The sequence below is a fragment of the Mya arenaria genome, chromosome 3 (assembly GCF_026914265.1).
Source record: "Mya arenaria isolate MELC-2E11 chromosome 3, ASM2691426v1".
NCBI lineage: Eukaryota > Metazoa > Mollusca > Bivalvia > Myida > Myidae > Mya > Mya arenaria.
The window spans coordinates 18,072,044-18,143,280 of record NC_069124.1 but is presented as its reverse complement, the minus strand read 5'-3'; the positions used below and the strand labels follow the sequence as shown (position 1 = coordinate 18,143,280).

The window sequence follows — 71,237 nt, the reverse complement described above, 5'->3', positions numbered from 1 at the left end:
GCTAACTACAGTAAAACAATAATTATTAAAACACTAGCCTCAATACACAAATAAAACCAATACCAAATAAAATAAAACACCATGCGCATCTTAAGTATGTTACAGATTAGCTCATGGAACGAATATAATTCAAAGCCATTATGTATATTATTATAGCATCACTTAAGTTATATTTATAGGATTTACCAGTCAAATTACCCCGCTTAACAAGAACGGTCGGCCTCTGTGATTTCTTAAATCTCGACCGAAATGTAAATAACGTGCTTCTCATTCTTTCAATGTGACCAGTATATGTATGCTGTCGCATTTATAGTATTCTCAGTATCACTTTTCTCAACAAAAAACATCTACACAATAATTGTTATTGGGATATTTTATGGATTGATTAGTTGTTAAAGGGCCAATAAGTCAGGAAACATTCTCCAAACTCACTCGGAAGGTCTATAAGTTTTGCAAGACCGCCATATTGTTTTCTTTGCATGTCAGAGGTCGTCCAGTTGCGTGATCACGTTACGAGTGGGAACCACTTGGTGAATCGTTTTGCATTACTTACAACTTTCGTTCATCTACACAAAAAAAGAATTGATCTTTTTTTTATTTAATCTAATTAATAGTTTACAGAATACATTTAAATTAACTTTCAAATGGCAGACAAGCTATTCAGTAACAGATTGTCTCCCTCGTTTTTTTCTTGTCTGAAATGATTACATAATATATGGATACAACGGCGATTACCTCTAATGCTATGGTCAGTGCGACAAAAAGAAAGCGCTGCCGGAGGTAAAACAATGAACATATTAAGATGTTCTATACATACTTATATATATTCCGTTCATTCTTGGTGATGAAAACTATCGATTATTTTGTAAATATTCTCTTAAGAGAGCGCAAATCGAACAAAACAAAGAATAAATAAAATAAAAGGAACTTTTCCTTTTCTTTGTGTGTTATCTAATATGGATGCGTTGTGTTTGGAGAATTACATAAAAGCTGTGCTATTAACGTATAAGTTTATAATATTTGAAAGATAATGTTATGCATGACAATACATATGTGAAAAACTACAGAAACAAGCTCAGTAGCAAAACGTTTAAACATTAACCCGGTTTTATGGCGCTGGGTAAACGCCAAAGACATAGAACAAAAAAAATCACAAACAAGAAACATGGAAGAACAGCACAAAACTCCACAAACAGTACTGTGCATATACATTATATATATAAACTAGGTGCGTTTATCAAGGATTGCTAGGTACCGCCTTGGAGCGGTCAGTAAAATGTACATTTACTGGGGGATTAAACAAGTTTACGTGCACAAACCTCACTTTTATCCCAACAATCCTAAATAAAGAAAAACACAACGTAAAAGGTAAATCTTATCAAAGTATGCATCAACTTGAGGAAACTTAATAATAAAACAAATAATATAAAACAAATAGGTAAATCCCTAGTACTTCAATGATTAGAGATCCCAACTATATCTGCAGACGGAGGAATATAATTCAGAGCACCTAATGCAAAAACCTTTCAAAGATACGATGCAGTCATTGTTTAAAACAATTATGAGTGACAGGCGTATACATAAAATCTACTTATATTCAAGCTGTGGTGAAAACTCGAAACTGTTTTCCAGCATGCAACAATAGTATATGTTCAATTTGATACATTAAATTAAAACGAGATTCCTTACCTTTTAACTGTCTTATATAAGCAAACTAATTTAATGACGTGCCTTGGGGTGGTATCAGGGGCAGGTTCGGGATTGGTATAAATTGCAGTTACTTAATTCAGACAAAAATGCTTTCTGCCCTTAGCTTTGCGTTAGATTTAGGGTTGATACGTTTAAGGTAAAGTGAAGGTCACTGCCTGTATTCAAAAGAAGTAATATTATCGTTTTTAAGAATATATATTTTCGATTTAAATAATTACTTTTTGAGATATTGCTTACTATTTACTTTGAACTCTGAGACTAATCTACGTCCTTGCGTGACCAATTAACACACGTTAATGACTGCTCACGCCGTTACACAAAAATGTCATAGTATTTCCTTTTACTAAAAGAGGACGGGAGGAAAGTTAAACATCAAAATTCACGCCTTATTGTCCAAACTGTGAATTGAAAGAAGCCAGAAAGCGATCTTTATCTAGTAACTTCGAAACTTCATGATAATATAGATAAACTTATATTTACATTATAGTTATATTTGGTATTGCAGCTTCATTATGAAATGCGATGATATCAATTGAAGGCGTAGATTAAGCCTTCTTTAAGAGCCCGCACACTACCTTCTACTGTAATATTAACACACTTATATTATATAACACTCAAATATAGAATTATTGGCTTATTGTATTGTATTTAAGAAATGTTGTTTTCTTTTTTCATCAACATTAGAATTAAAATTGACAAATATAACCAGTAAATGACTGGTAGAACCGCTAGACTTTCTATAACGGCCCAGTTAAATGGCTTCACGTCATAAAGTCAACACTAAAATATTTTACCACAAGTTAAACAATTAACTGGTAGAGGAAAAAGATCTAATCAGTGATATTATATCAATAAAGTAAGGCCTATCTGACTGGACCAGAAGGCTTATATAATAAATTAGTTTATCCATAGTGCACATTTTGTTAACTAGGAGTGCACTAGAAGTGCACTAGGGTGTCAAGTTTGGTCTTAAAAGTACTGAACACTTTTTACGCCCATGAAAGAGACTTACAATTTGTAAAATATACAGGAAAATATTACTACCAAGGCTTAAGTAGTCTTTTTGCTCTTTAGAGTCCTAAATGTGAAATTCAGAAAACAGACTTATGACGTTAATCAACAAAAGGCAATGGTGATCCTTCTAAACTCCTTTTCTTTTCAGTGACATTTTAGTTCAAAAAAATATCGTGTAGGAGATGGAAATAATTAAAAACTTAGGGTTTGATATAATGAGCTTACAATTATGTATGAATTAAATATTTAATCGAGATGGAACCTGGATTTTTAGTCGGTTACACAACTGATTGATTCATACGTTGTGTCTTTTGCATAAAGCTAGGGGTAATGAACGGAAAATAGAAAGGGTTATTTGTTGGCAAAGGTGGGAAGGGGAATCATACTACATTGACATCACAAAGAAGCAGAGAAGACACGTGCCGTTCAGTCCATAGAAAAAAAACAACATGCGCATGACCGGTCATTTATCTCCTATGGCACCGGGGATGAGCAAAAAAAGTCACGTGACCACAAATGCAAACGCCAGTAGTATTTTGGCTCGATTGATCGTCAATCAAGGTAAGTTTCTTATCGATATTTTTGTTATACGCGAGAGTTCGTTCAAATGACATAGCGCAAAAAAGAATGCATTGTTTTGTCATTCGATCGGTGTATTGGTCACCATTCATGTCTGCATAGTTTTCGAGAACACTTCGATACAAATTGTGTCCATGAATACAAACGCACGTAGGTAGTGTTAAAATGTCAAATATTAAGATAAATTGCCACATTTTTTTCAATTGTTTTGACTTTCAGTTGTTCAATAATGGTTTTTATTTGTTTTATGAATATTCTGTGCGATGCAGTTTGTACAAACAAATGCATTTTCTGAAGAATTTAAATTTGGCAAACGCACGTTGGCATTTTCATAAGGCAAACGCACGTAGTCTACCAAAAATGACAAACGCACTTAGGCATCTTATATAATAATAAAAATGAGTTATCGTATATGTCGAAAGCTTTTAAAACTTTTTACTCTTTTTATATCCATAACTATTGCTGTAAGATTTTTGAATTTATATTTAATTATTATTATGATCATAATGATTACGGTCATATGCATGAGGGAAGTGAAACGCTTTATGTCGTTTTACTTAGCTAGATAAGCCATCTTTTAAAATTTTAATAAGCGTTTATTTGCGCGAGACGTATTTTTATGAAAATGCTTTTACAGATGATATTCTTTTAACAAACTACAATTTGTGTAATATATTTTGCGAAGTAAATCAAGTGGCGCTTAATTAATGAATGACAGTGTCTATTTCAGTGATGTCATTTGTTTGCCACATTCGTTGGAATGCGTTGAAACCGACATGGGGGCTGAAATTGCATGAGCGCCGCAATGACGGTGTAAAAGCATTTACACGCTGTTAGAAACAGTTATACACAACGGAGAGCTTGACGCGCCATATGTAAGTGTATTCTAGTATTAAAAAATGCTTATATTATTCTTGTTTTATTCTATATTATTCTATAATTAAGCAATTATCTACCAGTCACAAGCTCAGACGTTTTTATTAAAGGTTACCAAAATATTGCAATTAAAGTATTTTAATTGCATACCTTTAAAGGCATACATGTATTTATACAGGTGCACCACACATGGATCCAATAAGCAGTTTCTGTGCCCGAAATGCATGCAGGAGGTCACCACACATACGTACCTGAACAGGCATTGGCGAGGAGAAGATGTCACGACATGTTATACGTGCGACATGTGTGGGATTTCAATGGAGGAGAAATAGACCTGAAGGCTCATATGGACGGCCATACTGGCGAGAAATAATACCAGTGCGCTGAATGTGGGAAATGTTATCGGCATAGAAGTAGATTGTGCAAGCAAAAGTTATTAAACACACCAAATAAAACATCAAATTTTAGATAATAAGTATCTTTCATGGCCGAGAGTGCAAGGTTCATCCCAACCCGAACATAGAGTGTATTGCGGAAGCGGGGTTTACCGTGTTTCCGCAAAACACCCTGCGAGAGGGGTGGGATGAACCTATCTTACACGAGCGGCGATGATCCTGGAAAAACCTGGAAATCTTTTGTGCGTAGAGAATATAATGCGCGTATAGATTTGTAATAATTCGTGGTTGTTATGGATATGCGTGCAGTGATTCGGATTATGTTTATGTTATGATTAAATATTTATAGTTCTTAAAAGAGGACAGCGTTATTTCTTGAATGGAGCGCGAAAACTTTTCTATTGCTCCATTTGAAGCGAGAAATAATCAATTTTGATTTTTAAAATTGCCACGAGACAATGTTTCCATGATGCTACAGACGACAGTCGTCTACAAGGGAGGTAATTGTGTGATGACGATTAAAAAAATAAATTCAATACTGGTACTTGTTTTATCTTGGCCCTTGCCAAATTTTTAGGTCAACTTATCTGATGTGGAAGAAAGTAGAATCTCAGGCAGATCATAACAAAAGTATTGTTTATTAATTAATCGTTATGTTATTTGATTACTTATCTTTGATTTTATCTGATTATCTGTGATCGCTTTAATTGTCAATCATTTTATTCAATGTATACAACTAATCTAAGATATACAGTTATAGAATAAATGAAGAATATTTCCATCATAATGTCTTTATTTCTGTAAAACAGCACTTATACATACAGTTTAAAGAGTATTTATGGTTAATGCTTCCAAAATATGCATACCAAATTTAAAAAAATAAAAAAATAATGCCACATATTACGAGTTTAAATTATCTTCGTAAAAATTCATATGCTGTGAAAAGAATGGAAACCTGTTGACACTAACCATTTTTTTGCAATATATTTTACCTAAAAGACAAAACAAATTATGTTGTCCTTATTATATTTGTACCGTACTTTGGCATTATTTAACTTTTTTTCGATATACATATAAAGCAACACAACATTGATAACATGAAGTGGACAACTGGATGTCCACTTAGCGCTTCCATAGGTTCTATATTTGAAAGTACTCTAGGAATTTCTTATCGTACTGTCAATTACAATTAGATCAAATTAAATACTTCCGTTTTATGGTTAATGCTTCCAAAATATGCATACCAAATTTAAAAAAATAAAAAAATAATGCCACATATTACGAGTTTAAATTATCTTCGTAAAAATTCATATGCTGTGAAAAGAATGGAAACCTGTTGACACTAACCATTTTTTTGCAATATATTTTACCTAAAAGACAAAACAAATTATGTTGTCCTTATTATATTTGTACCGTACTTTGGCATTATTTAACTTTTTTTCGATATACATATAAAGCAACACAACATTGATAACATGAAGTGGACAACTGGATGTCCACTTAGCGCTTCCATAGGTTCTATATTTGAAAGTACTCTAGGAATTTCTTATCGTACCATAAAATTGTTAATCAGTATCAGTTAAGTTAAGGCATTAAAACTAGTATTCTTACCATGAATTCGTTTTGACTAGTTTGAACAATTGTTAATACACAAATTGTATCTAGCTACCTTTTCAGTGAGTCTTTTCCTTTCATAACGCTATAAAACATAACCTAATTCATCGATTAAACTATGGCAGTGTGTGTATAACACGTGATAAATTACGTCATATATGCTACGTCGGAAGGCAACATTTCGCTTAAAATAAAGACTTAAATCAAAGATAACTTTTTTATACTACACCATTTTAAATAAAACAAAGGGCAGTCTATGCCGCTTAAAGAGCCCCGTCTTCGTTTTATTACCGAAGTTTCATAAGGTGATTAGATTTACCAAACAATTCGACAAACCTGTTTTCGAAAAAATGTTTTCACAGTGCCCCGTCAGACGGCCGTATTGTGAAAAGGTTTGTCGAAGTGTTTTAAGAAACTAAACTCTATATCAAACTCTGGTAAAAGACCGAAGGCGGGGCTCCGTAACCGACGTAGACTGTGCTATGTTTCATTTAAAATGTTGAAAAAATAGTAAAGTTATCTTTGTTTAAAGTCTTCTTTCGAAGCAAAATATTGCCTTCCGACGTAGCAAAACCAACGTAACCGCCACCATTTAACCTCATAACGATTGGACACGGCGAGATAAGAATTGTGTATAATGTTGAAGCAAACTTGCTGTATAGAACATTTTTGCTCAATGTCGCTAATAAACTATAAAACAACGCACAAAGTCATAAATCTGTATTTACATCACAGACGGTGACAAGTTGTTTTCATTTCGACTTAGATCTTTAACGAAAGAGGCCGCTGGGATAAAGCGAGCTGATTTTGTGACTTACTATGGGATTGTATAAGGGGTTGGTTGGGTAAAGGTTAATGTTGCTGTTATTTCTGAACACTAACCTTTGGGGTGGATCTAAGGCTGATACGAAAATGTTCCACAGTTAAAAAGTAGTCAAAACAATTTGTATAGAGTTATCAATATAAAGAAGGGCCCAGGTATGTAGATTTTCAGGTGTTTTATCTCTGTGGTAAATAATTGATATAGGCCTTGTTAATGTATATGGACATCCGAAACAAATACTTATAGAAATTATTACCTGTGGATAGGTTGCATAGACTGTATGGAATCCAATATATGTTCTATGTATTGCAAAGTTTTAGTCACATCTGTAAAGAGTCCAATCTTTGACCTATGGGTCGTATTGTAAAGCATCCAGTTATAAATTGTATAGTAATTGTGGTATGGGAAAATTGTATAGAGTCTCAGACAGAACTGTATAGAGTCCAATATAAGTCATATGATTTGTTTTTATAGAGAATAAATAAGTCATAACTGTATATGACCTCATTGTAGTTCGTATGGAGTATTATTTAGAACTGTATATAATCAAAGGTGTGTTCTTCAGTTCGTTGTGTAACAACCCGTTCATTTCATTATTTCATCATTAAGATAAACACGCGATAGTAGTCAATGTCTTGTATATGTAATGTCAATGTATCGTCTGTATGTCGTGTATCTGTTATGTACTTGTATAGTATGCAAGTGGTCATTCCGGTTCTCGTATGAGTGAGCTATTTTTAGATATTTAGGGGGCGCTTTATCTAACCAAATTACCTGTGCTAACCTTCCCGGCTAAATCACTACCATCTAAAGAACCGACGTGAACGCACGCACTATCCTGACGTATAATATAATCTTGCAAAAGATTATTTATAATATTACTGCCGGCTTATTTCGTTAATCTACGAAATAAAATAGGGAAAAGAACCGCTGGTTATATTTGGCTCCCCGACGGGGAATCGAAACCCGGTCTCCCGCGTGACAGGCGGGGATACTTACCACTATACTTACCTTGGTAGAGCAGGTTATTGTTGAGGCTGGAACCCCCCCCCCCCCACCCCATTGCTACGACCACCACGTCCACGAATATCACAACCAGCAGTATTACCACCGTACTCGGAATTACCTTTAAGTTGTTACATCAACTTGTCTAGTTTAGCATCATACGCAGACATATGCGCCTGCAGGTCACTTACCTGTTTGCGTACCTCATCTAAAGTAGATGACATTTGGGACGCAACGGTGGACGTATGAGTTGCTCGGCGTGGACGTGTACTGGGACCATTACTTGGTCGTGGTTGAGAACGGGTGATATCTTCTTCAACCAGACGCAACGCTCGTACAAACTTGTTGTAATTTCGTACCGTGTCATACGTATGCCTAGTCTGCAGCCTCAGTGTTTCCGACGACAAACCTGTCCAGACCTTATGCCTAAGAAGGTCGTTCCTGGCAGAATACGGGATGTCGCCCTTGTCCATGATTATCTGCAAATGAATCTCTAACCTACAGGCAAATGTAGTAATGGACTCACCGGGTTGCAGCGTCGAGTTAAAAAACTTCTGTAAGAGATCCTCCTTAGACGACGCATTAGAAAACATAGTATCTAACTTATCCGTTACAACGGACAAACTAGCGCGTTCGCCTAATGGTACCATTACTTCCCGCGCCCTACCCCGTTGAGACGCGCGAATTACCTTTAAAATGTTGACTTCTGACAGATCATTGGCCCGTATGAAGCATTGTACCTCGTACCGCCATATCATTTATTGTACCTCACCTTTCGGGGTTGGGATATATCCAGAAAAAACTCGGACTCTTGGTAATGATGGACTATGCGCTGCAAATATCGAATGGTGAAATTCAGAAACCTGAGGAATAAAACTAAAATGATGACCCGGCATAGGCGTCGACATTGGTGGCTAACCTGGCTGCAGAAGTCCTCGGGGTGTAACTCGCGACTGTGTTATCTCAACTTCCTCCAACTCCACATTGGTTGATGTTTTGGGCTTTAAGTCAAAATGGCTCATCATAGCCCGGACAACATCTTCCACAGAAACGTTCTGTAGCAAACTGCAATAAAATATATAAAAAGACACAAATCAAAACACGCTAAAAATCAAATGTCCGCATTCATCTAGAAATGAAGGTATTTGATTATCTTAATATGTGATCGATCGATACATGTTCTTGCGTCGACTTACGATTATTTATTGCATAGTTGACTTTTTGGCCTTGTATGATAATTTCATTGCTAACTTTTCATTTCCAGAGCAATTGCATAGTGATCAAGGTCGTAATTTTGATTGTAAGTTAATAAAGTCTCTATGTGATATTGCAGGAGTTCGTAAAACAAGGACGACCCCGTACCATCCGTCCGGAAACGGCGGATGTGAACGTTTCAACAGAACTTTACTAAAGGTGTCAGGTACCTTAACGGAGGACCAGAAAGTCGATTGGACGACGTATATTAGGCCGTTAGTACAAGCACATTATGCTACAAGGCATGACACTACAGGGTTTTCGCCTCATTATTTTTTGTTTGGGTGGCATCCTAGGTTGTCCGTTGATACATTTCTAAATACAGACCAGGTTCAGGACGTCGTTAGGCCCGGCAACTACGTAGAGCGGCTGAAGAAGCGTATGTGACGCATACCAGCTAGCTGGCCATAGTGCACAGAAGCGCGCAGCCATCAACAAGAACAACTACGATGCAAAGGTCCGAGAGAACCGTCTGGAAGTTGAAGACATGGTACTGGTCCAGAAAGTAGGCTTTAGGGCAGACACAAACTGGCAGACAGGTGGGAACGTGATCCTTATATCATTGTAGGCATCCATGATCCAGACGTCTCCGTCTACTAGATTTTTTTGGAGTCGCAGAAGGGACCAGTGCGCACTGTACACAGGAACTTCATGCTTCCGTTTGTGTCCGTTCCGAGTAAAGACGAAGCCCAGGACGTGACTAAGTTGAAACCAACAAAGATGTGCAGACCGGTGACAAGGGCAACAGTCAAAGACGATGGTAGCTCCGAGTCCGATGCGAGTTCATCTGACGATAGTGTCATTCACTATGTGATTCCGCAACGGAGGAACACTAATGTCGGACAGAACCCCGTCGTTACTCGGATGCAGGGATCTTGTATGTTTAATGCAAGTTCAACACCTAGCGAGTCTAACGTGAAGGCCGGCCAGTTAGAGAACGGAAGCCACGTGACCGTTATGGAGAGTGGGTGTCATCTACTCATACACAGGACTGTATATAATATGTGTAGCCATTTTTAATTGGATTGATATTTTCGTTGGTTCTGTTTACAATCGTGCTACGTTGAAGGAGTTTTTCCCGGGTATTTTATAATTATTTTACAGGGTATTGTAAGCACCTTTCTACTTTAAGCTTTGCATGAGTTTCATATTATCAGTATGTAATCATGTTTTGATTATCACATACTTCGCGTCAATACTAGGTTTCAATTTGTTTTCAGATGTTTAGGTTAGTTTCCCCATTTATAAGCCATTACTATAAATGTTTTATATTACTTAAGTGTATAGGTATAGGATACTTTACTTAATAGTTTATAGTTCATTCTGGTTAATAAGAAATGTTAATTTCATTGATTCTCAAATTCGAGGACGAATTTTACCTTGCAGGGAAGAATGTAACAACCCGTTCGTTTCATCATTTCATCATTAAGATAAACACGCGATAGTAGTCAATGTCTTGTATATGTAATGTCAATGTATCCTCTGTATGTCGTGTATGTATCTGTTATGTGCTTGTATAGTATGCAAGTGGTCATTCCGGTTCTCGTACAAGTGAGCTATTTTTAGATATATAGAGGGCGCTTTATCTAACCAAATTACCCGTGCTATACTTCCCGGCTAAATCACTACCATCTAAAGAACCGACGTGAACGAACCCACTATCCTGACGTATAATATAATCTTGCAAAAGATTATTTATCATATTACTGCCGGCTTATTTCGTTAATCTACGAAACAAAATAGAGTAAAGAACCGCTGGTTATATTTGGTATAGAGAATAAGTTATAACTGTATAAAGTGAAATGTATGTAATAAGTGTCGTTTGTATGTTGCCTATTACTTGGCATACTTGTATCGAATCCAATTTCAAAGGAAATAAGGTAACATCTGCAGAGAAACGAAAACTGACCTGCCAATTATCCGCGGAGGAAAGTTCTATTTCTTGAAATTGTTTAATGAAATGATGAATCCCGCTTTATCCGCTTATTGAAACAAATAAACTTGTTTTTCTTCCTTTTTTTGAAAATCCCTTAAAAGAATACACACCATACGAAAATCAGAGATGCAAACACTATTTTTTGTAAGACATGTTGACCAGTGGTGATGCTCGTTTTAAAAGTTCATGCCCGTCAATTAGTATTTATAATAAGGAGTATTGTCCGATCCGTTATGGTCAACTGCACTTAGTCTGAAATAAGATTTTGAAAAAAAGGCTTGCAGGAGATGTTTCACATAGTAAATAAGATACTGTCAGTGTGTTGGTATCAGTAGAAAATGGAACATTACTGAAACAGAAGTGCTGTGTTGTGCTAACTTTGAACCATACTGTATGATTGGAAGTTAAAAGGTACATTGTATGATACCTATTTTGTTTTTAGATATGACATTTCAACACCCTACAATTATTAAACTAAAAGTGAAAAGTTCAGACTGTTGAACAGATACATTCCATCAAAAAATTATGTTGAGATAAACTGATTTTTTTTATAAGCATGGTAAGTATATAGATATATACTTTTATACAGGGTTGAACTAAATAAAATATTGAACCAATGGGAAAGGAGTATTTCTTTCAAATTATTCGACTTTAAAATTCCATATTTATACCAGTATGTGAAATGTTGAAATATATATATTTAAAAAAGAACGTATGTATATAAAATAGTTTGCAAATACATATACATGTATAGAAGTACAACGCCAGAGGAATCTGGCATAAACCTTGATTGTATCATTCACTGTACTCAATTGAATCATTAAATACGTTTAAATCAATTTCCTTATCTAAACAATATTTACGGGTTCTCCTTTACTTTAATCTTCAGCAGTACCCTCTGTAGTAAGGTATAAAACCATTATAAAAATTAAATTAACGAGCTGTGTTATCTAGTTAGATTTGCTCGTTGGCATTTGATTATCTATATGGCAGCTTCTCTGGCTTTAACCTTTCATCACTGTTTGGCAAGTGCATGCACAACATGTGCATGTTATCATGCTGAAGTTGCACGTAAATTATACACTTTTCTGCAGTGAAAAATCCCCAAATGTCAAGTTCTTTAGAAGTAAAGTGCACTTGAAACAAGTGCTCAATTACTGAAATTAGATGTGAGGCAATGGACTTATATTATCTCAAATTGTAGAAGATCAGTTCAAATGCATTTTATACGAGATACCACATATCCTGATTTTTACCGGATTAAACAAGATATGCTGAATGTTTCTTTAAATAAAATGAAAAAATGCGTGGTGATTTTCACGTTTTTAACGGAAATCGTAGTGTATGGTAAGTTTTTCGTTCTTTAGTGTAATCGGAATAGATGATTTCAAGAGATAAAATCTGATGGATGATAGCCATTGCCTTACAAATGAAATATAGAAACAACATGTAATAATATTTTTTTTTGCGTTTAAATAAGTTGGATTTGCTTATTTATCGATTTGTGGAGGCGATATCGACCGATGACTTAGACCGAAGTTAATATTGCGTCATCATGCCAATAAATCACCATATTATGAAAGTGAAATGCAACAATTGTATTATTATTATTAAATACATTACCTAACTATTTGTTTTAAATTAAGTATTAACTGATATTTTAGTTGAAAATATAAAATCTTATAAAATGGTGTGACAACAATTTGCTCTCAAATGAAACTGTTGAGTGTTTTTCCAATCGATAAGTTTATTAATTTAAGTAAACATTCTAGAAAGGCATTTCGAAAAAGAAGACATCATCATGCTATGACAAACAATGACAAAAAATATAAATCTGCTAGACTTTCAACATTAAATGAATACTAATGAAGAAATAAACATATATCCAATCGTTTATGCAACTGTCTGTGTGCCTTCAACGGTTGGAAACACATAGTCTGATCATCTTTGCATTTGGTGTTATTCAGTACCGATAAATTCACAAGCTGGTCGTCAATTGGTCTTTCATAGATGTGACATAACGGTGATTTCTCGATTAGGTAGTTTCGCTGAGGTCTTTGAGGCTCCATCCGCGAGTCAATACAATTATTTACCACGAATCATTTTCTTTTCGGTGGAAAATAGATATTTACCAGTGAGATATAATTGATTAACATATCAATGTTTCAAACCAGTGAAATTACTCTTTACTAACCGCCACTAAAAGTTTGGTCAGTTGTGTCGTTGAAACATCAGTACACAGCTAGAATATAAAATATAAAAAACGACACTGATATGACATTCCGTGACGTAGCCATGCGCATTTCTCTGAGTGTTAGCAATTTGATGTCAGTTTGATGACTTTAAGCATGAACTTAAAAGGAAAGAAGAGTATTTGATCCGTGAATTATCGATTTTATTTCGTTTCGTGAACACCGAAAGTTGATATGACCATAGGGGATATTCATTCGATGAAAGATAATTCATATCTCACTGAACAAGCTATTATTCTCTATAAATTTGTAGCACAAAGAGACGGTGATGTACGGTTGCATGACGTGAAAAGCCTTTCGCGATCTGGTCTACGCGGGACGTTTGAAATCTACCACAAAGGGCGTTGGGGGACATTGTGTGATCCTCATTTTAACGCAGCGGATGCAAGAAAAGTGTGTAGACTAATCGGATATGAATTCGATGATAACGAGTAAGTATAAAGTATGCATCTTTGTCTGATCACTCGAAATATCACACTATTTCAAGTTCTTACATAGTATATGTGTTTATATCACTTTCATTCGGTTCCTGTGCCATTTAATACGCACACACACCCTCGAAAAACTGTGTTGTATTTTCACTGATAATTGTTATTAATACACACGTCAATTTTCATTTAAAAGAAATAGGAAATTAGATATTAACAGTGCCAACGAATTTGTATGGATACATGGCTTCGACTGTCTACGAAGTGGTGGGACTGTCTCGGAATGCTTAGACCAGGAAGGGAACGGCCGGAGGCAAACTTGTGATTCAGCTTATGCCATTAGCGCCAATTGTGAAGGTATGCTTGGTCTGTTAATATATAACATCGTTGGACGAAACAAATCAGCTTATATTACATATATTACTTACTGAAATAATAAATGAATTATTGATATGAGAAGCATCGGCGGGTTTAATTAAAAGGTGTACCACAATGTTATCACATGGGTTTATTTCTTGTTTGACAGTTGGCTATGGCACTCATAGCGTAAGGCTGTATGGCATGTCTGGGCGCTTTTATTCTATGAACTATCCAAGGAACTACGTCAATAACTATTATTGCGCTTACTACATTAACGGACCACAACATTCAACAGTATGCATACAGTTTGATGATTTTCAACTTGAGGGCTGTTGCGACACTGTGCAGGTGTTTGATGGACCTTCGGATACTTCAAGATCAATAGGAAAGTAATGGCGTGCTTGATACCAATAAATATGCCAATCATAAAACTGCTAAGCTTGGGTGTTAAATACACCTACATATTTAGTTGCAAGGAAAGCAGTGATGTTTTCATGTTAATCTTATCGATTGTGTGTACCATATATACAAGTGTTGTTATTGTTTTCGTTGATGTCATAGTTACTGTACCAACGACCCGAATTATTAAGATTGTTCTCGAGAGATATGATACCGGTTAACAAGAAATCAATTAGACCCTTGTACCAACATTTATGTATTAAAAAGAAAGAGACGTCAAAAATAAAACGGATGTTAAATTTATTGCTATAATGGTTACAACCTTAGCAAGGTCAGTAAATTAAACCTACGCAGACTGAAATTTTGGGCGCACCAGTATCTGGCTCATGGTTTAACCATCAGTTCAGTTTTCGTTGGTCTGATTAAAAAATATTTGTCACTTTACAGCTATAGTGGTACCAACGGATTACATGTGAAAATATGTTCAACATCAAGCGCTATGACCTTGAAATTAACCACAGACTATTCGATTTCTAGTGCTGGTTTCAATGCTAGCTACTGGATTGTCATGCACAGTAAGTACTAATTAGCTAATATTCTCTGGTTTTGTTGTTTTAACCTCACAAATAACTAAATGGTTACCTTGAATGTTTTTTTAAGAAAACTAAAAATATTTAAGATACTTTTGGCATTAACCGTTTCGGCGCCAAATCGTAAAGATGTGCGACGGCCGTTTGCTGCGCCCTACCCTATGGATTGTTTTCGCCGATATCTTTTATTTAACTGTTTGGCCCGGGTCTCGCAAAAAGAAACGGAATTGAAGATCATCAATGTCGCATCATTCTGACATGTATAATATATGCTAACTATATATTTGGTAACGAAAGGGTAAAGTTTCTAATTTTTATTTGAAACAAATTGGAGTTTTCCTTATAATTACAATGCCTTAATGCCTTATGGCTATTTAGTCTACATGTTTTGCGGTAGCAGTATTATATTAACTTTGTTAAATATTTAAATTTCAGCTTGTAGTGAATTGGTAATAACGAATGGCTATGCAAATTCAACCAACCTCTTCGGATCTAACGCGACATTTAATTGCATAGAAGGATTTAATTTCAGTGGCAAAAATGTTTCACATTGTTTGGAAAACTTAGCATGGTCTAACACAAACGTTTCTTGTCAACCAAAAGGTACAGTATGCTACGTATATCTATATAGTCTTGAGCACGTTTAAGGAAAAAACAGACAAGAAACACAGCAGGCATTGTACAGTACTGCGATCAGATATGGTTCAAAATCGCGCTCGTTATCAAACTGTTTATTTTGTACCCCTTATATCGTAACGCCGCTAACGCATACACTGCAAACGGGGAACCAAATCACACACGTAAGCTGTCGTGATAGACCCTTAGCCTTAACTGAACACAAGGCAGGTTTACGTCAATTTAAAAAAGTAGTCTGATAATAAACGTTGTAGTTAAAGCCGTTGAAGAACAATTAAAAGTCACTGGCAAAGCGAGTAATCACGGGTACAAAGTTATAATTTGCAAATATCAAATACGTTTACACGTACCTATTTGACAAGTTAATTTTATGTTTCAAAGAAGCTCCGATAAGGTTTGCAGATAAAACTCAGTATTTGAAAAGGAGATTTGGTTAAATTTCCTTCTATTGGCATACATTTTTCATCATGACTAAATCTTAATAGTCATAATGGTATTATTTTCTGGTTTCACTAACAGACTGTGGAATGCCTTATCTACCAAATAATGGACAGGTTTGGTTAAACGACAGCAGCACAACTTACGGATCTAGTGTCCTAGTTAGGTGTAATGTTGGTTTTCATGTAAATGACAAACACCCCGAAATTAATCTTCGGTGTATGGGAACCGGGAAATGGAGTTCAGAAAACTACACGTGTGTGCCAGTGGGTATGTAAAATGATTAGCTATTTGCCCCCAATTATGTTTCAAGCTTTGAAATTGAAGTGTAACGTTATTTTTGTTAAGCACGTAAGGTATGTATAACACTAAATATATAATTCGTTTAGAGTGAGTCTCTGAGATTCGTACGTATGTTTTATTTTGACAGTCTATATTTATTCATATCTAATAATAAATTGCATATTTTGCGATAGACTGTGACAACTGGGTAGTGTCAAATCCAACCTCATCTTCTGTCACCTATTCAAATTCTACCACATATGGGTCTAAAGCACTTTTGAGGTGTGACTTGGGCTTTCATATTGAACACACAAGGGATGTCTTCACCGAAACTGTTACATGTACTGCAAATGGAACATGGAGTAAACGTTTCCCTCCAACATGTGTTGCGATTGGTAATAATACTCTTGATATACTCTTGAACATTGATACTGTAAACGTATTGCCTATGCTATATTCATTTATAAATTGAAGCAATTTATAAAATGACGAATTAAGATGTACTCTGAATAAAAGTTTACTTCCTTTAATTGGTTGATATGAAATTATGAAAATCTACAAAACATAATTTCAAATAATAGTTGTTTCACAAAATTTGTTGTTTACAGAATGTCCAGCCGTGAAGCTGCCAGCGAATGTGAATATTTTGAATAACAGCAATTTAAGTTCGCAATATCTAGTCGGCTCCATCATAAGTTTTGGTTGTCAAAATTCAACATCGATCATTGGTCGAAACTCCATCACGTGTTTGGTTGACGGAACATGGAGTGGAAACCCGCCCGTTTGTAAGAAAGGTAAACCATTCAAATACCTGTTATATAGAATGGCCATACGTCGTATGTATCCACATAATAACACGTTATTTTTTGTTTTTGTTGATTTTTGTGTGTTTGTTTTTTAAAAATGTTTGAAAACTCTAAGAGAGTTCGTTTATAGTTATCATTTGATTTTAAAGTGACCAGCGAGAAGTTTTGCCCAAATGATAATGACTTTTACGGCCAAATTTGGAATGTAACAAGGACTGGGAAAATCATATGTATAGCTTGTCCTAATGGTAAGCTACATTATTATAATCAGTAAATTCGGATAAAAAAATAATAATAATGAAAATAATAATGAAATAATAATAATAATAATAATAATAATAATAATAATAATAATAATAATACTCCCACCGTTCTACGACAACAATGACCCTGCAATGTAAATAGTCATACGGATAAAGAACGTATTTCAAAGCTTACTTATTTAATCTTTTTAAGAATATATAGGAGATATATCCCGACATTGCTTGATAGATGGATCGTGGCTGTACCCAATGTACAACTGCATTCACAAGTCGATAGCAGAAATATCGCAAGCGGTATGTTGATAATTATTTTATACTTAACTTTGTTCAAAACAACCCTCATTACACAAATCTGTAACAATCAACTTGTTAACTCGTGCTTAGACTCAAACTGCATACAATTTCACTTTTGTTTTGCTACAAAACATTTCCAGCTGCAACATCCAACAGAAGAAGACATTCAAATCAACCTTCTAAAGTTGTCAAACCTTACTTCTGTTGCGCAATCAAGTGGACGCCCGGCTTTCGGTGGTGATCTGAATCAAGTGACCAACATTTTAGATACCATTGCCAACATTGGTGAAAACATGTCAGTCACAACCGAACAGACAGAGGTGGGGCATTAAAGTTTATCTTATAAAATATGAAACAATAAGGCTTTGCCGATTGTTTATAGAATAATAAACTTGATATTGTTCTGTTTTAAACAATGAATTTATCCAATTGATAAGTTTCACTGCTTTGAAATTCTAACCCGTTCTCAAGACCATATGAAACGACATCGCGCAGGGGGATACAAATATATTGCGATCTTACAAAAAACGACAGGCATCTATATAATCATCTCAACACGAAGGATATTGTTAGCAACCAATTATCTTCATATTCTATTCTTGGTAACTATTCTTTGAAACATTCAGGTAGGCGACTTGAATTGAATATCAACGTTTGATTGGTTGATTTATAATAAAACCTACGTGAAATTTGCCAACTTTCATATTACCGTACGTTTTACGTATGTATCATTTACCGCTAGTAATATAAACAACAATCATTCAGTGTTTGCTCAGCAGCTGGCACCTGTTCTTTAAGGTTTTATGAATTTGAAAATCTCCTTTCTTTGCAGTCGTTCCTGTCCGTTACTAGCAACTTGCTTGATCAACAAAATGCAAAATCCTGGCAAGCGATGGGGAATGATGCAGAACAGGTAGTTATAATGTGCTGTCTTATTTTGTCATCATGACCTGTTGAACGATTCACTAGTAGTTTGGTTTCTTTAGTTTTAATTCAATAAAAGGTTGTATTACCATAACTATATACGTATCTTATGACGTTCATTGAAAAAAATCGGGAATGATTAAATGTTAAACTTTTCTCGTACTCGTACGAAGGAAACGTTTATTTTTTTTATAACACCATAAGTGAAGAACAGAATTCCTTTACATTTATTCAAATGTTCCAGCAAATTGAACATCGGGGAGCAATGAGGGTTTTACATGTCGTTGAAAAATATGTCTCCTTAATTTCTGAGGGTTCAGGGGACACTGACAATACATCGAAGACATTCGCTGCATCAAATCTAGGTAAATGCGTAGTCTATGACCAAATCTTTAAACGCAAACACAAAAAATACCGAAAACATGATTTATGCATGTAACATATATTACTGAGTGAGCACAAAAAGTTATATTTCATTAGCGGCGTATATCTTTCGATCTAACACTTAAACAAACATTTTTTTCTTTGTTCTAAATGCCTTAAATTGGCATTAAATGACATGTATTTTATAAAAAAATAGACCAACCAAACTGTATGCGCAAATTTAGTTTGAAACAGTGAAATATCATTTTTATTTCACTTTCTCCATTAATCATCGATAATCATAAAATATTGATATTTTGATACATGTGTAGTCTGTCTTTGTGAGGTGTATTTCTCGTTAAGTGTCTGTTGTGCCTTAATCTAGTGCCTCTAAACAGGGTCTTAGTTTATTGTTGGGCTTCTGGGTTTGTCTCTTTCGTTTGCATTAGATTATTGAAATGCTTTTAAACACTTTTATTCTATTTAAGTATCACTTTCTCTTTGCAGTTGTGCATGTAGCAGGAATACAAAACACAACAGATGATGGTATATCGTTTCCTGAAAATGCAGCACAATTAGGAATTTCAAGCGTACTACGTTTTCCAGACAAATCTTTAAAAGGTATTTTTCCTGCTTTGATTAGTTATCAAGTTGTTAGAGGTTTTACTTGCATACATATGATACATTGACAAAATTGGACTATTCTTTTGAATAACGTCAAATGCTTTAAGTAAATACTAGCCCCGCAAGACAAGTGAAAGCGTCGCACATTGAACTCGGACGTGTTGCAAATCGTCAAAAAGTTACACCTTTTCCTTTGTTTTTGTGGCCTAGAGGCAACACTTGTGTGATCAATTCGAGTTGTTTTTAATAGGCCTGAAATGCTATTGAGTTTAAGCTATTAAGTACTGTATTGTGTTTTACTAAACAGATTCAAAGAAGTACTCGGCTGTGTTTTACAAAAACATGTCTAGCATCTTATCCGCTGCATCAAACGAACAAAGGTAAACAAATCAACGTGAAAAGGCTCCCGTTTTTACGTCAGATATCATAATAACTAACATAACTCTGACCTGCAGCCAATTGTATTAAACTGGTTTATTCAATGGTTTTCATAATATTAACCAAAAAGCTTATTGGTTGGTCAATATTCAACAAATAATTACTGTTTTCCGATGAAATTGCTGGTTCAAACTAACCAAATATTACATATGGATAATTTATCCATTTTTGTACAATTGGCTGCAGCAGAATTATATTATGTTTAGAAAAAGGATATATAACGATAGAGATATATGACATTATTATCATGTTGCATTTCATATACGATTATTGTATAGCATTGCTCTTAATCACGAACTGGCTCATTCCAATTTAACACGCCGATTGTTTAAATCGTTTTATGTGATTTAACTTATTGTGATGTATCAACATAATGTACATTTTACTGTGATATATCATCCCCTTGTATAACTAATTCTTTTGTGATTTGTATTTGATTCAGCACTTTGCAAAGAAGCATCAACACGGAGATTGTTTCTGTTAATATGGACAACTGGGAAACTAATCCAGAATTTGAAATACTCATTACCTTTACGCATTTTGAGGTAATTTTCGTTATGTGTTAGTGATTTGTCTAGTTGCATATTTAGTTTGATGCGGACGTGAAACTTGTTTCTATAGGTATTTAATCCATTTGTTCAAATAATCAATTATTAAAATGATATGTAGAATTAGTTAATGCAAACATAGTGGCACAAATAATCAAATGACTTTGGTCAAATATTTAAAAACAAATATATTCTGAAAATGAGTGTTCACTTAAAATGAGTTGTAATGATAATGTAACTGTATAATTTATAGTAACACACTTTGTTAAAACTTTCAGAAAAGCCTGTCATTTCCAACCTGTTCGTTTTGGAATGATTCAGAGTAAGAAACATACATATCAATTTCGCATTATTGATAATTTGATCGAGAATTTCTATGTGAAACACGCCATTACTTAAAAATCCTTATACCATTAGTTCTTTATGTCCTCTCGGTACCTATTCTACAAATACATTTTACCTTAACGTACATCGTATACGATTGTAATATTTCCTGTAGGTCGATTTGGGACAGCAGTGGTTGCAAGGTTGTCCACACAAATCAATCTCATACCGTTTGCAGTTGTAGTCATCTTACCAATTTTGCTATTCTTATGAGCCCATTTATCCAGGTAATGGTGTTAAGGGCAAGTCACATCGATATATTTATTATTGTATTAATTTATTGATATTCCGAAGGTATTTATAAGGCGACAGTACATTTTCAAGATTTATCAGGCATCAATTATTTCCGTTAATATCATTAAAACCATTAAGATCTTTCCAAAATAATAACTTGACTAGTGATAGTTTCTATTTTTTAATCTTAAGAAATACCTATTGTATTTGTTGCGCTTAACAGTGAATGCTTTTACAGTAAAAACCTTACGGATGCTTACGTTATCCAACAAATACTTTATTATTTCCATATATTATACTAAAACATTAAACATCTGTAATATGCAATTTATCCTTAATAATATTGGCTATAATGTGATTTAAGGATAACAGGAAAACTAAAGCACTAGACATCATTTCCATCGTTTGCTGCAGTATTTCCATTTTGGGTCTGGTGGTAACGGTGGCGTTACACATATACTTCCACAGGTAAAAGCTATAAATGGTAATAAGTTATAACTCAGATACTGCTATTTCAGTGCAAGTTTGGTTATATGGTTTTTATATGTTGACATATTTACGGTACCTAAGTAGAAATCTGCCTGTGATAAAAATTTGAAACGTTTCGTAAAAAGGGGGCATAAAGCAAATTTGCTGTCGCCTTCGAGCGAGCACTTTAAAGTTAAATATTGTTCAAGGTTTACATGTAGCTCCCGTTAACCATTATAAAAATTACAACTATATACGGACAACTCATTTCAACTTACCATTTAAGTCGGTACATACTTAAGGGGAATACTTGACTTTTGGTTCTAAGCCATTGTTCTTCTCTTTACAGACACATGAAAACCGACAAAAAAAGAATTGTTGTACTTATGAACTTATCGACAGCACTAATTATCTCTTATGCTTTGTTTCTGGGTGGAGTAGAAAGGACAGAAAACATGGCAAGTTTATTTATTTTATTTAATTAAGTTAAAGCATTTTGCAATAGACTTTTGTTCTTAGATCGATCTATCATGACTTTAAGTTTTCCTGGTTGTTTTGTCTTAGACAGATACTATTAACATACTGAATATTAATATTTCGTTTTGTGCTATTTTTTTTGCATTTTTCTATTATTTTGCTCGACATTTAATATTCGATCAGGGCAAATTTACCAGAACGGAATCACTACAAGTGATCTAAATGATTAAATGCTATTTCACTGTTAATTCATTTTATTGTCTCATAATATCAACAACACACAGATACAGCCATGATACCGCTTTATATTTTCTACATTTACTAGGCATTTTGCACTGCAATAGCCGCCCTTCTCCACTACATATACCTTGTAGTGTTCTGTCTCATGCTTGCGGAGGGAGTGGACATATTCATGTCTGTCCGTTTTGTCTTCACCACAAAGTCCAAGTTTAAGTGGATCATTCTGGCGGCTTGGGGTACGACTATTTCTGTACTACAAATGTGTCATTATTGGATTGATTTATTTTTCTAAAGACAATTAAGGCAAAATAGCCCGTCCTGATATGGCATGGCGGTCAGATTCAATACAATAAAAATGGACGTTTTTGATTGGTAAGCAACATGTGATATATATTAACAACCGTCAGTTTAAGATCTTCAAATAAATGATCTCAACAAAAGTTAAACAATATGATTATGGCTTTAATCATACTTTGTCATTTAGATTTATTACCAACGATATCTTGTTATTTTGTTTATTTCACAGCTGTTCCAGCGATGGTAGTTGGGATTGCTTTAGGAGCCAGTAGAACGTATGGTTACGGAACTGAACATTTGTAAGAATAGTTTTATAAATTTAAGCGTTTATGTCTGTTTATCAATCAAAAGAATGCATACAATATATAATACGGAACTGGCAGAATCAGGCTATGTTGTCAAGAGTGTTGCATCACTATAATAGAAACTACAATGGCATCCCCATTTATGAGAAATTTGCTCTGGTCTAAACTGAGGTACACAGGACAACAAAAAATCAATTCTGTCTTTTTCTCTTCTTCAGTTGCTGGTTGTCAGTAGAGAGTGGAGTTATCTGGGCTTTTGTCGGACCGGCTCTTGCTGTTATAACGGTATTTGTTTAAGTTTTTATGTGGTGATCCGTAACCGGCATGGGAGTGAAACCATTCATTTGTTTAATTATTTTTGGTTGTGACTTCACTATTTGTATCCTTGAAAAAGTTTCAAGTTTCACGAAAGCTGCCGTTTTAATAATTAAATACATAACCTAGGTAAATGCCGTGATCCTGGTCGTAGTTATGAAGACGATGTTTGGGTCCCAAGCAATATCACAAAAAAGTACATCAGACAAATCTAAGTAAGTTGTAATTATGGTGTATCATTGCTTCTTTATTTATCCAATAAGCCACCTATTGTGCGTAATCGTAATACGTGTTGTATTAGGCTTATCTGAAACTTCCTCTTCATAGACAAATAGTGGGAAAATAAGGAATCATTTATGTTTCTAACCTTTTTTTAAATGCTGATCGTAGAGGAATATCCATAGGCCAACTTATGGGGCAATTGCACAAGGAATGTTCAATATTGCAGTACTACTTCTTATTTCTATCAAAGGCAGGAACTCGGTTCTATGATTCTTGATAAAGCTACCAAACAGATAAACGCCAGGTTTTTTTGTGACTTCTTTGCAGGATGGCAGTTAGATGCCTTCTGATATTGCTGCCGTTAACTGGAATAACATGGGTGTTAGGAATATTTTACGTTAACAAAAGCATGGCGTGGGTGCAGTATGTATTTGCTGTCTGCAACTCTTTGCAGGTAAATCATGTTTCAAATAATAAACTACCTTAAGAATAAGATATATTAAATCTGCGTAATGTGTAATTTCTTATAGATAATATAATTATATATGGTTTTGTTCCTTAATTATTGTTATTATAATTACATTATAAAGGCGATTTATTCGAGCTATGAGTTATACATAGAAATTATGACAATGTAATGCGAGTATTCATGTCCTCAGTTTGACTAAAGGCTGACTATTGATACATTTTTCAGGGGCTGGTTATTTTCATCTTTCACTGCGCCTTAAATACACAGGTACGCATATGTTTTGAATTAAAATAACGATATATATAACTACAATTAACTATTCATTTTTGAAAACAATAACAATGCGCCCACAATTTCACTAACTAAGATGATGTTTACCTAAGGTTGCGAAGTGACCATTAGCATGTGTGAGGTTGGGCGCTGATTATCTGGTTTCAAATCTTTTAGTTATTTTACGATAAGTCTCCACTGATCGTGCGATAACGGTTATACCAACATTTATCAATAACGATCGTTTGTGTTACGTGTTTGTTGCTTTCAGTCTGCCTGTCTTTGTTTCGTGTTCTTTTAATGTGGGTTAACGTCTAGGTCATTGAGCTTTTGACTGTACCATGCATTGTTTTAATACTCTTAAATTGAAATGAGATCAAATGATGTTTCGTTTTAATGTAGATTCATGATGCCGTATTGAAAAGCAGAAAACGCCGTGAAACGGTTATGCCAACCAAAACTAGAAGCGCCGATGTGATCATTCGAGTAAGTACAGCATTGCTTAAATGTTATGTTAACAGATCCGCCTAGACTAGAGTACACAGCTCAGTTGTTTGGTAAAATCATAAAAAACAATGTATCATACTTTTCAGCGCAAGCATGAAATGAACTCGACATCGATGACAGTCATTGACAGCTCGATATCTGAATCAGAAGAAAAGACACATGTGGTAGGCGACAAAATTATAGGAAGTTCGAAAAGTAAGTGGTCAAATAATCATCAATACGCTTCTTTATATGCATATAATTTTCACTTTAAATGCACGTCAGTTTATTTACAATTATTTTGCCTTGAACCTAATTTATTTATAACCATATGTTGTGTATTTTAGCCGATTATATATATATTCTTAAAATTTAGAAATTGTTTAAAACACATCTTTAGCGTACAAGCAAAGCGACGTTCTGGCGGTTGTTACAATTCGGCAAAAACCTTTGATATGCCTTTCCATGAAACCTTGAATACCACTATTTAATGCCATGTTTGTTTTTCAGTAAACAAAGAAGAGCATAGTACGTCATCTCCTTTACAAACAGACCCACCGTTCTGTAAACTGTAACAATTTTGGAAACATGCATGGAAATTGAAAACTGGTAGGAGGTTACACAACGAATTGCACTGTATAAATTTCACAAATATTAGGAATGTAAGGTAGTGTTTGCTACTTCTCTGTTTGTGAATGGTGTTTTTGCCCGCACACTTCTTAGTGAATAATTGCTAAATGGGACTGTAAATTGTCGAGAGAAGAATCTCCTCCAACATGATAGTTAATTATTGACCGGTATTACCTGATCTTAATATTTAGTTGTTGGATTTTATTATTGACCGATATTTACCTGATCATAATATTTTACTTGTTTGATTTCTAGTCCACGCAAGATGGACAAATCGCTCGTTGACAGTGTTCTCTTACCTTTACCAATACTCCCAAACTACAGTAGATTAGCGACAAATCGAAGACGCTCGGGACTAACATAAGCCCTCTTGTAATCCGATGTTTCCAGCAATCCTAAGCTGTAAATAGTGCTTCATATATTTCACCGCTCTAGAAACTCGGCTAAAGATAACGGATAGTGTTTTCAAATTTTAACCTCTTACATCTCAGTCTATTTATTTTATTGAAAATCAAAATCTTCGACTGCATGGAAATCTTGGTTTGACCGGCTCTGTCATCACGTCGAATGGATGATCAAAAACTGTGTTAAATGTTACAGTTGATCGCCTGACGTTCATTCCATTACCTTGTGTACGGACAGGATGTCCTCCTAACTGCTTTGCGTAACGTCGTGAAGCGAGATTTGGAAATATTTGGTGAGATTGAGTTCCTGTTTGACAACTTACTGCAGATGTGTTTAAATCAAAAGTCTGAAAAAGTACTTGCTATTATGAAAATGTTATAAGTAATAAACTGTATATAACTACTGAGTTCTAGCTTGTAAAATAAATGAACTAACCCGTTTTTGTGAAGTAATTTTTGCTTTTATGTTATCAAAATTTTAATCAGAATGAGCGAATAAATTAAACGCGAAAGCATTTTGAAATCTTTTCATGTCAGCGACATACCTAGGCACCACTTTGTAGCAATCCTGCTGTTATGAGTCCTGGGCGTAAATTCTAAAAAATCAGACTTAAAACGATAACAAACAAAATGCTTTCAGGCATCCTCCTACAATACGTATCAGTTTCAACGATATGTTTCCAAAATAATATTGGGTAGGATTTGGTAACTAATTACAATTTGGATTTTGATTTAATAAATATGGTGTGCACTGGCAATCATGTTTTGTTTCAATATTTTTTTAGAACATTTGACCGAGAAAGCAATTGTAGTTTTTCTAGTCGGTTACACACTGATTGATTGCTATGTTGTGTTTTTTGCACAATGAAAGAGAAAACTATTTGGTATATGCATTTTTCTTTGGCTAATGAGTGGATAAAGGTCAAACTGCTTTATCAATAGTAAAATCAATTACTCAAACATAAATCACTGTCTTCCTAGTGCACATCATGTTATTTGTGGAAGAGGCAGCCCCTCTCATGCACATGATCCTTTTTGAGGGCTGGGGTGGGAGTACAAACCTTTTGATTCTAATTCATTATGATATAACACGGCGACCGGCGAATACGCCTCTCCACGTTCTCGTCTACGTAATCTTGCATTCAGATTGACGCTGAAAATAGAATAAAATACTTAAAAAAATCTTAAATAATTAATTTCTCAAAAGGGTGTTATGTGCCGGTGATCTTTGCATCGGAAAAACACTTTGTCAAGAGTGTAGAGTTTCTTTCATTTTCTAATTGTTTTATAATCAAATACTATAAGTTGAAACCTGTTTCAGTGTTGTCATTAATTTTGATAATTTTAAGTAGAATAAGTATTTAATTTCATTTTTCGGCGTTGGTGTATAAGATTGATTTAGATAGTCAATCTGAATACAAACCTTATCGGAGACCGCGGAGTAGTTATGATTGTTCGACACTTATACATCATATATAATTTCGAAATATGTTTTTCTTGAATTTACAGCAAAATTAAGTAGCTTGTAACTATTATGACTTTACCACAGATAAAAAACTGCGTCACATTTCTCATATACTTTCTGTTAATCAGTAAACTTCTGCTGTGATTTTTATTATATTTATTTCTGTAGATATATAGATTTAGATTTATAGACACCGTTTTATAGACGCTTAAGATATTTATTTTTACAATGCATACATTCACATTATGTTTACTATCTTAGTAAACAAGATGTTGATTATAAATGAATCCGGAATGGTCAATGTTTGATACATTGATTCAGCAAAACGAATCGGCAAAAACCACCGCAAACATACAAGCAACGGTTATGTTTACTTATTATTCTTTTTTATTTTGATACACATTGACGCAATTTGAAGAAACCTTGCCTCCTCATTCATCCAAAGAAAGATGAATTCATGAATTAGACACCTTACATAGGCTGTAGCCTGCATAACTTTGTGAATTTGTTTTCTAAAATGATTTAATGTCTAGCCTAGACAAACAGTTACTGTAATGAAACTATCGCCAATAATTTCCCCGTCGCAAAGCACAATGGCTTAACGGAGGCCTTTCCAAAATGTTAATAGTATGTTATATCTATATTCCTTTTTTTCTTTTCTACAGTGGAAAGCGGACATCCATAGTCCCTTAAATGTTGATTGTATAACTGTGTTTTACTCTATGTTTTGAATACTTACGCGGAGTACTGTCGCCAATTGACTTTACGGGCCAGTCAATCAAACCATTCGTCCGTTAACCGATTAACCAACCAGTGTCCAGATACGACGAAGCATTTCAGTCGGTGTTGCTATCTGCCATGACCTGAGGAAAAGCACAGTCAATCCAGCACTAGACAATCACCATGTAAGTATCTTATGTGCACGGGGCCGGCAAAATTACAAAAATGTTGATGTTACCTTAACCAAGAAAATTGCAAAACACAGAGTACATGATGCGCTAGGAATATCTCAAGCAAAAACTTGAAAAATCAATGTTCACTGAAAAGAGGTCAGTTTATTTGCAGTGTTAAGTCCCCATCAACACATTTTTTTGAATTGCGTGACTTCTAAGCAAAAAACATATACTCGAGATGGCACACACCCTACCAATGGAAAAAGTTGCTAAAGCGCTTTTTAGTGTCCACCGTACTGTGCCTCTAGCTCAATATTGGCAAAACAATAATTATTTAACGCTTTAAAGGCCGGGTTAGTAGTATAAAAGGCGGACAGTCAGTAAAATGGCCACTTCACTTGACCTCACAGAGCTGTCTGCTAGTACAGACTGTCAGTTCATTTTTTGAATATACTAATAATTAACAAACAAAGAATGCAAAAATTTGCAAGATGGTTTTTGAAATGTATGCAAACATATCTTTTGAATTTTATATCTCTCAAATAGTTATAAATACTAATTTCAAACTTTTTCTATATTAACTGTCAAACAAATTCAAATTTCCCAGCAATGTTGATTGACAGATGACCCTCTAACAGCCAACTGAATTGCACTACCAATTCCTGTTTACTACAGGTTTACAAACATAGAATGAGGTTGTAACTGTCATATGGTAGGAAAAATCCATAATCTGGGGTGATATATACTATCAAATGGCTTATTATAAAACAATTCGTAGAATTATTCCTCATGGTATATCTAACTTTTTTTATCTAATATCAAATGAGAAACCAATAGACAAATTCTTCTGTACTACTCTATCAGAATGATAAAACACCACAAGCCATGTGAATGTTTACAATCAAAACGGTTGACCAGAGCAGACCTCATAAACCCGATTTACCATGCCTCCTCTGCCAAATAGGCTTAATTGCTGTCCGGTAGGATATTTGGGGTCATGTACCCCAGCCTTTAACGATTTAATAAACATATAAAACCACAACCGAAGAACAGCAAGCGCATCTTAAGTATGTTAGAGATTAGAGTCATTGAACGAACAAATGTCGAAGTCATTCATAATATCAAAGTTGCAAAATATTAAGTTAAATTTTATAATTAAACATTTAAATTACCCAGCTTAACAAGAACAGTGAATCCTTACCCAAAAGAAGATACCTTACAGCTTCTCAATTTTTTCTATGTTATCGGTATGGATATGTTATCGCGTTGCGCACATGCATTTTTTTCTCACCAAAACATCTACAAAATAACACTCATTAGGATACTTTTTGCCCTACATCAATAAGGCATACAACACTCACTACACTCACTCGGTAAAGATTGTAAGCTTCGCGAGGCCGTAAGGATGGTTTAAGAGTGTAGTAGATTTTCCTGTTTCTCGGTCACGTGACGAGTGGGGAATCGTGTCGTGTTAATTACAGCTTTTGTCCATTAACACCAAATTGTTATGAGTTAATGTTTAATAATTTTCCATTTTTAAAATCAATCGAATTAATCGTTCAAAACCTATTTTCTAAACGGGAGACAAGGTATACAGTAACATAATGTCTCCCTGGTGGTCAAATTACCAAAAATTACATAATATATGAATAAAATGACGATTAACCCTTATACTATGGTCAGTGCGCTACCGAAGTTGAAACGAGGTATAAATTAAGGCGCTTTAAACATATTTATTTATATAACCAGTTCGTTCTTGCAGATGAAAAACTACCGATTTATTTCTAAATGTTATCATAAATGCTGCGAAAATTAATTTAACAATACAGTGCATAGGCTAGAGTTAATTAAACGAGTCATTCCTAATTTTCGTGTGTGAGCATTTATGGATGCGTGTGTGCAACTAAACCTTTGGTTTATTTATTTGATATTTGTTCGCAATATTGTTTTGGTTTCATATTCTACAATTAAACTGTATTAAAGTTTGATAAGAATGGTTCAAGTAGCATGAACCCTCGTGCAAGAAACTACAAATTCATGTATTTCTTTGTAAACTCCAGACACATATCCTTATGAATGTTTTTTATTGCTTACCTAAAACCTTTTGTCAGTAACATTTTACATGCTGTTCTTATAAATTCTAACAGAGTGCGTTCTTGTTTACCGAACTCAACATAGTTCATAGTGAAGTACAATATTTGGAATTCATCGTCAAATATTCTTTCCAAGAATTTAGCTTTTTAAAATGATCTTGTTGTAATATTTTATATATAAATATTCGACTGTTTCCTTTTAAAACGCCAAACCTTTAACAAGTTACCACACAATAGTACACAATAGTACCATTATCCATTATTAAAACATTTTTTCGTATGGCGCATTATCGCACGTGAGTTGCATTACCTCTGGTGGAAGATAAACATCGCCTCCATGCTGGGCAAGTGTTCCCAGTCATGTAACCAGTCATTTGGCAAAAGGTATTCAATCCCCATGTAAGATTATAAGTATCTTCCATGGCCAAGACTGTAAGATAGGTTCATCCCAACCCGAGCGTAGGGTGTTTTACCGAGTTTCCGTAAAACACCCTGCGCGAGGGTTGGGATGAATCTATCTTACACGAGTGGCTATGGTAGATGTTTTTTCTCCCACCTCAGTGAAACACAATTAAGTAAAAATGTATTTTTTGCTGGAACTAATTTGTGCGTAGGGAAAATAAATGCGTATGGATATGTGATAATTCGTGGTTGTCATGGATATACGTGCAGTGATTCACATTATGTTAATAGCCAAATCGGCCTTTAAATAGTTCTGAGGAGAGTGAATCATTATTTCTTGAAAGGTTTTTTTATGGTGACATTTGAAGCGAGAAATAATTTATTAGCAATCTAAATATTGCAACAAGACAACGTTTCTATGAGGCTACAGACGACAGTCTTCAACAAGGGAGGTAATTAAAATGTGATGACCATTAAAAAGGAGTTCCATACGGGCGTTTTATCTTTGCCCGTGGGCAAGATAAGAATTTCTAGCATGGTTTAATTTTTGGATCTACTTATCTGAGGTGGGAGAAAAGTTACGCGCAACAACGCGCCCGTTGAAATTACTTCAATGTAAAACAATGTTATGTGATTTGCTTTTTACGTTTCAAAAAATAAAAGCAATTCAAGTATTATTTGAAAACAAAATAAAAACAAAACATTACATGTACGTTTAAACTCAGTACAAATGCGATGTTCATAGAAGCGCCATGGCGACAGTAAACGAAGACGAGCGCGCTGTTTAGTGAACTATATAAAAAGCTTGTCTTCAACGTCAAAATTATAATATTTTAAAGTTAAGGTAAACTTGTGTAAGAAAAAATAACAATCATAAAGCCTAGCTAAAGGCTCCAGTGCTTGCCCTCCATCCGCAAGGAGACACATACATGAAATATACTTATATTCAAACTGCGGCAAAACACGAAACAGTTGTCAAAAATGCAAAAAGTGTACTGTTTTCAATTTGCGACAGAAATTAAAATGACATTCGTTACCTTTTTACTGTCTTTATGTGAAACACAAAGGGAGATAAATATACATTGGAACTATAATATAAGACGGGGTACGTTTTGCTAAAGGATCTTCGTCGTAACTTAAAAACAATGAGCTCTTTAGGGAATTCGACAGGGGAAAGTTCAAGTAGCGAACATATAGCAAATAAAAAAAACATATGGCAGTTAAAAAATTTCAATTTCACAACTATTTTTTTTCTAAAACGGGTCCCGGTTGTTCAGAAAGCTCATTTCATGACATGCTAAAGTTTGTATAAGGAGCTTGTTGGGGAATGATGAAGAAATGCAGTTACTTCCAAACAGAAACTGCTCACGAACCTTTTGGTTGGATTTAGGGTTAACCTGTCCAATTAATTGGATTTATGTTTAAACTTTTGGCTACTGAGCTTCTTTCTGTAGTTTTTCACATATATATTGATACGCATAAGATCAAAATTTTAAGAGCAAAATTCGCTGCCTGTATTCTAAAGAAGAAATGTTATAGGTTTTAAGGATGAATATTCTCGATTTTAATGTTAAGTCATTCCTTCTTAGACAGTGCTAAATTATTTATGTTCGGAACCTAAGACTAGTCTACGTCCTTTAACCAACGGCCATCGTGGAAGATAGATGCATCCAAATTTCTTTTCGGATATTTTACGGAAACTCAGTAACCCTTCTTTCGGTGAAATATCTGCACTCGGGTTCTACCAACCAATCCCCCCCCCCAAAAAAAGCGTTTATTCTGCAACATATAAAAGACAATGTAACCACAAAGGCTTGAGTAGTCATTTTGCTGTTATAAGTCTTGGGTGTAAAACTCAGAAACCAGACATATGACGTTATTGAACAGGCCTTGGTAATCCTTTTAGGCATCCTACTAAAATCCTTTTGTTTTTCGACGACATTTCATTTTAAAAGAATATCAGGTAAAATGTAAAAACGCATGGTTTGATATAATAAACTTGCATTATGTATGAATTATTATCAAAATAGTTTATTGAGCAGGAAGTTGGAATTTAAGTCGGTTACACACTGATAAACTCAATCGTAGTGTCTTTTGCAAAATGTTACGGAAAATAATCGGGAAATAGGAAACTTAATTTTGGCAAAAAAGGGCAACAGTGTAAAAAGGAATACTGCTACTTTAGTGCTACTCAAGCAGACGATACACTTGCCTTTCAGTCCATGGACATACTTTCGACCGCGAATGTAATTATTTTTCTCGGGGATCCAGTAAAACTGTTGACGCTACTTCAAGATAATCCCAACAAGGCGACAAACCAAATAATCCTTTTCCCGTCTTCATCGCAGTGATCTCCCTTCTTATATATCAGAGATCTTTGCATCGGGCAACCTTTGTGTCATGCTTACAGTTTCTTTTATTTTGCATTTGTTGTATTGTCAAAACTATAACGTGAAGCATTTGATTTTTGTGTCATCAAGTTTGATAGGTTTGCTGATATTCAAATTATTTGACTTCTTTAGGCGAAGCTGTACTTGATTAATTGTGAATGAACCGTTTATCTTTCTAAGGATATTTAGTATTTGCATCTTTAAAAACATGGAAATATTTTATACCATTTTAGTAAAAAATATGGAATGATATGAATCGGTCAACTATCGTCATGGTGATTAAATATGTAGGCCTGGGAACGGGGTCGACATTTCGAAAGAAATATGGCAAAAAGCACCGCAAACATGTACGCGACGGGTTTCGTTCACGCGAATGTTCTTGTTTTACTTCTAATGATTTTCTACGTTTAGTTTAGATAAACTTTTACCGTAATGAAAAGACTGCAAAGCAGAATGGCTGGACAAAGGCAGGCATCGTAAGTTAACAATTTGCAATATAAACTTTGCCTTTTTTCTACACTGAAAGTTGGACGTTTATTTGCATTCACCGCTAAGACACCTAAAAACGAGAAGTATTGCAAAAAACTACTGTTTTGATTCAATGCCATATTGCCATCAAAAAGCGTTGACTCGGACAAATGTTGCATAACTAGCGAAAAGTGTTGTCGTACGGACGAACGTCATATTAACCAATGTCAAAAGGATTTGGCATTAACATTGAATGCATTTTTCACTTTACACAATTTAAATACGTTTAAAAGCAATTTTCCATGAAAAACAAACCTCTTCTTTAACCCCGTTTGCATGGTTTTATTTATACGATAAAGTTAATTAACGAGCAGTGGTAAATGTTTAGTGTTATCAATTCCGGTATGCTTGTTGGCATATGCTTATTTATATAGGCGCTTCTCTGGCCTTAACCTAATATCATAATTATTCGGCATGTGCTTGCACCACAACTGCACTTTATCATGGTGAAATCATGAACGCTCGTGTTGATTAGGATGTTGGATAACATAAAAAAAAAACACGGATATGCCAGATTTCAATGAACTCATGTTAATTAATGACGGAAAGGGTACTTGTACAAGGCCGTACTAGATTCGTGTTAAGTTTTGTCTATATCGATAGTAATGGATGTTTAAGTTGAAGACGATATCTCCGGAACTAAAAATGCGGGGCGGACCGGACCGGTATTGGCGTATATGTATCGCTATTCTCTACGTGACGCGACCGTCGGCGCATCTCTGACGTGCCGGCGTCAATGTGTCCTAACGCGTGCAACTATTTCGCTTTAGATTCTGAATTGATTCAATTGAGTGATGGAATATCGAAAACCTTAGATAAATAATTTTCTTCAATGTTTGGTCTCCATCTATCAAGATTTTGGGTAGTGAAGAACACTAGAAACAAATGCTCAGTTACAGCATTTACTTGTGTCGCAATGCACTTTTATTATCTCAAATTTTATAGAATCTGTTCTAACTCCGTTTAAACAATTTACCACATTTCTTGATTTTAACCAGATAAATATAGAGATGCTGAATGTTAATATAACGACCACATGTCAGACGATTTTGATTTTTGTAAAGGATATAGTAGTTTATGGTAAGTTTTCTTTCTTTGTTATAATTATAAATGTATGATACATTAGGTTAAGTCAGCCAGATTCGACCAATGCCTTGCATTTGAAATTGTGGAAAAATTTGTAATTAGAAAATGACAGACAGAAGTGAGCTAAATTATAAATTTTGATATGTGAAAATATGTTTGATAAACAACAGACTTTTAACGACCAAAATATTAAATATGACTTTCCAACAATTCCAACGTATCTGCGTAGGTGGCCGCACCTATCGTCAAAATCCGGTATGACATAGTAGCAACCAATGCCGTGCAGCATATACTGCAATCATTCTAATATCATACAAATGAACATTGTGCTCATCGTTAACAATCCATCAAATAAAACCTATTATAACATAACTTAAGTCGCAAGAGTGATATAACCCCATGCAATATTTTTCATATATAACTAGTGTAATAACTATGCAAATGAGATAACTTCATCACAGAAAAGATGTCAAAAAAGTAAACAAACATCTGAAACAATGTTTCAAAACAAACTCAGCTTCACGATGAAACGAATGGTGAAGAAGGCTGGGTTTAATCTAAACAAACGCCCCCTGATCACAGAGCCAAAAAATACCTCGTCTAGTAATTGAATCATGAATGACAACAATGTTCCTACAAACCAGATTATGCAAATATCGGGATACAAGAAAATTGCAGTTTTAAACAACCATAGCCACATAAATCCAAACCAACACAAGGAAATATCCGACATTCAGTACTCCAGTGAAAATAGTTGTACAATGCTCAGTATATGCACACAGTTCGCCAGCAATGCTCAAGTTCACACAGTCACTATTACCACATGAACTCTCACTTTTTTTCTGTTGGATTTTACAGTATATTTGATGCTCCTATTAACGGAGGTAAAACTCATTGCGCATATCCATCAAAATGACAAACATCTATGATGTAATTCAACTGCTACAAAGCGAATTCGCACTACTGAAAGCGACTGTAACGCTGACTTACGGTCTTTTCAAACTTCAACCGCCAAATGACATGTACGCACTCGCGTGATTACTAATGACGTCACGCAGTTATGACATTGCTCTAATTATTGATTTGCTTGATTTAAAGGGATTGAAATATGTTATTTTTTTTAAGTGAAACCTTTGAAAATCGGTTGATAATTGAGATGTGAATTATGTTTTTATGTCCTTCTATTTTTTTCCTGTGGATGAGGCATCCTAACAACACTCAATGTAAATTCTTCGCTCTGGGACACGAGAAAGTGTATTGAAGAAACTTTCACTTAGATTTCCACCGTAATTGAGTTATGTTATAAAACGAAACTCAAATTCGTGATTTGTTTTGTATCAAATTTATTAAACTCGTTTTTATCATTTTAAAATGAACTCGTTTAATAAACCTGGTACAAAATAAACACTCATTTGAAATCCTTTATGCATCAGCTTTGTGATTTTCCTATCAGCTATTGGAATACTACCTATCCCATAGATGCAATGTTAGCTACCAAGGTATTTTTTTCGAACGTGATTAATCTCGAAGAACAGTACACACGTACTCGGTATTGAACTGGTTTATTGTTACATAGTAGTAATAAACGCTATAAGCTATATACTACTATTTGGGGCCTAATACACTGAGCGTATTGTTTTGGGTAAATGTTCTATCGCTACCAATGACCGTTTTTCTTTGGACCAATATCCCATCGCTACCAACTAGCGTGTTTTTGGGCCAATGTCCAATCGCCACCAAGGAGCGTATTGTTTTGGACCAATGTTCTAATATAATAGTAATAATAAAAATAATAATAATAATAATAATAATAATAATAATAATAATAATAATAATAATAATAATAATAATAATAATATATTAGTGCATTTAAGTACAGTTGATAAGGTGATTTAGCGATCTGTTGCTTTATTATGTCAGTAAAACAACATTTTGACTGACCAAACATGAAATTGAACAATTGTTAACATCATATGCAAAATCTGAATCTTTCAGTATTTACTACCATTTTGTTGAAATTTGAAAATTGTATAAGGTAGTTGATGTGTTATGGTTCAAGTGCAAAAACAACTATTTTTTATAAAAGTTTTACACTCTTTAATCGAAAAGAGTTTTGAAACTTTCTAGCCGAAGACATAACTTTTCATTCTTACGCGGCATCATTTTCCAAATGCTTGAGAAGACGTTTGGAATATAGTTAGGACAATTTACTTCATCAAATGTCGGAAAGCAAATCGTTTTACGTTTTCCTTCGTGCAAAGAAACACTCAAGAAAAACAAACTGGCTTTTAAGTGTTATAGTCGCAAACGCAGTGATCTCCCTTGGTATGTAATGGAGAGCTTTGTAATGGAGAAACATTTTCTCAAGCGGATACAGTATTTCTCATTTTTTCAATTGTATAATTGTCAATACTACATCATGACACAAGCATCAGTGTTATCATTATTTTCACGTTTGATAATAGAAAACGCATTAAATTTGTTTTTTTTTCTTGTATCTATATAAGGTTTATTTTGATACCAAATTTGATTTTGAAGTTTCGCTGAGACCACCGAGTAATTACGTGTGTTTGACACACATATTATAGAATATTGCTTTCCTATAATAAATGTTTTATATACGGGTGTCTTATATATATTAACTATATACCAAACAGTACAAAAACTGCTTTTAAGATTTGTATCAAATATTTACTGTCATTCAGTAATCTTTTGCTATTTTTTTTTGCTTTTTTTTTTGCTATAAACATACTGCAAACATTGTTTGTTCGACGCCCTATATATTATATATATATATATATATATATATATATATATATATATATATATATATATATATATATATATATATATATATATATATATATATATGTCTAGTGTACAATTATGCATACATGCTGAGGTTTTATTTGATTAAAGTAAAACAATTGTTGTTGATGTGAATGGTTCACTCTGGATACGGTGATTACACGATACAACGGACACGGGTTTGTAATGTATTGAAATGAAATGAATAAATTCGCCACAAACATGATTGAGCCAGGTTCCATTGACGCAAATATTCTTGTTTATTTTTGCAAACATGGACCTACTTTGAAAAAAAAACCTTGTTACATTCGTCGGAGGAAAGATACATAGATTAATTAGACCCCTCGCCTAGGCTAGTTTTATCAAAGGCGCTTAAAGGATTTCTATGTCCAGTCTGGATAAATTGTTAAAGTAATGAAGATAGCCATTAATTTTCCCCGTTGCGAAGCAAAATGCCTGGACGGAGACATGATCCGAGATGTCAACAACTTGTAATATCTACATTGCCTTCTTTCTGCGTGGAAAAGCGAACGTTCATTTTGCCTTAGCTTATAAGAGGTCATAGGTAAATTCATTTCCAGTGGGACGGGGCGTCACTCTTATTTTTTATACTTACGCGGGGTACTGCCGCCAATTACTCAAAATTGTTTTGACCTAATGTTTGATAAAGAATATAAGTTGACACAATGCACTTATATATTGACGCACTACACATGAAATCTATTTGCATCAATGTTTTCTTAGATTCTGCCTCAATTACACAAACGGAAGAATGTAAAGAGAATAAGGATGACACTCTGATTTCTATGTTTCGTGCGTCAGAAAGTAAGAAGGTATTTTGCATCTCATATATGGTATATAAGAATCACAATGATTTGCAACTTCACGAGGCTTTATACTACTTCACGGTCGAACCACAAATTTTGATACAATATCATTGCGGAATATTAAAAATGAAACATTGTATGCAAATAGATCGAAAAAATATATACATTTAGAACAAATTAACCAAGATTAATCGAAAGTAAGACACTGCCTTTTTTATAAAGACATATTTTGATTGCCTTATTAAAACAAATACTGCGACAGGTCTACAAGCATACTGATGCTGGATACCGAAAGCAAAAAGATTTTTTAGCCAAATAAAGCATTACTCATTAAGCTTAGTAATTAACTACTGTGTATATGCATACTTATATTTCAATTAAGGAACACTTAAAGTGCATTTCATTATCAAATAACCTGAATGACGTGCAGTAATGCGGTACAAGATTTATAATGAGATAATATCCGGGACTGTTCTTTAGAGTTATTATAAATCGATAGAATACTGGCTATTTTAAATTTGTCCCTAAAGATACTCAGTGTATCTTAAAAAAATGCCAGGCTTATTTTACCCGATTGTTTTATCTATGATATATTGCAATGAAGTTCAAATCTGACCGCCATACAAACTGTAGTAAATAGAAGTTAAGTAATAATTCTCGGAGTGTACTCATATACTTTTTTTCGATTATAAACACTTATTGTTTAGTTCGCCTTTTGTTAATTAAGAATGTATTGTAAAACATTGTACCATTGGGAATTATTACGATAACATTTTATTTTTCTTTATTGCTGCAATATTGTGCAAGCACGCTAGATCAATGCTTTGCCGTTTCGTTTTGAAAACTATAACTGTATGCATTCAATACAATCTAATTATTTAGGTCGAAATATTTCCTAGCAGAGCTGGGAAAGAATAAAATTGAATCAAGACATTATCTTCCTTCCGACACTTGGAATACGATACTACAAATGGAAAGAGAAAAATGAAAAAAGACATCCTGCTGTCAATTAACATTTGCGTATCTTGATAAATAAGATATACATTTGTGATTCCACAAAATAGAAACATTTTGACTTATAAGGCTTTAAGTTCGCCATGTCGACAATGAATTAAAACATTTATAAAACTACACAGCAATAATCAATTTATTCTGTGAGTGGATTTGGTTTAGCTGAGCTTGATTAAAACAACATAATGGAATGAAGTAGAGGACTAGCCAGATTAGTAAAACGATCATTTCTTCTTATTTTGTTTATGTGGTATTTGCTCACACATTTAACGGACTAGATCTACTTTTCAAATCATTTTGTCTAAAAATAGTAAGTTGTTGATGATCGACAATAAGACACGGCAGCGATGCAGCCTGTTCTTATCCAAGGTGTTTAACTTAAACTCAGCTTAAAGTTTCTTAAAGTTACATTATGTCGCACATATAAGAATAACATAACCTTTAACTAGTACCGTTTTCATATCAGGTATTGATACACAACGAATATGAGTATGAACTTCAGTGTTCTTAAACCATTTCTAGCAGTAATCATTAAAGCTCTGAGCTGAGATTCAACCGCTAGCATACTGCCCCGATTTGCTTAATATGAGCAATTGAGATTGATAAAGGCAATATTGTACGCCATGTAAAAAGAGCAAATCAGAGTTTGTACTTGATTAAGACGCTGAATAATAAAGTGTTGGAAACAATAAAACAATAACTTGTCCTGTTGGGTGCTACCAGTATAATTAGTACACGCTAATAACGTGTAACAAGTTAAAAAAAGTTTCGAAAAAGTGTTATTACACAACTGCATCTTTTCCATATACGTGTTTCTACATGTTTAAGTTCATGACACAAAAATATGAGAAGTTTATTTGTTTCCAGAAACACACACTTAATAAAGCATATTGAAGTTTTTAAAACAAACTTATTGAATTAAGTGGAAAAAACAAGGCCAATGACTATGCTACAAGCTGAAACAATGTAGCTTAACCATATATGAATTCCCTAGCTAAGCAATAAATAGTAAACCTATGAATAAGATTCGCTGTTTGAGTTGACAGTCTAATTGTTAGAACAAAAGGAATCTGTTTCAGAACTTATATTATGAATGCTGTTTTATCATCATTCTCTTTAGTGCCCCCAAGACAATTATTTTTGAATAAACCACTAAAAAAATAATTGTATTCTTACACCTAGAAGACTCTCCAAAGGGGTATAAATTTACAATCCTGGATAATGTTTTCTGTATAATTTTATGACTCTGAAGACAATAGCTGGCGACCTTCCGTGTACATTGGAAAATTCATATAAATACCTGGGATGTTATGTTGAGAAGAAGGGATTATAGGATCTGAAATATAAGGATTTAATGAATCAGTATTTTCATATACGAAGTCCTCTATGATTATTATTTATGTAAAAACAACCTTATTCAATGTAAAGGGAACACGAACGGTCACAGACAGCTATATCCCCCGCCTCATGGGGGGCATTTTTGTAACGAAAGCCATTTAAATGGTGATGGTAGTTTCTAAGGAATATTAGAAATGCGTAAAAAAGGGCAATAACTCTTTCAAAAATGGTCGAATCGCGAAAGCCCGACAATATGCGCTGCGTCACTATATAGACATCAATCTGTGAACGTTTGGTGGAAATCGCATGAAATACGTAAGAGGAGTTGCGAAGACACCAATTTTAAATGTAAAATTAGCAAAGGGCAATAATTCTTTTAAAAATAGTCAAATCGAGAAAGTCCGACAATATGCGCTGCTTCACTTTATGGTCAATAATCTGTGAAAGTTTGGTAGAAATCGCATGAAAAACGTAAGAGAAGTTGCGAAGAAACCAAATTTAAATGTAAAATAAGCAAAGGGCAATAACTCTTTCAAAAATGGACTAATCGGGAAAACCCGACAATATGCGCTGTTTCACTTTATGATCATCAATCTGTGAAAGTTTGGTAGAAATCGCATGAGAAATGTAAGAGGAGATGCAAAGAAATGAATGTGAGACGGACGGACGCACGCACGCACGCACGCGCGGAATCGCGCCTACCATTACTATATCCCCTCCACTTTTCAAGGCGGGGGATAATTAAAATAATGATTTTTAAAGAAGGCAACTTGCACTGATGTAAATTTTGCGATCTTTTTTACATTTTTGTGTTGTTTTTTTTCTATTGAAATCTAGAAATATTTATGTAATGTATGTCATCTGATGCCAGTGATATGACTTTAACATTTTAATCGGTATGTTACAATATATAGTAACAAAATAGGCATGTTTTGGAGAGCATTATGTACTATTTGTGTATTATTTGAATGCGTTTAGGACGTTCTAGAAAGAAAATTGTTTCCACAATTGCTAGAGAAGGAAAACAAGTGCGGTGAGAATAAGTCGACACCATCTTTGCTTTGATTTATTAGTTGTAATGGTGTTTTATACTGTTAGGAGGTGAGAGTGCTATTCACTTGAAATATTGGACTTGTCATATGAATATAGACATTCATTTCAGAGAAATGCCTTTGTTGAACTGAACTAACAATTACCACGTATTTGAGAACAAATACATCAGGTTTGCTTCATAAGCTACAGAGATGTCGAGTTTGATGTTGTTTTTTTCATAATGGTGCCGGACATACGTCTGGAAAAATAAACATGACGTAGTACAGTGCTCTTACAGGATAAAGAGTCTCCTTTTCTATGATATATTTGCATATTAAGGCTATATATATATAAGATTATAGGAAGCTTTACAGCTATGCTCAAAATTATCACATAATTATCCTGTCCTGTTGCATTGCTCAAGCAAAATCATATTCTGGGCCACACTAATCTTCAATGATAATCGAGGAAAACCGGGCCTATACAAGTTATTTTAACATCACTCATGCCATAAATACATGACAAAAAGAGTATGAGTACATATACAATAAAACATAATGAGGCATGACAAAACATATTGGATATAATCGTACAGACTAAATGAGAACAGTTTTTATGGTATTGAAACTTTGATATCAAACATATATAAATACATGTGGAGGAGAACATAATGTCACATTTTATACAAAATGTGTTAACAATACACTTGTGGAACTTACATAATAATTTGAATTTTATATCATCATTGGGATAGATTTTCATTTTTTTTTTAAATTTCAAAACATAAGGATATCGGTTTAATTTTTTGTCAATAAATCTTATTCTATATTCGGCGAAAAAGCTACATTCTAAAAAAATAGTGAAATTCATCACCAATACTATTTTTATCATTTCGCATTTTCTATCATTCAGTTCTATATTGTTCCAGCTTCCTGCTTCAATTTGTAGTCGATTATTTTTTGTTCTGAATTTTACTAAATATTTAAAAAAAAACAGGTGTTTTTTACTAAATATTCTTCGAATTTAAAATTCCCTTTAAACAGTCTATAGCTACAACATTTGATGACGTATTTAAAGTAGAATACCACTCGTTTTTGAATAGTCCAGATTATTTCATTTGAACGGACCTTTTAAGCCATAATAATTTGGAAACTCATGACTTTCCCAAATATAATTAATACCACATTTTACAAATTTAATTTGTATCTGATTTATCCATTGAAATTCATTGTTTCTAATTATATTGCCATACACATTCTACGTAGCATAAAATAATATACAGATACTTGAAGTTTTGTACAGTTTGGGAATATAAGCTTTGACCAAAAACTGATAATTTGTGTATCAATATCTATTTGCAATGGCTTTACAGCGGCTGTAAATTGATCAACGTCATTTTCACTATCGCAAAGCGACGTGACGAATGACTTCAGGCGCCAGGAAACGCATAACTGTGTCTTGATCTGTCACTGCAACTGTTTTCTTTAATTACCAACATAGCATTCGGTGGAGCATAAAACAACCATGTACATCAATTTCAATTAAGGTGCAGTCTTGCAAAACATAGACATGTTTGTTTACGAAATCAAATCAATATGATATAGTTCTGTTTGTTTATTCATCTTTGCAATTAATGCAAATTATCCATTTATATCAATAAATTAAGGATAAAATATAAAAAAAATATGTTCCATTTTTATAAAACGATGGGGACATTCTGTAGTATTGGTCTTGTTTGTTAGGAATATATTTTTTTTACCTTGTATGCAAAACTAGTACTCCATGAACATTATTGTTTTTTGTTTATTAAATTTATGTATGCCATAGTTTGTTCACTTACATAAATCAATAAATTAAAATTTTGTTTGTTTGTCAAAATAATACATTGAAAATATGGCCTAGTTTGTTTCTAAGGTATTAAACAGTGAACCATTTGTATACTTCTATAATGTTTTGTCAGTTCTTTGGAGTAATCAAATGAATAACTTTATAATTCTTGAACATAGAATAATGCTTTAATTGGTAACAGCGGACCATTCATTGTGGCGCAATAACTACGTAACTTTCAACACAAACATCGTCATAACTTATAAATGATGAATTCGCTTGCCGAAAAACAATATCTGAGAATAACTTGTGCTCTTTTTTTGAATCGCGTCCTGATTGTTTATGCAAGGAAAATTTTAATGAAACTAAGTATAAATAACAATTAATGAATAAAGCCTCCTTATTATTACTGGAACACTAATACACAGAAAAGAAACTGTTAATACAAACACGCTGAGGAAACTATGGAACTTTATTCAAATATATAATTCGAGAACAAAAACTGAAGTATATCTGTTGTCTTTACTCGAAACGATGGCAACAAAATGACAGTTCTTTGTGTTTCATAAATAATTCATAGCTTAATTTGATAAACGACATACCACACGAGTCTAAGAAGATTTATTATACACCTACATTTTCCTAGCTTTCATTTTATTGGTGATACATATAGAAACATGTAACAAGAATTGCTTACGAAATTATGTGGCACGTCTCTGTGTTCCTCTGCCAAGGATGTGAATATTCTGTGCTTTTTATAATTGGTGGCTGTTTAATTATAGATAACGTTTGCAAATTAGATTTACAATTAACAACAATGCAGAATATCCATTCAGAAACTTTGCGAAGGCATTTTCGCATATCTGATAAGTTTTCTGCCTTTTAGTGAAACTAATTATGCCTTCCTCAAGATGACATTTGTTGTTTCTATTTTGTTAAAAGCACGAATAAACGTTACGTTTCTTGGGACTGATTGAGAAAAGCAAACTTATGAACAATTGAATTAGATAATTAGATCATTATCAACTGATAATTACGTTCTTGAATAGTCTTGCTTTGCATGCAAAAGCTACATCCAGATTTTAATAATATTATATCGGTTTCATTAAAACTGTACATTGAAAACAAAAATAAAAGCGCAGTAACATTGCTTCCCAACACAAGCTTCAGCAATATTGTGATTTTTAAAAACTATTTATTTTAGATATTTATCTCAGCAACCCCCAAAACAAACATTACAATACACTCACTAGGGGTTGACACTCACCAAATTGTGTAATAACTACCCTGGAATCAAAATGATTCTTAAACAAACACACATATGTGAAATGATAACATCACAAAACAACTTTTTTGTTTACGTCACTTTCACAAATATTAAAATACTCTTTCCAGAAGCACAGAATTAACTATCAAAAGTATAAAAACAGTGGTCTTGGAATTTCGCATCAAAAGCTCGATTTTTCCTAAAGCCCAAATTCTGGGCCTTAACAAACAAGTGCTTGTTGGCATAAATTCTATATGTAATAACTGAATGTCTTAAAAGTATGTTTTAGTACGTTGTTTTATGAACAATAAACAGATATTGCTCATGAGGTCAAAAACCTTTATTCTACAATATGCGTAACACAATGGTGTTACAAAATGACAATTATTTACAAAGTTAGCCTAAAAGGCTACACAACTATTCGGTAAGCACATAATTCAAGGCAGTTACGAATCATTCAATCGAGTGAAGAAATTTGAATAAAAACGAAAAATACGTCTGTACAGACATCTCCTTGTGTATATTTATAAAAATATATATGATAAGGCTAGTATATAGAGAATACTAGATTAGTGCCGTGGATGGAGAAATTTTATATGGCAAGGCAGAGTAATTTATCGGGTTAGGCGAACACTATAAATTCCGGAGACGGGCCAGATAAGCTTTCTTCATCCACGTCACTAACCTAGTATTCTTTTGAACCTGTTACTTTGTTTATCAAACATATTAAATTACCTTATACTTATCAAGTACCTTTAAAAAAGGGGGACAGCTGTTTTTCCCACGTTTTAATAGAGGGACACTCGGTATCCATTTCTAAATGCCCCCCCCCCCCAAATAAAAAATAGTTCTCAAAACTGTATAATTGTATAACGTTTATAATTATAGTGATTGCATTTCAATACGTCAATATCAAATCAAAACATAAAAAGCTTTTAACGTGCATAAACGTGGATCAGCCACCAAACATTATCTTATCATGTTACAATTATTTCGCAAGTCACAGACTACACTTATCATGGCTTAAGATGTTCAGAACTGCACCGACAGAGAGAGAATGCATTTCTGTTGTATGTGAGCTTTTGTTATACACCACAGAAATGGAATTAACTATCGTTGAATGCTGCACATTTTCAGCATTTGCGGGAAGGATAAGAAAACATGACATTTGTACACATTTTCTGGCCGATGTTTTTTGTCATTATCTTTATCTAGCAGAGCGATGGGATTTTCTGGGTGAGTTGTTGTTGAGGTCGGTTTTTCGCAAACTTTGGTAACATTGAAGCAGCATTTGTGCTCTTCCGCTGACATTTCAGAATAGAAGAGAAGTTTGTTTTCGCGGCCACATAACCACCTGACTGTACCTTGTTATTGGACTGATGTGTACGCAAATGACAGGATAAAGCATCTTATTTCACTCGTTTTAATTTTCGACCATTTGACAGCTTGTCTGCACGAACGCTTGCAACGGAGATTAAAGCTTGATTAAGCATAAGTCTGCCTAATTTATAAGTTATATTTTATTCAGCTGCAGCCACCGGCTTATTGCCAATGAATGCAGATCTCATTGGAAAGGTTTAATGGGAAACAATTTTCGAGATATACTTATTATGTCGCTTATATGAGACGTCAGTGGAGTGTTATTCTCAAAGAGAATTATTGACAAATGAACGGTCATAAAGAAGTTTAACATATAAGACGTATTGGGATGATACGATTCGAAGTTAGGGCACTTCAAGATAAATAAAATCAATCTTTATGATAAACGCGATGATTTAAATTCCAATAATTAAAAATGCTTTATTTGTTTGTTCCAAATTTTAGTACAATGATGCTTTTCGTTATAAAAATCTATGATCACACAGTTTTAAACCTTTATTTGCTCAGGTTTTGGATTTTATAGTTTAAAAAGATATCGTATCTTTGAAAAGTTTTGCACAAGGTAGTCTGAATTGTACTCCTTCGTCTGCAGATAGAGTCGGGATCCCTAATCATTGAAGTTCTAGGGGTTTACCTATTAGTTTATTATTATTCGTTTTATTATTAAGTTTCTTCAAGTTAATGCATACTTTTTTAATAACATTTACGTGTTTACTTTATTCGAATTTGCTGGGATAAGTGAGAGGCTGTGCACGCAAACTAGTTTAAAACACCAGTAAATTTACACTTAAAAAACCTTGATGAATCTCCTAGATTTTTATATAGTATATATGTACTGTGTTGTTAGTGGATTTTTGTGCTGTTGTTCCATGCTCTTGTTTGTGATTGTGTGCATGCGTGCTCTTTGTCTTTTGCGTTGAACCTGTGCCATTTAACGGGTTATGTTTTGACTACTGTGCTTGTTTCTGTACTTTTTTGTATGAATATTGAGACAAATTTCAATCCATTAACACCAGTTAGCCTTGATAAAGTAGAGAGGAATAAGTAGCATATCCAAACAGACAAAATTTAAGTATACTCATATTCTTGTCCAATATTCATTTACGCTATACTAAGTATATATCATTAAACATAACCATTGCCATCCATCGGATCGGACTTGATATATGGCAGAAGTTATCCAGAGATTTAATTTGAAAATATGATTGAATAAATTCTCGTCTCGTTCTTTAAAAAACACTTGTATTAGATAAATGTCATACCTTTAAAATGGACATACGAAGACAAGCTAATTCGGAAAGACTGCACAGGTAAATTGTTAATCGTCTTCAAACTGTGGAATGCTTCATTTGCGAGGGTGTACACAATAAAATAAAATGTTTTAGACGGTCGTATAAACACAGTTAAGAAAATAATGTCTGTTAACCTTTTGTGCTCATAACAGTTATGAGAATGCAATTATCAAGACAGTGTTGATTGATAGCTGCTCTATCGTAAAATACGTTAATTTTAAATTGTCATACTCATACAATTACCGATGCAATTTCTTTTGCATTTATGACTTTAAAAAAAAACACATGTCTGTAATACTTGATATTTTTGAGTAAACATTTTACTACAAACCAACCGTTGAACGTACTGTATATTTCAAGACAAACAAGGCAACATAGAAGGGTACTTTATACCATTTGATTACACTTAAAAAAATAAAAGTGCTCGTTCGAAAGAAACAGAAATCACGATGGCAAAGCCATTTGAACCGCAATTTGTACCGCCTCAAATGCGGTTTCGGACAGTCAGTTTCAAGTCTTTGAAGGGTTGGTTTATCACTGCTTCGTCTTTGCGAGCGTAATTGAATGCCTATTTTAACTGAAACCAATGCAAACTTTGTATGTTTAATGCTTTCTAAGGATTGTGTTCTCGCGTTCTTTGTAATTAGTTTCACGTGATAATTTAACTCCAAATCGCCGACGACGAAAGACGGGTTTTGTGAGTTCGTGTGATATAGCGATAAGGTATTATTACAGAAATAAGCAATCATTTTAGACCGGAATATAAAAAACCTGAATTGCAAAATAATATTGGCGTAGGAAACAGTTGTGCGATAAAAGCATTGATTCTGGTTTTTGGTTGTTCAGTCATAAACATTTGGTTAATAGCGAGGTTGCAAAGCACTACTTTCACGAGCAGGTTTACGGTCGGACCCCTTGGTGCAAAATTATACAGGTAGAAACACTAGTGCCATGTACAATAGCACGTGGAAGGTGATTTATGAAATTGCCAGCGAGCCTACAAGAACAATATTAAAGAAAATTGTCGGGAACGATTTTTAAACAATATTGCAACTTTTGCATATACTTGTATCTTATGTTCTTGCACCGACACGTACGAGTACACGTACATGCTTTTATGTCAGATTGTTTGAGCACCTTAAGGATCCATCTGACATCTCCCCATGTTCAATTTATTATGATTATTATTGTATCTTTAATGAAGTTGACATTTCCTTCTAGTTCTTTACTTTTGACTATAGGTTTTGTCGCATTAAGTCGCTTAATATTATTTTGATATACACTACGTAATAGTAACTGTGTTATTTATTTCATTAACACCTCTTTTCCAGTTTTGACCACACTGTCAATGTAAGTATAAAGTATATGTTCATCAAACCTTTACTGGAAAAATAAATACAGAATCTAGTCATGTAGTGCAAATGTAAGTTTATGATTGCAAAGCTAACACCCGTTTGTTAAATATTTTCCACACATTCCACCTTGTTTTGGAATCCATTTTAACTGTCACGTGTGTAGATACATATGAGGGATAAGGCAATTGATATAAATTGGATATAAATTGCGACCAGTCAACCTCGGAGTTATATTTTTCATTACATGTATTATTAATATATAATTATTGTTTTATTTGTATGTCACATGTATTTATTTAAAGTTCAAATAGGAATATAAGACTTGATAAACGTTGAATACACATAATTCCTGTAGATGTGAAATCCCCCCGAACAAAGTATCCCCACAAGAAGTTGCATAGGCGGAATAAGTATCTCTCACTTGTTTGTTACTTCCCAGAGTCGAGTGGAAACAACAGTGACAAGCAAACCAGTCAAATACTATAATTGCCTATCACTAGCAGATACTCAACGAGTGACACATAACGTCATACCAAAAAAGAAGAAGCAAGGCCTTTTAAATATTTACCAGTATTTGCAAGTGTATGGCATGCCCAATTTAAGGTAACTTATAAATAAGGGTCCATGCTCATAAATATTTCAATAACAATTTTGAATGCATTTAACCATATGTGTACTCATTATTTTTATGAAATATATCTTGAAAGCACGAGCGATTGTGTCCTCCATTAAATTGTTATACTCTAAGACATTCTGACTACGTTGGGAAGTGATCAAGACTTCGTGAAATGTATATGAGTGTGAGAGGGCATTAACCTTTTTGTTGGGGGATATGTTCTTACAAACGTAAGGCGAAAATGGTTAATAAAAGAAAGTTTGATTCCAATTTCATCATGAAAACAACGACATATATAAGTCCGGATTTATTCTGTTAGTTATTTGTGTGCTTGCATCAGCTGTACACTTAAAACCAGCGTCATTTGTCTGGGATCATTAACACGTTTTTCAAGAGAAGAAGCTACCCGAAATAAATACCAAAAGGTGAAAATAAATACGATCAGAAATATTGTTGCTGTTGGCAATACGAAAATTTCGGGTTAGAACAAGCATAATAATTCGGGACACCGAAAGCAAAAGTATTGTCCTTTAGCCTGATACAATCATAAGTCATTAAGTTTAGTAATATATTTCTGGGAAAACACGAACATTCCAATCTTGGAACACATGCATTTCGTTATCAAATAACCTGAAGGACGTGCAATAATGCGAAAAATGATCTATTATGACATAACCTATAGTACAGATGCTAACATTTATTATAAATCGATAGTATACCAATTATCTTTTTTTTATTTGTCTAAGATACTCCCTGTAGCTTACTAAAATGTCATGCTTATTTCACCCAATTGTTTTATATGTGATTTTATTGCAATGAAGTTCAAATCTAACGGCAAAACAAACTCTAATAAATGATAGTTTACAGCAGTGCACGATTGGTAATTTATTTTGAACAATATCCGGTTCTTGTAAACTTGGTCTATGGGCACTAGAGTCACGTGTAGGGCCCTTTGAGACGTAATATTTACATTATCCTAGATATATCATCTGAACCGTCTGTGGTAAATATAACGTGCGTCATTAATCATAGCCGTTTCTTCTCTCAAGTTGTCTTTAATACGACACCGCACCAAACACGTTGGACACAGATAATATAACTTGACATTTAGAACCTGTTTTGGGGAATAAGGTTATATTTTGTACTAGCAGAATGCTCTCAAACAAAGTACATAACACATATAAGTAATGTTCTAAACCTTTCTTCCACATAATGTCAATTTCTTCGTCTGTTTCGGAGCAAACTAAACCAGAATTGCAGTCGTTGTTTTAAAAACATGCGAATTGTCACTGATTTCCTCTTGTGAGATGTCGGTACACAACAAAAGATCGCAAATAGTACAGTACAGATTGTATTTATATACTGATAGAAGATAACCTTTGTTGATGAAGTACATTTTAGTACGTCTCTCGTTAGTAGAGAAATCCTTATAAAATATGTTACCAGTTGGAATTATTATGATAACATTTTATTTTCCTATATTTCTGCAATATGAACAAGCACGTCCTATCAATGCTGTGCCCATTTGTTTTGAAATATATTCTTGCATGCCTACACTACAACCTAACAGTTTATTGTCTTGCAGCACATAAAACGAAATAAATGAATCAATAGATAATCTTCTTGAGAGACTGTACTAGCTTTCTAGAAATAGAATGAGAAAAAGGTAAAGAGACTTTCTGCTGTCGATTAATACTTTCGTATCTTGATATATAAGATATTCGTGATTTGACAAAATAGAACCACTTTCAAATTGGCTTCTTAGGCTGTATTGTATTTGCGCCTTGTCGACAATGAAAACGTTTATAAGATTTCACAACACTAATCAATTTATTCTGTGAGTGGATTTGGTTTAGCTGAGCCTTATTAAAAAAAACAGAACGGAGAGGATTGGGGGACTAGCCAGGAAAGTCGTCTTTATCCGCAGGGAGCAAGGTTGTAATTAGTTTTACATAGTTTCTTTCACTGACTATAGTTACAAAGAGAGGTAAGTGAAATAGCTAGGTTAAATGCTTAAGTAATGGCCCAAGATGCTAATAAATAGAAGATATTTGTTAATTTCAGTGTTATTTGTCATGTTATGATCATTTTTGTTTATTTCACGAGTTTCATAGAAAAACATACCTTCATGAGTAGTGAAGCAAGGACCGCAATTGGCGGCATGGTAGTAAAGAGAAAACCTATTTCAATTGCAAAGTCAATTAATGATTTGCCTACAAGACAGTTAAACAAAGTCATTTAAAATTATGTGCGTTTGTTCACTCAGAGAACAAGGTTAAGTGAATAGACAGGTGGCAATAGTACACGTTCAGAATGGCATTTACGATAGCATTAAGAAATTGATTAACAAGTTGAAATAAAAGTTTCGGAAAAGTGGTTTATTACACAACTTCATCTCTTGCATTTATGTGTAATTACAGGGTTAAGTACACATACATATTCATGTTTTGAAGCCTCCCTTGTATGTCAGTGGAATGTTTAATAATAAGTATACGCAAACATGAACGGTATTTATAAGTGTTCTTGTACATTTATAAATCACAATGTTGCTTGACGGTGTTTTGATCGTTTGACACATTCACGTGTTACATTTATTTCAATTTGACATGACATACATACGGAGGGTCATAGGACATTATATGGACCGGCCAGTTAGCCATCGAATGTGTATATTAACCGAGACGTTAGCCGTGGTCCACTCGTTTTCGGGGACTGACTGCCCGGTTCTTATAATGCCATATTGCCCGAAGTCGTGTGTTGTATTTTTATATTATAGCGAACATTTTGTATTTCCATTCGACTTTTTTAAAGTGTTTTGTAATAAGTTTTAATGTACAAAGAAAATATTAACTTGCGACAATGTTTCGCCGTTGAATATCGCAAGCCACACACAGCAGTTTTATGACGTCAGCGGTTCTATTTATTTGGCGAGGTCCGAACCGGGCAAAAAATGATATAGACCATTGACATTATCAAAAATTATTTTCTATGAATATCTTTATACTTACTTATGCATATATTACAATCAAGTGGAAAAGACTGAGCTTAAGTTCTGCATTGTAAAGCGGAACAAACAAGGCCAATGATTATGCTACAAGCTGAAACAATGCAGCTAGAATATATATAATTTCCCTAACTAAACAATAAATATTAAACCTATCAATGAGATTCGCTGTTTGAATTGACAGTCTATTGTTAGAACAAGAGGAATCTGTTTCAAAAGTTATATTATAAATGTTGATTTATCATCATTCTCTTAAGTGTCCACAAGACAATCGGTTTTGGAATAAACCACTAGAAAACTAAATGTATTTTTACACTTAGAGGATTCGCCAAAGGGGATATAAATCCTCAATCTTGGAAAATGTTTTTTGTATAATTTTATGACCTAAACAACAACTGGCGACTTTCCGTGTACACTGGACCATTCTAATAAAGACGTAGGATGTTATGTTGAGGAAAAAGGGAGTATAGTGTCTTAAATATTAAAAATGAATGAATCAGTAGTTTCGTTTAACTACCATTAAGTCCTGTATCTCTGTAATCGAGAGAAGTGTTAATAGTTTTTCATTGGTATTTATCTTACAAATTATAAACTAAACAGTAGGCACCTGGAACTGCTGTAAATGTTTTGATTTTTTTTTACATTATGTCATTTGCAAATCTTATGCCAGTGATTTGATGAAAACATTTTAATAATTATCGAATCAATATATAATAACACAATTGGCAGGTTTTGGATACCATTATGGAGTTTTGATGTTTTATTAGAATGCTTGTTGGGCGTTTTCGAAAAGTTTAAAAATTTGCTAGTAAACGAAAGCAATTGCCATGAGTATAAATTGACGCCATTTCGGCTTTGATTTATTAGTTTAAAGAATATGTGACGTGATATTTTGGAGAAATATATATTTTTTGAATAGCCGTCTTATATAGGAGTTTGTCACGGTGACAGTCTCAAAAAGGAACAGACGATGGTCATATGAACAAACACGAATCAGAATCATTGTTTTAATTACCCAGTGCCATTAAAACTGGTTTATGTTTTAACCTTTTGCTACTGAGCTTGTTTCTGTAGCTTTACGCATAAATACTGTTTGTTAAGTACATTTGGTGTTTTATAATGTTACGATCTAAGAGTGCTTATCATTTGAAAGATTGAACATGTCATATAAAAGTAGACATTCACTACAGAGGAAGGCATTTGTTAAACTGAAATAACTCCACGTATTTTAATACAACCAATAATTGTGTCGTTTATGTTTTAATTTCAAATGAACCGAATACATCAGGCTTGCTTCATAACTTGTAAGCTACAGAGATATTGATTTTGGTGGTTTCTGAGAATGGTGCCGGACATTTGTCCGGACAAATAATGACGGATTAAAATGCCCCTACAGAAACGAGAGTCTCTTTATTCTTTGATATAATTGCATATTAAGGATAAGCTAGACATATATAAGACGCTTGACAGCTATGTTCAAAACTAGCAGAGAATTCTCCTGCCCTGATGCATTGTTCATTACTTAAAGCAAACTAATATTCTGGGCCACACCAGTGTGCAATGATAAGAAGAGATACCAGGCATATAGAACAGCAGCTGTAAATTGATCAACGTCATTTTCACTACCACAAAGCGACGTGACTAATGGCTTCAGGCGCCAGAAGACGCATAACTGTTATTGTCTGTCACTGCAACTGTTTTTCTTTAATTACCAACATAGCATTTGGAGAGACATAAAAATAACCACGTTATGATATATCAATTAAGGTGCAGTCTTGCAAAACGTAGACTTACTTGTTTACAAAATCAAATCAATGGGACACAGGTTTTGGTTCTTTATTTATCTATGAAATCAATGCCAATTGTTTGTTTATACAAATAAATCAAGGGAGGAATATGATCCTTTTTATTGCTGTTTCCTTACCTTTTAAGATAAATCAATGAAGACTGTTTTGATTGTTTTAATCTGCCTATCAGATAATTTATATTTTATTTGGCTGCAGTCCCGGCTTATTGCCAATGTATGCGCATGACACTGGAAACGTTTAATGGGAAACCACTCTCAAGATATACTTATTACGTCGTTTTTATGAGACGTCATTTGTGTTGTTATCCTCATGTAGCACGAAACGCTAATAATTATTGACACATGAGTAGTCATAAAGTATATGATATATGACGACTGGGGATGATGAAATGTAAGACAAATATTAATCGAGTATCACCGGTAAGTCAATATTAATTTGTAGCTTAGTAGTTGTCCAACATTTACTTACTATACGTCTAGCTATATATAATGAAATATAAACTTTGTCACTTAGCGGATCGGACTTAATCATTATTAATCCAGAGATAAGATGTTGTAAATATGGTTTAACAAAGTCTCGTTCTTGTATCATACAACTGTCATATCTTTTGAATGGACAAACGAAGACAATCTGACTCAAAAAGACGGCACAGGTAAATTTTCAACCGTCATCAAACTTTGGATTGCTTTATTTGCGAGGGTGTATAAACACCGTATCGAAAAAAAATGTCTGTTAACTTTTTTGTAATAATTACAGATATGAGAACGCAGTTATCAAGTTATTGTTGAATAATAGTCGTAAAATTCGTATATATTAAATGATCGTATTAATTCTTTAACCAATGCCACACCCTCTGCGTTTGTGTTTTATACAACACATGCCTGTAATAATTGATCTATTTGAGACACACATTACTTCAAACCAACCGTTATACAAACTGTTAAGAATGAAAATACTACAATAAAGCAGCATGCGTTTAGTACTTATACCATTTGATTACTATTTCAGTTAAATACTACTGTTAGACAGTCAAAGAAATCACGATCGCAAAGCCATTTGAATTTTTTTTTTGTATCGCCTCTACTGCGGTTTCGGAAAGTCAGTTCCAACAAGAGTTTGTTTATCACTGCGTCTTCCTTGCGAGTTAACCCCTTTTTTAATTAAACCCAATGCAAACGGTGTATGTGTTGATGCATTGCTGGGTAATGATACCGCATCCTCAGTAGTTAGTTGCACGTGATAAGAGAAAGCACGCCAAATCGCCGATGTTCTTCTTATGATTAACTCCAAGAAAATTCACTTGATGAGATTTTCAAGATATATAAGTGAATAAAATGCAAGATCGTTTGGTCACTTTGTGCAAAGACCAACGTGTTTGTTTAACACCGACATACAAGGCACCAATTAAACGTGATTTTATCTCTCAATATCAGCATATTTTGACAATTACCAATGTCTTCTGGTATTTCCTCCGGAGGTAAAAAAAGCATAAGTATTTCGTTTATCCCAATATAGCTTCCAGCTTATAGAATCTATACTGCTCACTAATTTAGTCCCTTTATTACCACTGCATGAAAATCCCATAGCAAGCTTTAATGGACTTAACCAAAAAAATCCGTTAAATTACGATTCACTTTGGAACATAATGTTGCACGGTCTCTTTCAGAACTGGCTTTATGTGAAATGTGATTAATAGAGCAATAGATTTAGAAGATTATTGTTATAACACTACAGTTGTATGAAGTGGCATCTCGTTTAACGAAATTAAAAGGTTGGTCTTAACTGGAAATCATATTGAAAGCGGCATTATTCAGCTGAACTGATGATACACTAATGCATTCATGAATTGCATAGTCGATACATTAAATGAATGCCGCATTAGTTTCTTAGATTGTGTATTCCTATTTGGAATATTTAGAATTATTTCGATAATGTAACAATGAAATCGTTACATTAAACATATTTAAATGATATTCCATATTATTTTTTATATTGATTATTTCTTTAATTAATGGCTATATACATGCAAGAGACACTTACACTTTATAGGTGTGACCATTATCATGACAATAGCCCAAGTATTGCACTAGGTATTGAAGTCAAGTTTGGATCTCAAGTATTTGCACCTCATAACAGCAGACAGATAGCATGAATAAAAATACTTGTTCTTATTTTTCTAGACAGTGCTCAATATAATGAGTTGTACTAACTATGTAACACATAATCAATGACTATTATTAAATATCATTTATCAGACATCATGATGGGAGAAAATATAACAGTTTAATCACTAGATAAATTTGTCCAATTTGTTCAGTAGCCACGTCAGGAAAAAAGGAACTGGGTTTATCATTGTTTTGGCCAAATTCCATCAATTGTTATGATATATACAAGATATATTGATATATGTTTTATTATCATTATGAAATATATATACATTTGGCATTGCTAATCTAGCCAAAAATATGCCCTGATGGCAGTGATCTCCTATAAACCTGATAGGAGATATCAGTACGTCGTAACATGACTTTTAGTACAGCAATCAATACTACAGTCAGCCTTACAGATAGACATTTGTGTGATTTCATCAAGATCGAACTTTATTGAAAAACATATTTTAAGTTCTAATAACAAAATTGTAACCATGAATTTAATAGCAGAGAGCACAAAAATAATAAATGATTGGTGAATGCTTAATCATTTACTGTGATCTACTATAGTCTCATAAGGTAGAACACTGTGTTTTATGCTCATTTCATCCAAATTAAACTCAATATCCTTCATAAGAACCATTGTTGAAACAATATTTTAAATTGTGTTTATTTTAGAGTAAGAGTGCATCTTTAAAGGAGAGAAGTTAAATAACTACATCCAAGACTTTATCGTACCTTCTTTAGATTCGTTTGAACATATTAACGAATATAAAATTTCGGCAATAAATTGACTTCTTCATTTCATCCTGATGTTCTTCCTAATTGATGTTAGAATTCTTTTGTCAATGCAATGTATTGTTTTTCCAATTGATAAAATCGTTATTTTCGAAAATGGATGTGTTATTGAAAAATGACTGCATTTTGAATGTTAAAGACATTACTTTTGGAAAGAATTTATTTTTTTGATATCTCATCATGCACTAACGATCAATTGTATATACTGTAAATACGCAGTGAGTCAGCTTGAAAATTGAAAAAAAAAACAAGTTTTACTAATACGTTTATACAGTATCATACATATACTTTTTGTACCATTTAAAACATTGACAATCTTGCCTGTTGTGTTTAACTCGGAGCTCGTACTTATGTAGTTTCAGCTGTCGTCCATACTGCTATGATCTATCTACAATTGACTATATATTATATGATCATTGTCTCTGCAATCCGAAATTTACCTATGCTGTTACTCTTGATCTGTTAAGGTTATATCTTATTTACATTTTCGTCCACGAACACCATGTCTCCGAATGTAAGGGCAATGTCGGAGCTCGCCGTCATCCATATATCCTAGAAATGTACAAATACATTTGGTTGGGCTATAATAAGTGTCTATTGATTGTCTTGCATAGCCAATAACAACGATAAATAAGTGTTCGCTGAGAAGCCATGGCATATTTGTGGCATTTAAGCTCGCGCTGTGAACAACAGAGTATTAAATAACTTCCGTTGCTGTAACACTTGTCTCACAGCAGTACATCGTTTGAAAATGGCACTAAATCAATGCTTTATCACAGAATACATACCAGGCGTTCACACTTTGCCTATAGATGTCCTTAAATCGTCGTCCAATTAATGGTTGCAGCTTTACTGGCTTGTTTATGAAGAGTTAGTATAAAAGGCTTGATTATATTACCGAATTTGATCAACATATGAATTAACTGGAATTATTGTAAATATTAATTTAGTATTTGTTTAAAAATTATAATCACATACCGACAAAATATGTTCTTTATTGATAAAATACATACCTATCTAGTTTTTTTCAGCACTTTGTCTCTTGGTAATAGAGAATTCAGTCCAAGACAGTGTACTTTAAAATGGATAATACAATACAATCTTATTAATTTAGCGGATGTTCTAGCAGAACAAGAAAATAATGAATTCAATCTAAAGATAACCTCCCTTCCGGCCCTTGAAATACAGTAAAGGCTGTCTACAATTGAAAGGAGAGAAGAGACCTTCATTTGTGTATAGTGATAAAACAGCTTCAGAATTTCGTGATTCGACACAATAGAGATACTTTGGCTTTGAGTCATAGTTCAGACAGTATTACGTTTTCGCGCTGTCGACAATAAATTAAAAACACTCATAATGCTTAGAGCGTTCACCACTTTATTCTGTAAGTGGATTGGGTTCCGATAGACATGATTAAAACAACAGACAGGAAAGAAGAAGACGAGTTACCAGGAAAGTCGTATTTTGCCTCAGGCCGCAGGAAAGGAATAAGTTTTACATAGTTCCTTCGACCGACCATTCTAACGAGGAATGGACAAGTGGGAAAACCCGATATGGGCAACGAATGGATAAAATGATGGTTATGTTTTCATAAATATTAAAGAGGAAACCACACATACATCCAAAGTATCAAAGTAGCTTGATTTTGTAAAACAAAATGTGTTTAAATGGGTCCCTTTAGATTCCTAAATATGCCAGGTGGCTACGTATTTAGGTTTCACTCAGATGTCTGGTATGTATACACGAACCTCGATTATGAAAACAATTCCTTTTCAAATATTTTCGGATTTATTCATGTTCAATCGGCTAGGAAATCTTGTCAAGCTGCATTTATTTTACCCTAGTTTTCACAGTACCTACTACAAAGAATTAATCGCTTGATTGTTGTATTATCATTGTTTCTTACCAGATAATAAAGGAATTTAAAAACCCATTACTTTATTAATGTTCTGATATTCTTTATGTGCATACATTTTGTTTTGATTCACTTGACATATTGCTTATATCGAATCACTATTTCCTTACGATAATTTGTCTTAAGACCGAAGTTTAAACATTTATCGCACACAAACATAGCTCTGCATATATAAGAACAGTTTAAAACAATCCATACATACACAACGATTCGCAATATGACGGAACTTCTGTAAACTAAAACCTCCCAGTATTGACCCAGAGCTATCATCATATCGCTTGAGCAACCGAAACTGATAAGGACAATACAGAACGTCATAATAAGTGCGCCAAGACTTGACCAAGACGCTGTACGGTAGAATCATAAACCCAATAATATAATTACTTGCTTAGATTAAAGCAAACCAACATAAAAGAAAACTTATGATCGTGTGGTATTGCGATAAGATATCACAGTAATAGCAATTCAGTTTAGTCAGAAATACACAATAATGTGCGTAGGAAATAGTTATGTGATAAGAACAATAACAACAATGTTTCTAATTCTGAGGTTTCAGTGATAAATTATGTTTGCAAAACACTATTAACACGGGAAAATTTACGGTTGAACACCTTTGGTGCATAACGTCATCCAGGTAAAAAAAACAAGTGTCATATGTGTCATGTACAAAAGCAACCAAAAAGTGTATTGTGCAATTGTCAAGGAGCTTACAAGTACAAGTTTTAAGACATTTTTCGAGAACAAGTTTTAAACACAACGGCAACGTTTGCATATACCTGTACCTTATGTACATGCACGTACGAGTACACGTATCCGCAATGAATTGCAAACTCTATTTTATGTTTATGATAAATAGTCAAGATAAACATACACGGTATTTTTTGTGCAAATATAATTTACGTGGACGATGATTCTACTGGACATATCATACATCGTATCAAATGCATATCCACCTTTAAAAACACACGGTCTATAGAGAATAATGTATTTATTTTCCGAAAATAGCCTTACACAAAGTTATTCACTAATTTCGAACAAAATGGTTCTGATGCATATTACAATCAAAGTTTAAAAGACGAAACTAAAGCTTCACATTGTAAAGTGGAATAAGCGAGGCAAATGAACATGATGCGAGCTGAATCAATAAGGCTAAATCATAAATGAGTTCACTAACTAAGCAATAAATATTTAACCAATAAATGAGATTCGCTGTTTGAATTGACAGTTTAATTTTTAGAACAATAGGAATCTGTTTCAGAAGATTTATTGTGAATGCGGTTTTATTATCATTCTCTTTAGTGCCCAAGACAGCCTGTTTTGGAATAATCAATCATGGAAACAATTGTATTCTTACACCTAGAGGATTCTGTGCATCGGGTCTAAATATACAATCCCGGATAAGGTTTTCTATATATAATTTATGATTCCTTAGGCGATTGCTGTCCCATGTACATTTGGCATTTCCAACACAGTCTTAAACAGGCGTGTGATGATATGTTGAGGAGATGAAATTAAAGCAAAACAAATGAAACACATCAAACATCAACACAAATGGCAGGTTATGGAGATCAAATTACGACTTTTAGCCTCACATTTCAAATTCGTGCGGGGAGTTCTCGGCAAATTTAGTTAATTATCCCATGCGAATATCCCATAGCGTTGTTGAAATATTCACCCTCAGCTTCTGTTTGATTTAACAGTTTAAAGGAAAAGATACTTAAGTAAACATCCATAATCCAACGAATAAGGAAGTAATGGTAGGTTATCTATAGTATACCATACATTTTCATACAGCAACATGGAGTATATCTCGATAAGGCGCCAGACATTTCTCTGAACAAGGACCGCGTAGAAAAGTGTCTATTTTTCTTCGATCATTTGGTATAAGAATAAATAAGGACCTTAATAGCGATATTTGAAATTTTCAGAGATTACTTCAGTCCTTTTGAATTGTTAATTCGCAGAAACGACTAGATAAAGCAGTTTGTTTAGGGAAACGAAACCCATCAGGACTGTTAATATGATTAATAGCCTGACTTCTTTTTCTTTCCTTTTGTCTATTGTAAATCAATTGTGACATACTGTTCTGATAGTCTTGTTTGCCCATTAACATAAATGAAAATATAATCATGTTTGTAAATAAATAGAAATCCATGGACATAATAGTTTTATTTGTGTATAAAAGGGACTAGCTCATGTTTCGGCACTAACAATATTAACCAAGTAATGCTACAGAAAACATGCATATTATAATTATTTTATTCTTTGATTCCGAAATTAATGAACGAAGTACGATTCAATTATTAAAGGTCTACCTAGTGGGAATCAAACAGTCAAGAAATCATAAAAAAACCGATACCTTATAAGTCACCCATTGGGACTCTTACTAATCTGACGAATATTTAAACTTTAATTGAAAACAATTGAAGCATCACATGTTAATGTCAATTAACCAATCGCGCTTATGCTTTTTGTTGAATTGCGTTAGTAACGGATTTCTAAGTTGTGGACAATATTTGAGCTTATATCAGCATTTGTTAAAGTTCTCCAGCAATCAGTATCTTAGTTTTAACAATCCAATACGTCTGCCATACTTTTTTTCGTCATAAGAATAATCCATTAATATCGTTTTACAAATAAATCAACAAAGATATTGTCAGGTTTGTTTGTCAAAATTCAATGAATGTATGACCTATGTAAATCAATAAACTTTACAGGCTTATTTATCGGATTTTAGCTAACAATAGGAGAGTATCATGTTATTATTCATTTTCAGTCTTTTGGGGAAAAAAACCAACATCAATACATAATTTTATGATTTTTGAAAAAAAAAAAAACTTACATCGGTAACAAAAGGACATTGGCTTTTTTTTTTCACTTACTTTTATAATCTTAACACAAACTTCATCATTCCTCATAAAATCGTGAAATCCTTTGCCGAAAATCAACCATTAATAACTAATTCAATAAGATAATAGTTACTATCGCTGGCAAATACATTTAGAAAAACGTACACATCAGTCAGTAAAACAAAACACGATCGCAAAGCCATTTTGAACCAAAAGAGACGGTGAATTCGAACCGCCTAAACCGAGGCTGTAAACAGTCAGGTTTAACCGTTGATTTGTTCACCTCATCGTTTTTGAAAGCGTTATGAAAATCCTGCTTGAAGTGAAAATAAGCGAACTGAACATGTATGGATGAATCTATGAATGTTGTGAGGTATTAAGCCTGCAACTTCAGTAAATAGTTCCATTCAAACAAAATTACCAATAAAGTGACATTCAGTAGAATGAAAGTTCCTGATATCATTGTTATGATAACAAAGCTGTTTTTTAGCGTATTTCATCTGCAATGTTATAATGATTATCGCGCATATCTATAATATCATTCGATCTTTTGCGTTTGAAGGCGGATTAAATATATCACTATTCCAGCAATTCAAAAAAAAATGATTGTTGAAATATTGCATTTGGTCTAATGGTCACTTATCAGCATCCTTTCAAGATTTAAAAATAACTTAATTGATAACATCCTTTGTGAAATGTTATAAAAGCACAGATGATTTCAAAAATATGCATTTATTTATTATGGTAGCAATATTTATGCGAAAGTTAATGCGATGAATTGGACGACGAAGAATTTTAAATCAACATAAATGACTCAATAATTAGAATTTTAATTGATTAATTCTGTTAAAATGACTGCAGAGAGCTTCAATAAGGCAATATAATAACATTACACCATAAAACATAAAAGCCGAAATCACATGCCGTTGTTGCCTGTCACTAGACCTTTTTGTCTGTGTAATTGCATTAAATTTGATGAAATTGGAGAGTTGATGGATTTACAATACATTGTAATTTTAAGAAAACACCTCAACAAAGATTCTTATGAAGCGCTATAATGATCTCGGAATTATTTTAACTTGATGAGAATGTCAAATTTATTAAGAAAATAATTCCATGGAAACAAACCAATAGACACAACGTTAACAAACGTTGTTTGGGAGACAAGAGAAGGCAGTAAACGAGAGTCACATTAGGTCAAAAGAAAAACTACGCAGATGTTCAGTTAGGGTTTGTTAGTTTATGGGTATTCAATCTCAATCTCTCGGACAGAACTGAACCATGCTGCCTACCAAACCACGAGTATCTTTGAGTTATAATGAGGTTTTTATAAGAACTATTGCTATTAATTAAAACATTTATTTGAAAACAATGCTGTTAAGAAATAAGAACTTATTACATAATTCAAGTATCTCTTAAATGACGAATTGCTATGAACGGCACCTTGTATATTGGGGCAACAGCATAAAAGCATATATCTTAGCTGCGTCCCATGAATGGCCACCCTTGCCAAAACAAAATTTGCTATTTGGGGTGATTATTGTACGGTGGTTTACCAGTTACTTCATTGAATAATGCAACTTTATGCTATTATACATATTCCTATATTATACTAATGTCATTGGTAAACTGATTGATGTATTAACAAGTGGCGGCTAGTGAAGTACTGTGACGAACTTCCAAAACCGTCTCGGCAAGGACAGCCTACGTGGTTTCTGCATAGAGTAGCCTGCATGAAAACATAATAACACTTCTGAATTATTCTTATTTATCAATATATGTATGTCAATTATCAAAGTCCGTTGTTACCATCCGCAGAAATTTAAGAATGTCATTTTTCAGTATTCAGTTTTCAATGATTTTAAAATCAATCCTGCTCATTGCTGTAGTCCCTTTATTACCACTGAATGCAAATCCTATAAAAAAAACTTTCACGGAAAACCATTTCCAAGATATTATTATGACGCCATTTATACACACGCAATCCGAAACGAGAGAAATTATTGACTTGAGTGGTCATAAAGTATACAAGATATAGGACTTCTGGGAATGAGATGGGGTAAGTACGCTATCAATTCATTATCACATTTAAGGATCGATTGATTAAGCGTTGATAGAAAATTAGAGGAGAAATTATGACCATCAGCGAGGCTGTCAAAAGACAATCATAATTCTTATCCACAATATAAGTTTCTTAATCGGTTTTGGGGGGAAATAATTAACTTCGGGCCCTGCAACACATGCATGCAAGTTTTTATAGATCATATTATGTGAGCGTGTACATTTGCATGTGATTTTCGTAAAGACCCTGAGGTATTGTCACACGTGTTTTAGTTACAGACGATCTAAAGCTTGAACTTCAGCTGACCTAATAAATTGTTCAGCACATATCTATTAAGGTCCTCCTTGGTGAAGATCTGGCACTCGTATTCCCCGGCGTCCTGTGATTGCGCATTCGATATCACGAGGTTCTACTACTCTTGAGAGGGCACGTGCACCACTTCGTTATCTGGGTCGCTCACGAATACCAGGGGTCGGTTGCTCAAAAAGTTTTAACGGTCCGCTTAATTTTAACCAAAAGTGGCATGAGGTTGCTCAAAATAAAGTTAGAATTTAACGGCAGGTTTAACGGTTGAACCAGCCGTTCAATGAAACGGAGGAATAGACCTACGTTAAAACATTAACGGAAGGTTTCCAAGATGGCGGCTCTATTTGTAAATGTTAGAAAAGTGAAAGAATTTCGGCACACTGCACATGTACAAAATTTTCTAGACGATGAGATGTATGCCAGATACAAATATACGAATGGTGGAATAGATTATCTAGAGGATTTGCTGAAGGAATCGCTGGATAGAATGACAAGAAGAAACAGAGCACTTACCGTTAGACAGATGATTCTGATTACGTTGCGCCTCTTCGCCACAGGAACATTTTTTAACATCATTGGTGATAGCATGGGCTACCACAAGTGCACTCTGTCACGTGTTGTAGCCCAAATGACAGAAGCTATTTGTGGGCACGTGCATCAGTTTGTGATGTGGCCTGATGCCAATGCTCGAGCATGGAATATGACATAATTTCTTTAAGAAAGCTGGTTTCCCGAATGTTGTTGGATGTGTAGACGGAACACATATCAGAATCCAGGCGCCATCCGAAGACGAACCAGCCTTCGTAAATAGGAAAGGCTTCCATAGCATCAACATACAGGCTGTATGTGACATTAAAGGTATGAAACTTTGAGTTTTCCACTTTTGTTTTCAGTATTTCCATCTTTTCTTACGAACGAATTTCAAAATAAATATATTGTCAATTCGGCCAAAACACGCCCGGTTAAAGGGCGATACTAAAAGGCTGACTAGAGCACTGACAGTATACATATAGAGGGAAAATGCTGATCATAAATGTTATTAAATAGTGATTTTATATTTATATTGATTAATACAATAATTCAAGTCGACGTACTACTTTTTTATCATTTTTTTTTTGTTAAATAACTCATAGATGACATATGGTACCGTACTTATAAATATTTCGTATGCAGAATCTATGCATACAGTTTGTTAAGAGTTTGGAGGGTGCAGGACGAAGTGAACAATTACCCAAGTACACCACTGCCATTTGCAGATTCAACTATTATTATTGCACAGTTTAAATGTTTTATCTTTTTACAGGAAAATTTACAAGTGTAAATGCAAGCTGGCCTGTGTAGTGCCACGACGCGCACGTCTTCAGAACGTCGGGATCGGCAGCCAAACTGACCATTCGACATGTGGCGTTTACAAATGGTGTCCTTTGAGGAGACAGCGGATATGAACATGAATTTGTGAGTTTATCACAGCATGCATCCATTCAGTCTGACAGTAACATACTTACCACTGTAGTTTGTTAACACCGGGAACGTTGTATAGGGTGCCAAGTCACTGTACATGGCTAGATAGATAAGATTTTTTTTTTACAGTAATAAGAATACGTATTAAAGGTTCTTTATTGGATATTTTACTTATGAATCAGAGACACATCCATCCTTGCCAAGTTGCCTTAATTTGTCTTATTATATGCAGGTATGCCCTGAAGCCATTCCTCATGACCCCTTTTATTAGGGTTGACAGTCAAGCTAAAGAGAGATATCAACTGGCACACACTCGGACAAGGGCCTGCATCGAGAGAGCATTTATAAGGCTTAAGAGAAGATTTCATGTTCTACATTCAGAGGTACTACTTGTGTATATGAATAATGGTTGTATATCAATTAATGTTATCTAATAGTGTTTAAATTACATGTTGCGTGTCTTACTGTTGCCTTCATTTAAATTTCACTTAATGTATTGTGCTAGTATTTAAATCATGAATGTATTTTATCTTGTAACTTTTGTATCTTGTTGTTTTTATAATGAAGCCTATAATCTTATTGCAACCTATGTATTAATATTATAACATGTGATATTATGATCTTGAATCTTTTCAGGTCTTTTGTTTGTCTGTTATTAGATAATCTATTATGTCGGAAAATAGCTATCAGCTAGTGTTATTTATGATTATCATAACCGACTTTAAAAAATATTATCTTATTTTATCGTATCGTATCTTAATAGTAATTATATTAGTGCACGCACTTAGACAAACACTCAACCGATCATGCAAGTACGCGCACACGTTGAAATATTCCCCTTTTATTCAATTAAATTTTATATTTTTACAGATACGCCTCAGACCAGAAAAGGCATGCAAGGTAGCTGTGGCAGGAGTTATCCTCCATAATATTCCAGTGGACATGACCATGCCTACGGACGACGATGAATTTATTCAACCACATAATGGGAATGATGGAGTTCATCAAGATGGTGGTACTGGCGTGGCCCCTAGGGACTTTATTATGGAAAACCTATTCTCTGTGTAGTATTGATATGAACTTAAATGTACTACTGCTATCAAAAATGCTCGTTCAGCATAACAACTGTTAGATCACCATCACAACTGTTAGTTCATCATCATCACTGTTAGTTCATCATCATCATCACTGTTAGTTCATCATCATCACTGTTAGTTCATCATCATCACTGTTAGTTCATCATCACCACTGTTAGTTAATCATCACCACTGTTAGTACATCATTACCATTGCTTTTTCATCATCACCACTGTTAGTTCATCATCACCACTGCTCGTTCATTATCACGAATGCTCGTTCATCATCACCACTGCTCGTTCATCATCACCACTGCTCGTTAATCATCACCACTGCTCGTTAATCATCACCACTGCTAGTTCATCATCACTACTGCTGTTTAATCATCACCACTGCTCGTTCATCATCACCACTGCTCGTTCATCATCACCACTGCTCGTTAATCATCACCACTGCTAGTTCATCATCACCACTGCTCGTTCATCATCACCACTGCTCGTTAATCATCACCACTGCTCGTTAATCATCACCACACTGCTCATTTATCATCACCACTGCTAGTTCATCATCACCACTGCTCGTTCATCATCAACACTGCTCGTTAATCATCACCACTGTTAGTTAATCATCACCACTGTTAGTTCATCATTACCATTGCTCGTTCATCATTACCACTGTTAGTTCATCATCACCACTGCTCGTTCATTATCACCAATGCTCGTTCATCATCACCACTGCTCGTTCATCATCACCACTGCTCGTTAATCATCACCACTGCTCGTTAATCATCACCACTGCTCGTTTATCATCACTACTGCTGTTTAATCATCACCAATGCCCGTTCATCATCACCACTGCTAGTTCATCATCACCACTGCTCGTTAATCATCACCACTGCTAGTTCATCATCATCACTGCTCGTTCATCATCACCACTGCTCGTTAATCATCACCACTGCTCGTTAATCATCACCACACTGCTCATTTATCATCACCACTGCTCGTTCATCATCACCACTGTTCATTTATCATCACCACTGCTCATTTATCATCACCACTGCTCGTTCATCATCACCACTGCTCGTTCATCATCATCACTGCTCATTTATCATCACCACTGCTCATTTATTATCATCACTGCTCATTTGTCATCACCACTGCTCATTTATCATCACCACTGTTAGTTCATCATTATCACTGCTAGTTCATCATCACCACTGTTCGTTTATCATCACCACTGCTAGTTCATCATCACCACTGCTAGTTCATCATCACCACTGTTAGTTCATCATTACCACTGCTAGTTCATCATCACCACTGCTCGTTTATCATCACCACTGCTTGTTCATCATCACCACTGCTAGTTCATCATCACCACTGTTAGTTCATCATCACCACTGTTAGTTCATCATTACCACTGCTAGTTCATCATCACCACTGCTCGTTCATCATCACCACTGTTAGTTCATCATCACCACTGTTAGTTCATCATCATCGCTGTTAGTTTATCAACATCTTCATACACCTCTTAAAGTAAAATATTATAATTCTTATATTGTTTGCTGTTCATTCATAATTGTTTGTGTTTTGTGTAAAGGCACTTATTAATGGAAAGCAACACCGATTGGTTACATGGATTTTTTATGTGCTCACTATAATTTAGCAAAACATAATGTGGGTACCTTTACAAGCTCGTACATCAATTTCATACAGTCAAATAATAAAAAAACGCCATAAAAAAGAAATGAAATAAACCATATTACATTTTCATGTTCAACTCTCAAAGAAGGTTGTTGGGATGAATTTCCTCTGTATCAAGTTTTTTTCCATATTATTGCAGCACTCTCAGCTTCACATGATTGATTTCCTCCTGTAAAACAAAACAAAACATAAAAAACTTTGCCTTTTTTGAAATACAGTCTTTATTATTTGGCATATATGATCCATCTAACATATAAGTGTTGTGGTTAAAACCCCTACTTTGCATTGAACTACATGTTCATGTACATTTAGCCTTTTTTAACATCCTCCGTACCCTTAGTTTATTTCTTACCTCTTGCCGTGCTAGTTTCACCTGATTTTGGAAATATAGAATTTGCCAATCAATGAGATCCTCTGCTTAGGTCTTCCTTCTCTTGACACTATTAACAATTATGATTATGATAATAATGATCATAATAAAAGTAAGGACAGTGAATTGAAACTATTGCTAATTGTGACAAAAATAATAAAATAACGTGTGGATTCAAACTGTTAATGTTGAAGTTCACCCACTTGGTATATATTTCATAAGTCGTTGACTTACAATGCAGTTGTTTGAAAACATTGCAAACACTAAACACGTTCCTATTTCTGTGCTTAGTAACTGTGACTGCTCTTTGATGGTCCTGCAGTAGGCTGTGCTGCTATTATGACCTTGGATGGCGGAGGCAACTTTGATGAACTAATGCTTTCACTTTCCTCATCTGATTCATCTGATATCTTGGGTATGAACGAAAGACCATCTGCGAAACACAATAAATGGTGAAACAATTAAAACAACGGAGGCTACTGTGTTAATTTGATTTATAGTCATTCGGACGTTTTAACTTAGACGAAGTATTTGAAGGTGATGGATGTGAACAATGAGGCACCTTTTATTTACATTGAAATAACGACTTTATAGCAAAATCACCGTTTGGAAATAGATTAAGGTAAAAAATCAATATCATTTAATGAGTTCTTAATGTGCAACTTAGCCTGCTACCCGCCTTCTTCAATTATAATCAATGTTTCCTCTGGAGGATTTTGTTACTAAAAATAGAAACACAATTTGTAAATGAGGCTATGATTTGTTCATTTTAACTAAGACATTCCCTTTCATGTATCAGACGACCTTATGTTTTATATATCAAATTATCATGTTTATCACGAAATTACCTGGCTCATCAGAGTTCACCCCACCTACAACTCCATTAAAACTGGCATCAGCATGTTTAGACACAATTCTATTGGCTTGATCTGTAACTTTCTTTAGTGTGTCAGTACCCCGCCCACTGTCTCTTAGTACATATGTCATACTGAAAATATTTCTAAATATAAACAAAAACACTTTTTAAATATAACATCAGTCTACCTTGTTATCTCAGCCTTGGCATTTTACACTGATGTCATCGCCAGTCCGAACAGCACAACCCAGGGCAGAACATTTAACACCTGTTTCTTCCCATTTCCTTTTCTTTTTCTCATTAGAAATTTTATCAGTAAATTTATTTGTCAGCATTTCCCTTGTCTCTAAGTCTCCCAAACATTCCTATATTATTAAAGCTGTGAAATTAGTTTTTATTCTCCTTTTTTAGTTTTCAGAATCATAAGCAGAAGACTTAGTGATGTCGGTCATCTTGGATGCTGAATGATGGTGACATATGAATTATGGGACATGAAGTTGGATTAAATTGATTGTTAAGTATTTAACGCTAGCATTACTTAACGGCAGCGTTAAATAGCTATGAGCAACATAAATTTAACTGACCGTTAAGTAACAGTCTGTTATGGATTTAACGGGTGGTTAAGGTAACGTACTGTTAAATTTAATTGAAGTTTTGAGCAACCGGTCCCAGGTCTCTAAATGTAAGGGCAAAGTCAGAGATCGCTTTCTACCATAACGCCTATAAATGTATTTGCTTAAATTCGTGTATATTTATTTGACTTGATAGGCAATTACAACGATAAACTATTGTTCACTTAGAAACCAAGATATGTTGGTGTCCTTTTAGGTCACGCCGTGAATAACAGAGTATGAACTATCTTCCGTTGTTATAGCAATTGTTTCACAGCAGTTCGTCATTTAAATGACGCTAAATCAATGTTTTCCTATCAACTACCAACCAGGCTTTCAAACTTTGTCTATAAAGATCCGTAAATCATAGTCCAATAAGTGGTTGTCTCCTAATTGGCTTGTTTATGAAGTGTAAAACTTCTTTCACCGATGCCATATGCGCTTACCATAAAGAAGATATAAAAATAAATAAAAAAAGCCTGGAACTATCGTTAACATAAATTCAACATGTTTTCATTGAGCAAAAGCTCTTCGTATATTAGACACAATAATGCTATTTTCAGTTGTTTTTTTCAATTTTGTACAACTCTTGTAAACAGAATACTCTGT

The 71,237-nt window shown here is 34.0% G+C and overlaps 1 protein-coding gene and 1 pseudogene across 3 annotated transcripts; both read left to right on the top strand.

Moving 5' to 3' along the window:
- Positions 1–12,368: 12,368 nt before the first annotated feature.
- On the top strand, positions 12,369–26,456 carry LOC128227197 (adhesion G protein-coupled receptor L3-like). Of its 3 annotated transcripts, XR_008259775.1 has the most exons (32): positions 12,369–12,553; positions 13,712–13,889; positions 14,083–14,243; positions 14,413–14,635; positions 15,093–15,220; positions 15,671–15,838; positions 16,391–16,579; positions 16,786–16,986; positions 17,200–17,385; positions 17,547–17,645; positions 17,854–17,954; positions 18,095–18,274; positions 18,787–18,867; positions 19,123–19,243; positions 19,749–19,862; positions 20,173–20,245; positions 20,746–20,848; positions 21,130–21,173; positions 21,351–21,462; positions 21,834–21,937; positions 22,287–22,395; positions 22,740–22,890; positions 23,181–23,250; positions 23,475–23,541; positions 23,701–23,786; positions 24,121–24,247; positions 24,488–24,529; positions 24,935–25,018; positions 25,126–25,234; positions 25,529–25,546; positions 25,904–26,050; positions 26,249–26,456. XR_008259775.1 is itself a non-coding variant. In XM_052937496.1 (31 exons), exons 1-31 carry the CDS (start codon positions 12,424–12,426, stop codon positions 25,978–25,980), a joined length of 3,636 nt encoding a protein of 1,211 aa, XP_052793456.1. In that variant the 5' UTR covers positions 12,369–12,423; the 3' UTR covers positions 25,981–26,456. The 3 variants fall into 3 exon arrangements, 2 of the variants coding, with proteins under 2 accessions (XP_052793456.1, XP_052793457.1); XM_052937496.1 differs by having other exon boundaries at positions 25,904–26,456; XM_052937497.1 differs by having other exon boundaries at positions 25,529–25,627; positions 25,904–26,456.
- A 38,429-nt stretch (positions 26,457–64,885) lies between these two features.
- Positions 64,886–67,293, top strand: LOC128226792 (putative nuclease HARBI1; annotated as a pseudogene).
- Positions 67,294–71,237: the final 3,944 nt, after the last annotated feature.

Bases quoted from the DNA above. Each gene is read 5' to 3' on its own strand.
- LOC128227197 (XM_052937496.1), top strand. From the start codon at position 12,424: ATGCATTTTATACGAGATACCACATATCCTGATTTTTACCGGATTAAA. The intron at 12,554-13,711 runs GTAAGTTTTTCG...ATAAATTTGTAG, and splicing joins AACGGAAATCGTAGTGTATG to CACAAAGAGACGGTGATGTA. The intron at 19,244-19,748 runs GTAAATGCGTAG...TTCTCTTTGCAG, and splicing joins ATTCGCTGCATCAAATCTAG to TTGTGCATGTAGCAGGAATA.